Genomic DNA, 72089 nt, shown 5'->3' with positions numbered 1-72089 from the left:
AAGCGAGTGCTATGGAAAGGTCAGCTGGACCAGTACCAGGGGAAGTAGGAAGAACAGGGAAAGAGGGTCCACATGCTAAGTGTGAGGAATGGGTTGTATCAGACTCAGTAGGGGTGTAACCACACCAGGCTAGAACAGGGGAGAGGTGGTTGGTAGGGAAAGTGCAAGTTAGGGAGGTCAGGGGAGAAGGAAGCACTGGGGTTGACTTTGTGAGTAAGGTGTGGTTGCCTATATGACTCAGAAGGAACGAGGCAGCCAATCAAAAATTGCCAACGGGGGACATTAGCAGTGGAGGGGGAGAGGGAAGGTAGAAGAGAATCTTGAGAAGCTTCTGGAACTTAAGGTCATCCAGTTCAAGCCTGAGAGGTGTAGGTAGGCCATTCCAGAGGGAGGCTCCTGTGGTAGAGAGCAATCAACCCCAACTCTCTGCTTGGAAAAGCGTCTGATCTCCAGAGCTGAAGCCAGAAGACTGAAGGGCTTAAGCCGGGAGATATTTAGGGAGAGAGAGCTGGAGGTAGCTGGGTCCCATGTACAGAAAGCCTTGGGGATAATGCAGATGGCCTTGATCTTGATCCTCACAACAACCATGAGCCAGTGGAGGGATCTTAGGGCTGGAGAGATGCAGTGCCTGGTCTTGATTCCTTTTGAAAGATTCCCATCCCAAGGCTAGAATGTCCACATTAGACACCTGGATATATGAAAAAGAGAGAAATGTTAACATACATTTTGAAAACAAGTGTTAGTGACTGCTGTCCAAACCTCTATTCTCTTATGTACATACAAAATGCATTATTAAACATATACTTTTAGTATACAAAAATGCATGTATTAAAACAAAACCCACATAGAAAATATTAGCACAACATTCATACAACCCACAATTCATTTACATTAATAATTACCCAACACATAGGCCTTAGTATAAATCTATAGTAGACCCACACTGTGTGGTTATATCAACAGCTCAACATGTTTCAGTCCCCAAACATAGGTAATGGGACATTTGCCATGGGCTCAACAGCCACACCCTCTAAAATGATAGGTCGAGTGGGAAAAACTGGTCTCCACAGAGTAGCATCCACACCAGCAGCTAAGGAAACAAGGAAAGGACAGATTAAAACTCATCCACAGGGTGGGAATATGTCCGTACAGCTGCACAACACAGAACAAAGATGGATTTATCGTCCCAACACACTTAACCAAGGACTCAACATTTCGGTGGAATGGAATAATTTGATTTTGAGATAAGCTACTAGAAAAGGATGGTGAGAATGAGAACTGGGGCTTTGCTTATGCAAGAATGAGACAACATGAGTTTTCAATAACATCAACCGCCCATATTTGTTCCTTTTTCTGTCGGATGAGGAAGAGGTGGGCATTATTTTATCCCATGTGCTATAGATGGTAGACTGAACCTCCACAAAGTCATTTAGGATGGGTTCAGAGCAGCTATTAATTCCACAGAGGAGTTCCCTAAGAAGATTAGGCTAGTTCGTTAACTAGCAAGGTATAGAACTTTGCCCAGGATTTTTCCATCAACTGTTAACTCTGCTGTTAATTGAATTTTCATGTAAACTTTGATGCAGTACATGGGAGTTTGGTCTGCTATTGAGTGATAGTCTGGCCTTTATGACTGTTCAAGGCACACGTGGACCTAAAGAAGTATAAGACACATGAATAGAATTTAGCTGCATTTACATACACGTGTCATGTATTGCAGTTGGAAGGCTTGTGTGCCTTTAGTTCTGGTACAAAATCCATCAACAAATGGGTGTTCGCATTTGGCGCCTGAAAAAACTGAGGCTAATCACAAATTGGCAGGCTGGCTGATCACAATGTCAGGTAAGCCACTCATACAGCACTGTGCGACTACTAGTCCCACTTTGTTTGGACCATGCCAGCATTTTGCTAGAACCTAGGAGGGAGCGCCTCATGCAGGCACAACCAGGGGCAGTTTCGAGAAATGGCATCAATGCACCATCCAAAAACAATGGGAAGAGGGGCCATTGTAGTGCAGGTAATGGCCTACAAAATTAGTTTGGTCCACATACAACTTTGTAGGTGAACAGACTGTAGATGCCGAATATGGGGTTGAAGATATGCATCTTATGACGCACCTTATTTTTTTAACATACTATGGGGCAGTGCAGGCCTTTAATAAGTATTAGCTGCAGTTGTTCAGCACTTCAGTGACTGAACACAGACATATGCATGCCATTGCATATACAGAGAGAAGAAAGGTTTTTACCAATGAAACAATGTTGAGAGAACAGAAACAATAGGGAGATTCACAGGCCGATTCATGGAATAAATGTGCGCCGAAAATCCCGGCGCAGAGGGGCCAATACGTGCGCTGCGCCGAAAATCAGCGCAAAGCGCAGGGAAACCAGCGCACGTCGATTCATGGAAGTCCGTGCGCAAGAAAAGCAGAGGACGTGCGCCGAAAAAGCGCGCGGCGCAGGCCGGCGCACAGGTCAACCAACGTCGTGCGCCACGGCCACTGCGCCATCACTCCGAGCGCAGCGCACAGCTCTAAAGTAGGCGGAACACAGGGCGGGACACTCGGAATGGGGAATAAAATGGGGCACAACACTCGGAATGGGGAAGAATGTGGGCGGCACGGGGAAAGTTCAGGAGGCAAGTGCGCGGAACGCCCACACGCTCGCATACAACACGTATTCATGGAATAGAATAGGGCAAAAAAGCGCACGCTCAAAGCAGCGCACAGGCACAAACAGGCACAAACACGACCGCCACAAGAAAGCAGGCGGTAGCGTGTCTGCGCCTGCAAGAAATGTGCGCTAAAAGGCGCGCCAACAAATAGCACCTATATACAGACATAACCAATGTACAATACTGTTGCCCTCCTGGACAAATGACGTACAAAGGGGTACCCACAAACACAGACACGCGCAGAGAGAAAAAATAAACGTGTGCGTGCATACCGGGGTGCGCGGTAAGTCCCACACGCGATATGGCAGGGAACGTGGAATCGAGGGGTGCGCGGGAAGTTGCACACGCGAAATGGCCGGGTACGTGGATTTCAGGGGCGCGCGGGAAGTCCCACACGCGATATGGCAGGGAACGTGGAATCGAGGGGTGCGCGGGAAGTTGCACACGCGAAATGGCCGGGTACGTGGAGTTCAGGGGCGCGCGGGAAGTCCCACACGCGATATGGCAGGGAACGTGGAATCGAGGGGTGCGCGGGAAGTTGCACACGCGAAATGGCCGGGTACGTGGATTTCAGGGGCGCGCGGGAAGTCCCACACGCGATATGGCAGGGAACGTGGAATCGAGGGGTGCGCGGGAAGTTGCACACGCGAAATGGCCGGGTACGTGGAGTTCAGGGGCGCGCGGGAAGTCCCACACGCGATATGGCAGGGAACGTGGATTCGAGGGGTGCGCGGGAAGTTGCACACGCGAAATGGCCGGGTACGTGGATTTCAGGGGCGCGCGGTAAGTCCCACACGCGATATGGCAGGGAACGTGGAATCGAGGGGTGCGCGGGAAGTTGCACACGCGAAATGGCCGGGTACGTGGATTTCAGGGGCGCGCGGGAAGTCCCACACGCGATATGGCAGGGAACGTGGAATCGAGGGGTGCGCGGGAAGTTGCACACGCGAAATGGCCGGGTACGTGGATTTCAGGGGCGCGCGGGAAGTCCCACACGCGATATGGCAGGGAACGTGGAATCGAGGGGTGCGCGGGAAGTTGCACACGCGATTTGGCTGTGTGCTCCCAGGCATTACCTGTACACCCTCCACGGCCCCTGCAGGCAGCACACACCACAGGGAACTACCCTGCACACCTGCTCATGTCTCCCACCACCCCCACCCCCAGCACTGTGGGCAACCTGCCAGCAGGCCCCCACCCATGGGCAACCCATGTCTCCCACCACCCCCACCCCCAGCACTGTGGCCAACCTGCCAGCAGGCCCCCACCCATGGTCAACCCATGTCTCCCACCACCCCCAGCACTGTGGCCAACCTGCCAGCAGGCCCCCACCCATGGGCAACCCATGTCTCCCACCACCCCCACCCCCAGCACTGTGGCCAACCTGCCAGCAGGCCCCCACCCATGGGCAACCCATGTCTCCCACCACCCCCACCCCCAGCACTGTGGCCAACCTGCCAGCAGGCCCCCACCCATGGGCAACCCATGTCTCCCACCACCCCCACCCCCAGCACTGTGGGCAACCTGCCAGCAGGCCCCCACCCATGGGCAACCCATGTCTCCCACCACCCCCACCCCCAGCACTGTGGGCAACCTGCCAGCAGGCCCCCACCCATGGGCAACCCATGTCTCCCACCACCCCCAGCACTGTGGGCAACCTGCCAGCAGGCCCCCACCCATGGGCAACCCATGTCTCCCACCACCCCCACCCCCAGCACTGTGGCCAACCTGCCAGCAGGCCCCCACCCATGGGCAACCCATGTCTCCCACCACCCCCACCCCCAGCACTGTGGCCAACCTGCCAGCAGGCCCCCACCCATGGGCAACCCATGTCTCCCACCACCCCCAGCACTGTGGCCAACCTGCCAGCAGGCCCCCACCCATGGGCAACCCATGTCTCCCACCACCCCCACCCCCAGCACTGTGGCCAACCTGCCAGCAGGCCCCCACCCATGGGCAACCCATGTCTCCCACCACCCCCACCCCCAGCACTGTGGCCAACCTGCCAGCAGGCCCCCACCCATGGGCAACCCATGTCTCCCACCACCCCCACCCCCAGCACTGTGGCCAACCTGCCAGCAGGCCCCCACCCATGGGCAACCCATGTCTCCCACCACCCCCACCCCCAGCACTGTGGGCAACCTGCCAGCAGGCCCCCACCCATGGGCAACCCATGTCTCCCACCACCCCCAGCACTGTGGGCAACCTGCCAGCAGGCCCCCACCCATGGGCAACCCATGTCTCCCACCACCCCCACCCCCAGCACTGTGGGCAACCTGCCAGCAGGCCCCCACCCATGGGCAACCCATGTCTCCCACCACCCCCACCCCCAGCACTGTGGCCAACCTGCCAGCAGGCCCCCACCCATGGGCAACCCATGTCTCCCACCACCCCCACCCCCAGCACTGTGGCCAACCTGCCAGCAGGCCCCCACCCATGGGCAACCCATGTCTCCCACCACCCCCACCCCCAGCACTGTGGCCAACCTGCCAGCAGGCCCCCACCCATGTCCCCCTGGCCCCTGGTCCTGACGATACACAATAATGGCAGTAATGACCAGCATACCCAGCACAAACACCCAGGCAAGGATTGCATGCACCCACATAGTGAATGCAATCACATGACACAACCCCAAAGGCAAATAAGCAAAAGAACACATGTCCGCCACACACACATACACAATGGGTGCAAGTCAATGTCAAAACCCATATCATGGCATGTAAGAAATCAAAGAAAAAATGACACAAGTGTAAGATAACATAAAAATGTATTAAAAAAAAAAAAAAAAGTAAACTCTGACAACTATCTGGGAAAGCAAATAAAAGGTCCATGTCCGGGAACAAAAATTAGAAACCAAAAAACAAAGGATAGAAAAAAGAATCGATTTTGTCCAAAGTAAACACAAGTAGAATGAAATGAAACATAAACCATTACGACATGGTGTGACCAATATGAAAGTAAAAATAAATTATCTCAAAAAAAAAAAAACTATATTTACAGGATTGTTCAAGGGTCCATGAGCCCAACACCACTAATTAAACCTAATACTAACTATCTAAAAAAATATGTACAAAGAAGTGGCCATTGTCCAAGCGGTCCAAAAAAAAATTTCAAATAAAGGAAACCTAGCACTAACTAACTAAAAAACTATATACAGAGGCAGCGGGCTAGTCCTGCGGCTCACTTGGTGATGTTGGCCAGGGCATCCTCGAACTCCATGTCTATGTCCTGGAGGCGGGACTCAGTCCTGGCCCCGAGGTCTCGCAGGGACAACCCCATGTGCTCTCCAAATTCCCTGCGAGCCTCCTCGAGGCACGCAGCCCGCCTCAATGCCTGATGCATGGAGATCTCCGCCCTGGCCATGGCGAGCCGCTCCTCTTCCGCCCGCTGCCGCTCCGCATCTATCCGCTGGCCAAACTCCTCCCACACGGAACACACCGCCATGCCAGGGTTGCCCTGCCCTCCGGCCGATGCCTGCCCCTCCGATCTTGATGGCCCTGAGCCATGATGCCTCCCACGTCGAGCCCGCTGCTGCCTGCGACGCCACTGCCTCTGCCAGCACGACGGCATCCAGGCTGATGGTAACCACCGACGCCGTCGTGCACGTGCCCTGCCCGATGATGCCGGCACATCTTCCATCTGCTGGGGTCCACTTGCTGTGTCGTCCACCCCTGCTGGACCTCCGACTCCCAACTGCGGCAGGGATGGGATCCCCACCGAGCTGGCTGCATTGGTTGGGGCAGGTCCACAGGGGGCCATGGTGGCATCTGGGCCGGAAGACGGCAAGGAGAACGACTGGTGGATAGCCTGCACAGAGGAGGAGAGGGCCGTCAGATTGGCCAACACATGCAGGAACCCCCCGAACATGGCCGATCCCAATTGGGCCACGTCGGCACGGTGCACTTCGTGATGACGTGCGTGCTCCTCCCGGGAAGCACGCACGGCATCACGAATCACAGCCGTGCGCATCGCGACCCCAATCAGGACCTGCTCCACGCGGCCAGGGGTTCCCACGGCCGCAGGTGGAGGGGAGTCAGTTGACATGGACATCCCCTCTACCTGCGGACGGGCCTGGGACGGGGCATCCCTGCTGGTGCATGGTGGTGCACTCACAGGGTCAGGGACAGCGACATGCACAGGCCCCTCCACGGTGACCTGTGCTGCCTCCTGCCCCTGGCCCTGGACTGCACCACTTGCACCAGCAGGGATGCTCCCACCAGGGCCCATGTGTGCACCAGTGTCGGCCTCCTCCTCCTCTGTGCAAACCACCAACCTGGATGGCTCCTCACCGTCTCCCGCCGTAGCAGGCCCCTGTGGGGGCTCACCCACCCCTTCCGCTGCAGCCGTGGGGGCATCCCCGCCGCCTTGCTCCACAGCGCCGTCTCCGCCCTCTTCTTCACTAGCCGCTGCGTAGAGGGAGACAAAGAACACAAGCATCAGGCTACTGTACAATGGTCCCCTAGACAGGAAGCAATAGCAGATGAGCACCCCTGTCAAAGTACACTTCCATCATGTCCCTCCACACCACATGGGTCAGTGCAGGCGAAACACACACAGTAACAGGCATGGTGCATGCCATGCACATTTCCATGCATGTCCAAATGACTATTGAAACATTCAATGAAATGTAACTCACATGCATCATGGCTCATGCATATCACATGCACACACTACACCTCAGTCACATCCATCTGGCCACAATCACACCAAACACAGGCAAAACAAGGGTAAGGTGGGTGCGTCACTGAATCTGTGCATTGTCACACACATGAGTCATGCATCCATGGCATGCACAAGTCACAGACATGCAGGTCAGGCACACAGACATGGCTACCATATATGTACCTGGCATCAGCACCCATCCTCACCCCCATCCATGTCCAGGTACAGAGACTGCCATGCTCTCATGTCCCAAATCTGCATAGTGCTCCCCATGCCGCATTTCTACACATGCAACAACCATGTGGGTCACACATCACTGGTCGCACAGGCAGTACCATGATGTCCCAGCACACATACATGCATATATGGCACATGGCACACATACAGGCAAGTATCATAGAACCAGCACACCGCAACATGCCCTGTCTCACACAGTGATGCCTGGACACTTACCGCTCAACTCCAGACGGGTCTCCCTCTCAAGGATCTGGGCGTGGAGCGCTGGGCGTACGCGTTCCAGGACCCTCTTCTGGATGGTACTCATGTGGCCCCGGCCCCCCTCCACGAGGCGCCGGGCCTTCACAAGGGTCCTGGACCTCAAGTCCTCCCAGCGCTTCTTGATCTTCAAGACGTTGCGGGTTGCCACCCCCTCCGCGTTGATGGCAACCACACAGTCGTCCCAGATCCTCTCCCGTCCTTCCTTGCTGGCGCGGGACGATCCAAAGAGGGCATCATACTGCCCCAGGACATGCTCCACCAGGACACCAACTTCGGTGGCAGTGAAGCTGGTGCCCCTCTGCCCCTCTGGCCTGGGGTTGCCACTGGTGCCAGATGTAGAAGTGCCCGACATGGCAACCCCAGAGGCAGGTGTGGGTGGGCAACTGGGTCCTGGGGCTGGGCTGTGGAGCGATGTAATCCCAGTTGGGAGTCTTCAGTTCCAGCAGGGGTGGACACAGCAACTGGACCCCTGCAGATGGCTGATGTGCAGGCACCAAATGGCAGGGCACGGTGGCAGCAGGCAGGCAGGCAGGCAGGCAGCAGCAGATAGCACGTGGGAGGCTGCTCAGGGCACTTGGGGGGCAGTAACTCGGCCTTCGGGGCAGGAGCGTGGTGTTCCGTGTGTTTTCGGGTGGCCAGCTTGATACGGAGTGATTTGGCACGTGAAATTCCTGCACGTCAGCGTGAAATCCGAGGAAAGGCCCTTAGCGCGTAAGTGCGTCAGCACGCATACGCGATTCTATTGGACCAGAGTCCCTCATCGCGTGAGCGCGTCTGACGTGATCCGCACGGGCGTTCCCCACTCAGCACGTGAAGACGGAGCACACGTGGAAATCCTGCACGTCTGAGTGTAATCGCGTGTAATTGGCCAAAAGTGCGCGTTCACGCCATTGGCCTATGTACGTGTATTTCATCGCGTGTAATTGGCCAAAAGTGCGCGTACACGCCATTGGCCTATGTACGTGTATTTCAGGGCCGCGCGGCCCCTTACACAGGCAAGTACGTCAGCGCACCTGTATGCCTGCAGCGTGGGAATATATACACGCGATTGGAGTGGAAACTCGATTCCAGGGGTGCGAGGCTCACACGCTGCCTACTACACGCGCAAGGCATTGATTTGCGCACTTTTCAATAAACAAGCCAGATGCCAGGATGAACATACCGTTCCTAGCAGCAGTGGCAGTGGGCTACCAAAGGAGGATGAGGAGGAGAGTCAGGGCCAGAATATTCACACCCAGAACCAGCCTATTCGGGATGCCTGATGACCAGGTGTATGGGAGGTACAGGTTTCCAGCACACATCATACTGGACCTGGTCAGTGAGTGGGAGGATGACCTCACATCACCCACCCTGTGCTCCCAAGCACTCAGCCCCCTGCAGAAGGTCCTGAATGTACTGCACTTCTTGGCCACTGGATCCTTTCAGCGGACAAGTGCCATAGTGGGTGGTGTGTCACAGGCCACGCAGTCACGCTGCCTACACCAGGTCTTGAACATCATCACTGCACGGCCCTCAGTCCGCAGGCACATATATCTCCCCAGGACTCATGCAGAAAGGCAGACGTGCATCCAGGAATTCTATGGTGTGGCTCAAATCCCCAAAGTGCTTGGTGCTATTGACTGCACACATGTGGCTCTACGTCCTCCCAGGGCAACAGAGCACATCTATAGAAACCGCAAGCACTGGCATTCCATCAACGTCCAAGTTGTATGCAATGGCAAGGGAATCATCACATCAGTATATGCCAACTATCCAGGGTCCACCCACGACAGCTTCATCTACAGAATGTCTACCCTATGCCGGGACCTAGAGGCTGGCCAGCATGGAGATACATGGCTGCTTGGTGAGCATGAATGCCACTCCACATGCATGCATGTCAGATACTGGGTCATGACACAACACCACTAATGATACCCATCACCACCTCCGCAGGGGACAGTGCCTACCCTATCAGCCCCCACATGATGACCCCAATACGGAACCCCACCACGCCACCCCAGGTAAGGTACAACACAGCCCACATTGCTACACGGGGCATAGTGGAGCGCACATTCGGAGTGCTGAAGTCACGCTTTCGCTCCCTTGACCGTTCTGGCGGGCAGCTGTTATATGCTCCCCGAATAGTGTGCAGGATCATAGTGGCAGCATGTGTCCTGCACAACGTTGCAACACGCCGGGGCCTGCCCGTGGACATGGTGGTGCCCCCACATCCACAACCACATGCACGCCCGCTGCGCATGGGAGGGGAAAGGGCACGGGGGGAGGCAGCCCGTACGCAACTGGTGGCCAACTTCTTCACCTAGGAATCACAGTGCTGGCTAGTGCACACTGCTCTGGCACATACCATCTGACAATCAATGATGACTCTACCTGACAATGTCTGAAAATTACTTGACAATGAACTGTCAGATACACATCAGCCTGAGATTGTTAACATGGAAGTGTCAATATGTGTGCACCCCTAGCTACACATACACCAGCTATGCATCACAATGCAAAGACACAACTCCATCAATCTACAATGCATTGCCACAGGCGATTCACTACATGACAACATTGCCATGTCACCCACTCCCTTCACAGTCCCGCCACTGAGGACACCATGTCATGGTATGTGACAGCAAACAAACTGGCCATCACAACATGACACCAGTGTCACAAATAGCAGTGCCCAAAATGGAACATAGCCGCACTTGAGCAGCTAACCGCCCTGGGGCCACTACTACACACCTGTGTAAGAGTAATTTCTATCAAATTACACACCAACCCACCCTGAAGCCCACCCAAACAAGACACATTGCATGTAATCAATGGTAGTCTCATTACCTGAATCTGCTGGTATGTCCTCACCGTCCAGGTGTACAGTGATGGCGCCATGCAAAAGTGTCAGTGCACATCTACCGACATGTAGTGTGACTCCAGAGAGTATGCCCTTGTGAAGATCTGTGTGAAATACCTGCAAAACATGAGCAACATATGTAAGTAGAGGCACATATCATACCATCATGCATAGTTAGGTGCAACAACAATGAACACTATGAATGTCTACACAGTATTGACTATGGACTGGCCAACAGGTCATGGGAGTCCAATGTCACCGTGTAATTTGCTGTCACTTGGGCACACCCTTTGCAAGCCCATGGAAAGGGAAGCAGGAGGGGTGTGGATGTCTGCTACCCAAGCATCGAAACCAAACTCAGGACAAGCCTGCATGTGCCCAGCCACAATACAGTGTATGCCCAGGTACCCACACAAGGCAACACTCTTGCAAAATAAAAATGAAAAAGAGAAAAAATGGCCATGAAAGGGCCGGCGGGGGGGGGGGGGGGGGGGGCCACCTATGAGGTCCGAGGACAGGATGCACGCCACAATCCACCTGTGTGGATCATGGGAAAGGAAAACACCCCATAGGCTCGTGGCCCACACGGCTACTCTGTTGTGGGAGATGAGTCGCTATGGCTCTGCCCAGACCCTGCAGCTGACTCTGGAGGTGGGGGAGCTGCCTCAGAAGATGGTGTGACAATGGGAGGCAGCCCACGCAAAGCACGAGTTTGCTCCTCCATGGCTGCAAGCAGGCGGGTCTGGTAGTTCTGGTTCTGGGTTATAATCATGCGGAGGTCCCCATGCAGTAACTCCCGGGATGACCTGACCTCCGCACGAGTTGCCTGCATCTCGGCCGAGAGCGTCCGTGTCAGACGCTCCAGCTGCTCCTCTGTCCTTCTATGGGATGAAGCCTCAAGCTCTAACAGGGTCGACCTGAGGTGACGGAGTTCTTCCCTCAGGGCTTCCCTGTGGCGCTGGGACTCCATGGAAAGTGATTCCCCCAGAGTCGCCAGTGCCGCCCGCCTGTCCATGTTGGACGCCAACATATCCTCCCTGTGTGCCTGGCAGATGGACTCTGTAGCCTGCTCCAGTCGCTCCATCAGCCTTTCTGGGGGGACAATGGAAGTGGCCACCCTATCCATGGCCTGTGCAATCATCTCGGATGATGCTGCCTGTTGGGTGGCCATACCGTAGATGGATTGCTCCCATACGGTATTGCCAGGTGGCATACGGCCACCACGTTGACGGGCACCACACCTGCCTGGGGCAAGGCGGACTGCGCCTTGCTGTGCCGGCAAGGCCTCAGGCTGCAGGACTGCATTCCCTCTCTGATCTGCAGCCCCAGGAACAGGATCAGAGATTGGGTGGTGTGGCCCTGCATCCGTAACCACCGGAGGCTGATCTGCCGACACTGACATCCCCATTGAGGCCAATGGCCTGGCTGCAGGTGGGTCGGACAGAGGAGATTCTCTCCCAAGAACACTCACCTGCGACTGCACATAGGTGTCATCCTCCGAGTCTACACCTGAATACTGCTCGGGGGAGGAACCCCCAGAGACACCCCTCGACAGCACGGCCTGCAGCACTTGTGGGTTTTCACCCACAAACACACCACGTCCCTCACTTGTGGTAGGTCGGCCCGGGTTGCCCTCCTGGGACGGCTCCACCACCACATCCCCAGCATCAACAAGTGCTTCGTCCCCTGCAAAGACATGAAAGAGAAAAATGGAAACAGGCATTAGCACCATGGCATGCAACAAGGGCTGATGAACAACATAGGCAGTAGTCCTACGACACATGTCCTACATGACTGGGAGTCCTCCTATGCATTCACCATCACTGGGTCTGTAGGGGAGGCTCAGGGCATACTATGTACTGATTGGAGAGCAACGCCTGCTCACCTTGATGCCTAGCACTGCCATCACACATTGGGCGGTGATTGCCATGTCAAAGGCACATGCCATCACACACATGGCATGTGACATAGCCACCAAGTGAGGAGGGAGAGGAGGGCTACTTTTTAGGATTTCAACCACTCTGGTCCTGACATTGCATCGTCACATCAATTAGTATACATGTTGTACATGGATCTGCTAGTCCAAATTGGCAACGATGCACAGTGCCTTGTCTAGATCAACATAATGCAGTAAACATTGTGATTCCACCTCCCCAACACCTGTAACGGAATAATTTTGCATTCGTGAAGCACCGGTCAAGTGATGTTTGTAGGTGCAGCGGAGCACTGAGGGGTGGTGGGGCAGAAGGGGATGCCAGTCAACAATACTACTGGTGCTGGTGTCATTCATGTCACGCAAGTGCAGGGGTGGGTGGCACAATGAAGTGCAAGGGGGAGTGGCGGCTGGAAGTGCTGTACAAGGTAAGTAGGACTTGACGTCAAGGGCAGATGGTGTTAGGCGCAGACAAGTGCTGGGGGGGGTGCCCTATAGGGGTACAGAGACAATCATGCTGTGCTGTGGGCTCGGAGGGGACAGGGGAGGTACACACTGCCTCTGGCTCGGCAAGGTCCTTTCAGATTTCTATGTGTCCTGCAGAGTTGTCACATGCCGCAGATATGTGCCCTTGGATTGGGGATCTCATCTTGGTGAGAAGGGTGAGGCGCTATTGCCTTTGGAGCATGTGGCAGGCCAGTTTGCCAGAGGATGGCCATGATGCAGGACATTCCCTCTCTGCCACCCGGCACCTGTGGTTTGGGTTCCCAAGATCCGAGTCATGCCAGGACTCTGCATTGGCATGGGGCTTCAGACAGGTGGTCATGACCGTGGCTAAGACATCCAGTGTACCTGACATGGAGTGGAGCATGGAGTGGGCCCTGTCAGGATGGGAGTGAGCCTAAGGGGGAGCTGGATGGGGGGGACATTTTGGCAGCATGAGCCTCGACTGACACACACTTCATGGGTCGGAATACAAAGAAGGTGTGTGACAGTGGTGAGGGTGGCTTTGCCTGTGGGGTGTTGAGGGTGAGCTGGGAGGAGAGGAGAATGTGATCACTCCAGGAGAGAGGAGTGCAGAGATGGACGGAGAGGGGAAAGTCAGATGAGATCAGAGCATCAAGAGTGTGCCCTGCAGAATGAGTAGGGACAGACGGGAGTCTAGAGGGTGAGAGGGAGTTGCTGAGGTCACAGAAAGGTCAGGTGGGGGCGTCAACAGGCATGCAGGTGGATGCGTACCGCACCAAGGATGAGGAATTCTGTGTCTGGGGACATGAGTGAGGAGGAGAGGTGAGGACACTCAGAAAGGAAGTAGTACATTTGACCAGTTTTCCCAGACACAGTACGCACTGTTTGGAATGTCAAGGTGTGGTGGACAGTAACCTCACACAAGCCATTCCAGAGTGGAGTAGGTCTAAGTAGGTGTGACAGTGGCAGGAATACCCTCAGGGAAGCCAAGGGCACACCCCCCCTGCACAGTGGTGGCGGGCCAAGGAGAGGGTCAAGGATGCAGACAGAGCTGGCCGTCTGACATGTTTCCATGAGACCAAGGATGTCAAGGTGCATAACCTCATGTAAGTGACAGTTATCGGAGGAATGCCTGATGCAGCCGCAGTGAAAGGAGTGTAATTGTGGAGGAGGTTGACAGCCTTGTAGGACTTACGGGGAGTGCTAGAGATCAGAGGTGCCGCATGTGTAGGAGTTGGAGTGGGAGGCGGAGAAGGTTCATGGGAGGGTGCAGGGAGGCAGTGCAGGATTGATGAGGAGAGAGGAGGGGGGACAGCAGGAGAGGTAAGGAAGTTGATGAGATGTGGGTAGCATTTCTCAAGGAGATTGAGGTTGGCCTAAGGGCCTTGGACTGAGACGCTCCCATTACCATGCACATCATTAGTGGTATCTGAGGATTGGAAGGAGGCCAGGAGTACACCCCAACGGGTCCCACCTATGATGGTGGAAGAGGAGCAAGGAGAGAGGACAGGGACCATGTGAAGGGTCTATGGGACAGGCAAAGGCATGTATGAGCAGATGTCAGTGAGAGTTAGCTTAGAGTAGGCTCAGATGCACTGGTCAGCAATAGGGTGGGTCGCATTGGAGGGCAGGCTGCCCTCATTTGACTTTTGGCAAGCAGGTGTCGTGCGTAGGGCACGATGGTCTGAACTGTAGAAGTCATGGAAGATAGACCATGAAGAGCAGCATGGAGTGTGAGGGAATGGGGCTCGAAACCAGACGGTACCAAAGGACCCAGGAAGGCGGTGGATCTCAAGGCTACATCCACATTATGACTGCATGTTGGTAGGCATTTATATACAGAGGACGCATTAGCATGTGGTATCATTGCATGTCAGGCATGTGAAGATGAAACTTGAATGGCTGGGGGAAAGGAGAGGAATGGTATGTAAGACATCAGATGAATAGACAGGGGAGTATGAGCAACAATGTAGTGACAAAATTACTAATCAAGGGCAACTTCCATGGTGTTGGCCCATATGTGCACTGTTGCCAGTAGGGATAGTGCTGTGGCCAGATGGTGTTGCACTGAACATACTGGATGAGGCACATGGGTGCCACTATCAACTCTGCCACACACCCCCTTGACAGGCACCCAACATGAATGCTTCACACACACAACATGCACAGGGATGATACACACATGCATGTGCACTCACCGGATGATGCCTCGTAATCAGGGAGGTCTCCCACACCTTGGAGTTGTCCCTCGGTGACGTAGGATCCAGCTACGGACTCGTGTGGTGTGAGTTCTATTTCCTGTGCTGGGGACCCACCTCCAGTCACCAAGGTTGCGGCATGACTTGAGGCCAGCTTATCCTTTGCCCTGCGCTTAAGGTCATTCCAGCGCTTCTGGCAATCACTAGCTGTGCGCCTCACTACTCCAAGGGCACTTATTCTGTCAGCAATGGTCTGCCAGTGTGCCTGGCGTCTGGCATGTGTGGTCTTGGACCCTGCAACGATGACCATTTCCCTATCATGATCTGACACATACTGAACAAGTGCATTAAGTTCGGCGTCTGTGAAGCTTGGCTTCCTTGATGGGCCGGACTGTGCAGCCGTGTCTGGGGCATCAGCCTGTGCCGGACGTGCACTCTTCCTCTTGCGCTTGGAAGGGGGTGGGGATCCAGAGTGTCCTACGCCGCTGTGGACACTAGGGGCAGGAGCCGTGGTGGACTCTGTACTGGGTGTGTGTGATTGCCCACTCAGCATGGGAGTAGGTGCAGGCATTGGGGGTAGTGGGATGGGGTCAGGCCTGATCTGAGGTGCATGAACTAGGACCGACACAGTCTTGGCAGGGTGTATGAGAGGTGGGGTGGATTGAGCCACACCCTGGCTACGGGGGCCAGCAGATGACCTATCTGGCATAGATGCGCGTGCCCTGATGACACCAATGTGCACCGGTGCACGTACAGTGGACCTGCTGACCTGGATGTCAGCGATGGAATCACCCTCGGACAGGTCTGGTGCCACAATGGCCTGGTCCGACATGGGCTGATCAGGGTTGGTATCAGCCACATGACTCTCAACGGGGGGGGGGGGGGGGGGGGGCATGGGTGTCCCTGACTGTTCCTCCAGACTGGGGGGAACAGGGGCGCCCTGCAAGTCACAACCACGTCCCCTGTTGGATCCTCCACGGCCACCACGTGTGGCTCTGCCACCTTTGCCACCCTTACGGCTTGCACGCCTCCCAACCATGGCACTGATGGTATTGTGCGTATGGGAGTGGGTGTGCACAATTGTCCTGGGCAATTGGGTGTCAAAGGGGTTGGGTACCAGATGGTATTCGTACCCTAGTGCAGTGGCAAGGCTATATGACACCCCTGGGGAAAGATGACGGGTCACGCAACGCACAGGCACCCCAGAAAAGTTAAGGAACGTGCACAATACCCCTCCTAGACCACGTGTGCTGATGGAAAACCCTGCACTACGCTGTGGCATCCAGTAACACAATGAACGTATGCGTGTCACACGCGGCCTAGATTGACCTCTGAAGGGGTAGGCTACACACGGGGCAAGCACAGATGTTAGATACGTGCGTGACTCACCGTCTGCCAGGTAAAAGAGCGTGAAAAAATAGCACTTTTGGTTGGCAACACCCCCGCCAAAAGAAGAGGTGTACGCTGTCTGAGGAGACAGGACAACTGTAGAAGGGGACACTGTTTGAGGGAACAGGCCCAGGAAAACCAGTACAAGAGGAAAAAGAGAAAAGAGCTGTCAGAGGTAACAGGGAGTACGAACTGGAAACGCCGTGAAGTAAATCGCGTGTGAAACGACAAGAAGTACCGAATTCACCCACTCGCTCTCCACGAAAAGCACGTACAAGGAAATAGTGTTCAACACTACCTTTTATACAGGCCCACACGTACATCGTCACTTACGGCGTGTACGTGCTTGGCCCATTTTCACCAATCACACGCTTTGGCACTCCTGCGTGTAGGTATCTTTTCACCAATCACACGCTTTGTCACTCCTGCATGTGGATCCTTGTTCACCAATCACGCGCTTCGACACTCCAGCGTGTAGCTCACTTTTCACCAATCACACGCTTTGTCAATCCTGCATGTGGATCCTTTTTCACCAATCACGCGCTTCGACACTCCTGCGTGTCCCTCACTTTTCACCAATCACACGCTTTGACACTGCACGTCCAGGTAACTATTGACGCACATATGCTGGTGACGGGTTTTCGCGCGATGAGTGGGGGGTTTTCAGGTGCACATTCACTCCCTATCAGGCTGTCCACGCGTTCTAACACGAAAGACCACGCTCCTAGCCAGGAGGCCAAATTTAAGTCCCCAAGAACCCTGAGCACGCTCCCACCTGCCATCGGCTGCTGCCTGACTGCCTGCTGGCCACGTGCCCCACAGTGCTGGTGGGTGGGGGTGGTGGGGGCCTGGTGGAGGGTGCCCCTGGTGGATGGGGGTTGGGGGTGGTGGGAGACATGGATGGGGGCCTGATGGCAGGTGCCCCTGCACTGCTGGGGGGTGGGGGTGGTGGGAGACATGGGTGGGGGCCTGGTGGAGGGTGCCCCTGGTGGATGGGGGTGCAGGGGGACATGATCAGGTGTGCAGGGTAGTCCACTGTTTTGTGGGCTGCCTGCAGGGGCCGGGGAGGGTGTACAGGGTACACCTGTGGGGGCCCACCCAACCTATTCGCATGTGATGATTCCCACGCACCCCTGTGATACACGTACCCTGGCCAATCGCGTGTTGAACTTCCCGCTACCCCTGTAATACACGCACCCTGCCTGTTCGCGTGTGATGATTCCCGCGGACCCCTGTAATACACGTTCCCTGGCCTATCGCGTGTTCTACTTCACGCGTCCTCCTGTAATACACGTTCCCTGGCCCATCGCGTGTTGAACTTCCCGCTACCCCTGTAATACACGCACCCTGGCTGTTCGCGTGTGATAATTCCCGCGTACCCCTGTGATGCACGTTCCCTGGCCTATCGCGTGTTCTACTTCACGCGTCCCCCTGTACCTGGCCCATCGCGTGTTGAACTTCCCGCTACCCCTGTAATACACGCACCCTGGCTGTTCGCGTGTGATGATTCCCGCGTACCCCTGTGATTCACGTTCCCTGCCTAGTCGCGTGTAGTACTTCCCGCGTACTCCTGATTTGGAGATTGCCCGCTTTGCTTTCCTTGTTTGCCTGCCCTGTGAAGTGGTCCGGGGTTAGCGCAGCCCTTAGCGATGATTTAGCGCTTTTGATGGCTTTTCCGTGCGCGAGGGCGTTCTTGGGGGCGTTACTGGCGCTGCTGCAGGCTCGCTGCGATTCTCTGCGCCACGGCTGTTTTGGGAGCTTGAAATCCATGAATACGCTGTGCGCGGAAATCTGTTTTAGCGCACGTGCCTGGCGCAGACTATCGCAGGCGCACGCTGTGCGCCAGCCGCGTGCGCTACTTGTGCGCTGGATTCTATGAATTAGCCTGTCAGTGTTCCCAACATAGATCCAGAAAGCAACAAACAGTACTAAGTACACATTGGGCTACTGTAGACTTAGAGAGCAGAGTAAGTGCATCTTAATGATTAGTTATTTTTGTTCTCTGTTTTCTCCTAGATTATCTCAGCCTGTTAACAACAAAGGAAATAGGGGACAGCGATGGCCTAGGCACACCTACTGCTTGTAAGTTATTCCAGCATAGATGTGGCCAGTCAGTAGAGGCATGTAACTGTATATCGACTAACATATTAAAGTGACAGGACACTGATTTTTGCCTGTTCTGTGCTCTGTATTTCTATGCCATGAGATAGGTCAATTTTCAAGTGATGCAGATGCATGAACATGAGAAAGTAATTTTCGGAATCCTGGTCCCACAGGTCAATCTTTGAGGTAGGTCCAGGTTCCTTACATACACATGTTACATACAACACAATAAGATTTACTCAGGATAAGAATTTACAAGTGGGGACGAAATATGAACTGTAAAAGTATTGTTTATTTTTTTGTAGATAGCCACGAGTACAGAATGGTGTAAAGAATGGGGCAAAGTGAGGTACCCACAAGTGTCCTGAAGAAGGCTGGAGCATCAGAGAGCCACAGCCAAAGGCTTGCTTTGTCCGGCTGAAATATCTGTCGACCGACTATTGCGTTTTTAAGCAATATATACACTGTAAAAAAAATGGGGTGTATGAAAATATGTCAATGGTTCTGTTAATGTGAAGTCCTAAATCAATCAAAGGGCGTGAATTTATTGTCTGTAGGGATTTTGTCGTGTGAATGTAGTAATAAATGGGCACGCCTGGTCAACTTGATATGTATGTAGTCGTGGACACAAATTAATAGGTATTTATTGAAACAAAGACGTTTCTTTTTTCAAGGTTACATATTGCCAAATGTTACAATGAATTTTGAGCAAAAATAAACGATAATTGATTTTGTACAACACATGGTTATTATTAAATGTAATCGGTTCTGTTCACCACTTAAAGTCTTGGGCCCTCATTACGACCCTGGCGTTGGACCATGGTGCTAATAGCACCATGGTCAATGCCGGTAACTTACCGACTCCGCCATGGCGGAATGGGGAATTACCGCCCCATTCCGAGGTTGGCGGGGCGGTAATTCCCCATGCCGGCATGGCCCTTCCCCATTCCCAATTTTGCCCCATAGGGCTCAATGGGAATGGGGAAGGCGCTAAGTACGGCAAAAAGCAGGCGTTAAAATCTCCAACCCGCAAAGGGAACTCGTAATCAGGCGTTAAGGGGTTAACGGCGCCGCCACCTTTTACGGCGCCGTTAACCCCTTAATGCCAGGGTTGTAATGAGGGCCTTGGTCTATTGTTTGTTAAATGTACTCCTGATTCCTGAAATACCCTACACAAAGCTCTGGAGACGGTCTGATATCTGTGCTTAGTGCAAGGGAAACAACTATCCCTGAGCAACAAATAGCTCTACAAGTGGACAGAAATATTGTTGTGGGCCTACCTCCTGAGCATCTAGGAACCAATTCACATTGCCCATGTATGTATGTTTAACATCAGAATGCCACAGCATTTCGGTGCTGGACTGCCCATGTGGGGGGGACAAAGACTGATATGTAAATGGTTATTTCCCTTCGTTGAAAGGTACAGTGAGCTTAAGTCTGGCTTCAGACTCTCGAGTGGGTAACTTCCCAAAGAACAAGTCATTTAGCCATGTTTGTTCTGGCAGAGGGACGCCTATGACTATTTTTTGATTGTTTAGGTTTACTCACTCTAAGTTTCCTAGAGTCATCCAGATGTGGACACTTTGCTCACTATACGCAGAGAAGCACAGCTTCACCTCACTGATGAGCCCCAACAAGGCTTTAACATATGTCTGGGGTTGCTGTTGGTACTCTTGATTAGAAGAAAATTGCCATAGCATTTTGGTGCTGGACTGTCTATACGTAGGCAGGATAAAGACGGATATGCAAATGAATATTTCCCTTCTGTGAAAGGTACAGTGACCTAAATTGTGGCTGCAAACTGTCCACTGGGTACCTTCATTTAGCCATGTTTGTTCCCACAGAGGGGTGCCTATGACTATTTTTAACATTAGAATATATCAATGTAACCCCTACACATTTGTGCCTGCAATATAGTGTCTTCTTAAACTCATACATTGAAACAAACACGGGTCCATATCATAGAAACATTGCACCTGTGCACATGGAAAATGTGACTTTATTAGTAGCAGGACCCTAGTGAAAAACAAATGTGGCAGTATTAAAACACCTTTGCACCATGACAAATGCAATGTTGTATGGTAACATTACTCTATTGAAAATAGCATACAGGTTCAATGCATGTTTGTACCAAGGCACATTTTGCTCTCATGCTCTCATGCTAACATAGAATGGCACTAGGGCATACCTAACCTCTGGTGCAAAAAATACATTTAAAGTGTGTGTTTTTTGCAATAGGGCAATTTTTGCATGTACAATGAACAAATGCACTTGTCATGGTGTAAAAATGTAGTTGAAAATAGTCCTCGCTTCCTACTTGCCTTCTATTCTCTACTAGAGTTTTAAACCAACCTAGAAATAATTAGCAATGCATGTCCATTTTAACCTGAATGGCAAGTGCTAAAAAACTCTGTCAAATGTGTCAAATGTGCATGGCCTCTAAGCACAGTTGCCTAAAAACAACATACAAGTAGTCAAAAGTAATGAAATAAATATATGGGCAAATAATTTTAAATGTCCTGTAAGGAACCTCTCTCCCATACTCATGTGCTTTGATGGATCCACTTATCCTTATCAAAGAGACAAGAGGAGGAATTCGATGAAAGGCTAACTGACATAAATACACCTTTGTGTCTAAGAACAGTAGAAAGGAAAATATGTTTTGCAAAAAAGGGTAATAACCATTGCCTATTTTAACCCCGAAAATATTGACACATTTATAATTTGGAAAAAATTGGAAAGTGACAAATATTGGGCCCATTGGAAGAATCACAGTGATGCAACATGCCCAAAGGTGGGGCGTCAGACATTCCAATTGTAGTCAGAGGTTGATTTCACGTGTGGACATTTTATTATGTACAATACCCATTCATTGCCCATAAGTGACACGTGTTTTGGCCTCTACCAATGACTGAAAATTAGCAAAAACATAATGTTCCGCATCCATCAAAAATTCATATGTAGGACATAGACCATGGTCATTATGTGACACAATGGTAACAATGGTAGAGCAATATTTGTGTGATCACAAACAATTTTGATAAGCGCACAGAAATTAATGGTTTGTACAGGGAGAATTGTAGGGTAAGAGAGAGGTTTTGGAAAACATGATTAATTGAACACTTTTTAAAAATGATCATACAGAATAGTAAAAAAAAAAAAACATCAGTGATAACCTAATTTGATGTTCTAAATGAAAGTGCCTCTTGTAGTCATCAAAAGTGTACATTTAACTGCTACCTGTTTGTAGGTGCTTAGTTGCATTGAATCCTTCGATGCCATTTATGCATGCACATATGATATTGTGTACATAATTTGTCTCAGTGGGGCAGTGCCTATTTGTGCCAAAGTTGTCTCACCAGGCTAAGGAACCCTAAAGCATGCATGAGACAATAGTATTACAATTGTGTCTAGCCTGAAGGTTCAACATGCAGGCTCATCTTGTTGTTTAGGTACTAGTCAACAGACTCAAATGAGGGCCATTCTGTAGATATAAGGGATAGCTCTACTGTTCCTGAATGATTTGGTAAATGTAAGTATATGCATTTACTATGGTCCTTGTGTTAGTCAGGTAAATCATAAATGGCCATTGATTACCCCTCTAAAATGATGGTCATATTATCTGCTGCCTATTTAACATTCTTGTTTTAACACCAAATTGCCTTAGTACGGTTGGTGTTACTGCATTGAAAACTACTGACTCACTAGCAGCAGCCTAGTGATTGGATGGATTCTGCTATGGTTACAACGTCTTAATAATTCCAAACAGGATGTTACCTCGCATCTCACAGAACCCATGCATACCATTTATACTATCCTTAAATGGTTATTGCTTAAAATATAATGTCCCGCTGTAAAACTACGGTATTTATAAATCCAACCAGCTGTTTTTATGCCCCTCAAAGAATACATATGTACCATCTTTACTATACTCGAACAGTTATTACTAAAAATATATGATGTCCCACTACAAAACGACTTACCTTCTTAATACGGAAGGAAAGCCAACTATTCGAAAATGCTCTGCGTGCAAGTGAGTGATGCGGGTCCATTGTAAGTTAGCTATTTATTTAGTAAACAACGTGTGATGTCACACATTGTGCGTGTGACATCACATGTTTGGTGGCCATCTTGGAAGGCATGAAATACGATTGTATTATTAAGTAGTGCACCATACTCCGTAATTTCGAGTTTCCAACATTGTGCGACTCAATAATAATATGTTTACATTCCACCCATAATTGTTTGCAAGTGTATTATTACATATTGCTGGGTACAAGAACATATTACCCAGGCTCAAAGTCTACAGCATACATTTAGCACTAGTGGTTTAACTTCAGAATACTCATGATAATGATTAGTGTTAATGGGTTACTAGAAATACGGGGCATTTGAAGAATGGTAACACTACTCATTTGTGTCTCATTGTGCTACAAATAGGAATGTTGATATGCATTGGTGCAATAGTGAACATGTATCAAAAGCAAGTTCATAATATAATTAACCATTCAAAAATTAAAAAAGCTTTTCTATTTCTTACAGAAAGAAGGCCATCTCATGGTCGCTATTCAAATCATGTTCCATGGCCCACATTTTGCATATCATTTTGGCTCCGTTTTCAGATCTTCAGTTCTTTATCTCCTCTCTTTATGCCGAGGGAGACGTTTTTCAAAGAAATAAAATGCATGTTCCTTTTGTCCTCCAATTGGTGAAACGTCTGCCAATGAGTTGCTTATGGGAGTTTGGGGTCTTGGCTCCCAATGTATGCTAAATTCTCCTGAATCCTGGTTCTTAATTCCCGGATTGTGCTTCTAATGTTATCACTCAGAGACACATTGGATGACATACATTATGTACTTGGATCTGCAATTGATGTATTCTGTTACCTTCTCTGCAGTCTGTGAGTAGTTGTGTATTCGTGTGGGCATACTTACAAATTGTGCCTTGGTCCACATTTAAAAAAAAATCTATTCAAGGGTTTCTGCCAACTAATCGTTCCATCTCAATCAACACTAGATAAGAAAGAAGGGCTTAGCTATTTTTTGAGGGTTGTAGTCCTCGTACGATATGATATGATATGATTGGTTATTTATTACGTTCTTACCCAGAGGTTTCTAAGCGCGGACCCAGTGATCGAACCTGTGTTGCTCCATGTCGTCTTGCTTCCAAGGCAAGCACATTGCCCCTGAGCTATCCTCCCGAGACCAGATAATAAAGATAATTTTTGGTGTATAATCCACTAATTTGGTAAGATCTTTTTCCAAATGTAAGAGATGACAATGTTTCTTTAGAATGTTCCTGATTCTGTTATTGTCTTGCAAAAATTGTGTAATAAATCTGGTTATCTGTGTGTTCTCATCGGTTCTTCTCAGTTTCTGCTCTAGTGTGCTGCTTCTTTCCATATTCTGTACTTCTTTGCACGCTTTCTCAATGCATGATTTCGGGTAACCTCTTTCCTGGAATCTTCTAGTTAAAAGGTGACATTCCTTTTAAAAAATGCTGGCCCCTGACAGTTTGGACTAGCTCTAATGAATTCACCTGTTGGTATATTGCTAATCACTGATCGATGGTGACAGCTTGTAGCATACAGGATAGCTTTGATGTATGGATGCCAGGCAATTACACTTTGGGAGAAATCTTGATCCATGCATACCCTGGTTTCTTCAAAGTTACCCATAAATAGATGGGTTTATTGATAGTATATGTCATCAAAGATAAATGTGGTGTGTAACATGTGATCTGTAACATTTCTTTCAACTTTTCTACCTGTTGGTATTATGACGCTGAGTTGTCTCTGAGTGTATATGCTAAGGTCTTGATTGAAAGCTCATGCTGCATTGATGTGTACAACTCTTTCATATCTAACATTTCTAATAGATAATCTGATTCCCAAACAATGGCCTTAGTTATTTTCAGGACATGTGTTGTGTCTTTTAAATATGATGGTATTTCCAGCACTGTGTTTCTTTAGATATGGAATGGGTATACCTTAAAGCTCCCAGAAGGAGTGACAGGCGATGAGTACTATAATAATAACCTAAACAAAAACTAAACTAAGCAATCAGACAACGCAGTTTGGCATAAAATAACCATATTCTCTATTCATTGGAAGAATTACTCTATCATAGTGAAGACATTTGGAATGTTTTTGCTCCTTCTTATGAAAGCGGTTCAGAGTTGAGATTCAGTTTTGGCTCCAAAATAAAGAATCTAGCATACACAAAATTAGAATTTGAAAGCATAGGCAAAGTGCCATCTTTAGGCCTATTGGCGGATCTACCCTGCTATGGCACTTGCATGAAAATGGTTGCATGTTTCCTCTTAAGCAGGCAGTCCAGCCTTGTGGTTCAGCTATTTATTCCAGATCTGCCCCTCATGACTTCTCATCAAAAACTTCCCATCTTTCAGCCACTTTGTTCTTCTGTGAATTGTAGCCCTGCCTTGCAGCTGGTTATATACTCGGGGGACATGTTATAGAACTCACTCATATTTCCTTGCCAGACAATCTTGACATTTGGCATCTTTGTCTTAATCTCCTCTTTAAATTAGCAGATCTCAAAGGGCTCTTCTTTCTCATATTCTTATATTGCTTTGGCAGAAATTATCCCTCACAAATGTCAACAATGTCTACAATAGCCCACAAAAATAGCTAACATTGCTTTTGCAGAAACTGTCCTTCATAAATGCCAACAATGGCTGCAACACCCTACAAAAGTAGTGCCTTGTAACACCACGTTTTAATCTTGTCATCTGAAAAACTGGATTTAATTAAGAACCTTGTTTCTCATAGACTTACAGTGTTTATGCACAAATTACGCTCCACATCTTGGAAAAGGGTCACATAAACCTCCCACACCATTTTTTACAGTCATTCATGTCTGCTTCAGATGATTGAAATGTAATTATGCATATTTTATTGTCATGCTTATGAATGTAGAATATGGGCAATTTTCAAATATGAGAGTAACATGGACTTGTACACAGGTTGTTCTGGTATTTTCACAGCAAACTAACACACTTGTTTTCAAGGGCATATTCTTCCAAGTATATTAACACATGGGAGCTCATTTTAGATGAATGACTACAATCCACAGAAGGAATCTGCTTATGTTTGCACTTACATGCAAAGAAGCACCCTCCGGTGCAATTTTTGTCATTTGCACTGCAAAGTGCAAAAGGGAGGTGTAAATAGCAGGCACAGTTGACTTTGCAGCCAAAACTGATTAAAAGCTGCATTCCATTTATACAGGTCAGGTAGCAATTACAATTGATTCCTATGGAATCTGCGCTCTTTTGGTTGGTGTAAATGCATACGAATCCATTGGTTTTATGCCAGCATGACAATTAAATGCAGGAGTCAAACTATGTTTTAGGCAGAAGGCAAATGTAACATAACGATTCTGTGCCCCCTTCGTCCCCCTTCAAAATCTGGAAAAATGCCCCATGGCATAATTGAAGATGTTACGAGAGGCAAACCATATCTATGTATGTCTTTGTAGTTGGAAAACGAGTCCCATGTGTTTGGAAAATAGAACATTGCTCTGCTTTCATTAAGTGTGTAATGTGTATAATAAAATACATTCTAAGTTATTCAACATGAAGATCACGGAGTGTGTTTATATTATCATAAACAATGGACCATTGTGTTTTCACATTACAATATGTAATGGGCAGAACAGATTGTAATGAAGCATTCTAGTTCATCATGTGTGCTCAGTAAGAATGTACATTTTAAACTTGATAGTGGATTGACAATTCTGATCAGTGCAACTTTTGCAGCTGACATGTATTTCCTCAGCGTCAAATTCAAATAGTAAAGATTTTACATATGATTGTGTGTTGTTTGTTGAAACGAAAGTTTGTGTCACCCCCAAGTGTAATGCATTAACATTCACATATACATATATACAGGGTAATTCATGGAAATTCGCACAAAAGTGTCGCACGCGGCTGGCGCACAGCGTGCCCGTGCGAATGTCTGCGCCAGCCGCGTGCGATAAAATCAATTTCCGCGCACAGCGGATTCATGGATTCTCGCCTCCAAAAGCAGACGTGGCGCAGAATGGCGCAGCGACCCTGCAGCAGCGCCAGTTACGCCCCCAAGAACGCCCTCGCCCAAGGAAAAGCCATCAAGATCGCAAAACCATCGCAAAGGGCTGCGCCAACCCTGGACCAGTTTCCCAGACCGGCAAACAGCAAACGCAAAGCGGGGAACGTGTATTACGGGTTTCGGGAACAGGTGTGCGCGAGAAGTTTCACACGCGATCAGGCCTGGGGGAGCGTGTGCGTGTATTTCAGGGGTGCGTGAGAAGTTCTACACGCGATTGGGCTGGGTGCGTGTATTTCAGGTGTGTGTGGGAAGTTTTACACGCGATTGGGATGGGTACGTGTATTCCAGGGGTGCGCGGGAAGTTTCACACGCGATTGGGCTGGGTGCGTGTATTTCAGGTGTGCACGAGAAGTTCTACACGCGATCGTGCTGGGCGCGTGTATTTCGGGGGTGCGCATGAAGTTCCACACGCGATCTGGCCTGGGGGAGCGTGTGCGTGTATTTCAGAGGTGCGTGAGAAGTTCTACACGCGATCGTGCTGGGTGCGTGTATTTCGGGGGTGCGCGTGAAGTTCCACACGCGATCTGGGCCTGGGGGAGTGTGTGCGTGTATTTCAGAGGTGCGCGAGAAGTTTCACACGCGATTGGGCTGGGCGCGTGTATTCTAGGGGTGCGCGGAAAGTTTTACACGCAAATGGGCTGGGTACGTGTATTCCAGGGGTGCACGGAAAGTTTTACACGCGAATTGGGCTGGGTGAGGGTATTTCATGGGTGCGCGGGAAGTTTTACATGCAAATTGGGCTGGGTGCGGGTATTTCAGGGGTGCGCGGGAAGTTTTACACGCAATTGGGCTAGGTACGTGTATTCCAGGGGTGCGCGGAAAGTTTTACATGCAAATTGGGCTGGGTGCGGGTATTTCAGGGTGCGCGGGAAGTTTTCCACGCGATTGGGCTGGGTGCGTGTATTTCAGGGGTGCGCGGGAAGTTTTACACGCGATTGGGCTGGGTGCGTGTATTCCAGGGGTGTGCGGGAAGTTTTACACGCTCGCCTACAACACGTATTCATGGAATCGAACGTGGCCAATCCGGAAACACGTACGCCAGCAGGAAGTAGGCATACGTTGACCCGCACAGAATAAAAGTGCACGCAAACAACAAACAAGCTCAGACACCAGGATGAATATACCGTTCCTAGCAGCAGTGGCCGTGGGATACTGCAGGAGGAGGAGGAGGATAGTCAGGGCCAGAATTTTTACACCCAGAACCAGCCTTTTTGGGATGCCTGATGACCATGTGTATGGGAGGTACAGGTTTCCACCTCACATAATACTCGACCTGGTCAGTGAGTGGGAGGATGATCTCACATCAACCACCCTGTGCTCCCAAGCACTCAGCCCCCTGGAGAAGGTCCTCAATGTACTGCACTTCTTGGCCACTGGATCATTTCAGCGGACAAGTGCCATAGTGGGGGGGGGGTGTCACAGGCCACGCAGTCACGCTGCCTACACCAGGTCTTGGCCATCATCACTGCACGCCCATCAGTCCGCAGACACATATACCTGCCCAGAACACCTGCAGAAAGGCAGGCTGTCACCCAGGATTTCTACGGGGTGGCACAATTCCCCAAAGTGCTAGGTGCCATTGATTGCACCCATGTGGCTCTACGTCCCCTCAGGGCAACTGAGCACATCTATCGAAACTGCAAGCACTGGCATTCCATCAACGTCCAGGTAGTATGTGATGCCAAGGGAATCATCACCTCAGTATACGCCAACTATCCAGGCTCCACCCACGACAGTTTCATCAACAGAATGTCTACCCTAAACCGGGACATAGAAGCTGGGCGGCATGGCGATACATGGCTGCTCGTGAGTATAAATGCCACTGCGCATGCATGCATGCATGTCAGATACTGAGTAATGTCACAACCCCACTAATGATACCCATCACCACCTCCCCAGGGGACAGTGCCTACCCTCTCAGCACCCACATGATGACGCCAATTCGGAACCCCACCACGCCACCCCAGGTAAGATACAATACAGCCCACATTGCAACCCGGGGCATCGTGGAGCGCACATTTGGAGTGCTCAAGTCACGCTTTCGCTCCCTTGACCGTTCTGGCAGGCAGCTGTTATACGCTGCCCCAGTAGTGTGCAGGATCATAGTGGGAGCATGTGTCCTGCACAACGTTGCAACACGCCGGGGCCTGGCCGTGGACATGGTGGTGCCCCCGCATCCCCAACCACATGCATGCCCGCTGCGCATGGGAGGGGAAAGGGCACGGGGGAGGCAGCCTGTACGCAGCTCGTGGCTAATTACTTCACATAAAATCACACCCCTGTGGAGTGTACACAGCCCTGGCACATACCAGCTGACAATCAATGATGATTGTAACTGACAATTATGATGTGTCAATGGACAGTCAACTGTCACAAACATACCAGCCTGAGATTGTACATCTGGAAGTGTTCCATTGTGTGCTTCCCTACCTACACAAACACCACCAATGCTGTGTCATCAAAAGACACACTCCTATGCTGCTAAAATCATCACCCCCTTGCAAGGTACAACATGACAACAGTGCCATGTCACCCAACCCCTCCCCAGCACCGCCACCCAACACACCATGGCATGACATGCTATGTGAGAGCAAACAAAGTCATCCCCCAAACATGACACAAGTGTTCCAAAGTACAGTATCCCTAATGGAAACTGGCCACACACAATATGCCCACATTAATGTAGGAATAACAACACACATGACCAAATACTTACCACAATACAATCCACATAGCATAAACATTACAGTACTAATGTAAAGGATACATAGTCTTACGACATGAGAATGCCAACACATCCACCACCTCCAACTGTACAGTGTTGTTGCCAGGTACATCTGGAACTCCACTGCTCACAACATGAACTCCATCTCCAAAGTGGACGGCCTTGTGAAGACATGAGGAATGGACCTGCACATTAGGAGGGAGACATGGATGCACAAGCACACATCAATACACCATGCAGTGTACAATACAACAACAATATTCACTAGGGATGTATACACAGCATTGACTACAGACTGCCCACACATGTCGTGGGAGTCCAACGTCACTGCGTAACTCACTGTCACTTGGGCACACCCTTTGCAAGCCCATGGAAACGGGAAGCAGGAGGGGTGTGTGTCTCACAAACCCAAGCATCTAACCCAAACTCAGGACAAGCCTGCATGTGCCCAGCCGGAATACAGTGGATGCCCACAGGAGCCACACAAGGCAACACACTGCAAAAGAAAAATCAATAATCAATAATAAAAAATAAAAAATGGCCATGTGTGGGCCACGGAGTGTGGGGGAGGCCACCCAGGAGGTCCGAGGACAGGGTGCCCACCAACAGCCACCTGTGTGAATGTTGGCAAAAAAAAACACCTCCATGGGCTCATGGCCTGCACGGCTACTAAATTGTGGGAGATTCACTGCTGGATTCGCTCTCCTCAACCTCTGCTGCTGCTGCCACAGGAGGTGGTGGTGCTATGGGAGGCAGCCCAAGCAAAGCCCTAGTTTGGTCCTCCATGGCAGCAAGCATGCGGGTGTGGAAGGCCTCGTTCTGGAGGGATATGGTGCGGAGATCCCCCTGCAACACCCGACGTGTTGCCCGGACCTCCGCCCGAGTTGCCTGGGCCTCCGCCCGAGTTGCCTGCATCTCTGCTGAGAGCGTACGGGTGACGCACTCCAGCAGCTGTTCCATCCTGGTGACAGTGGAAGCCTCAAGGTCCACAAGAGTCTGCCTGATGTGCCAGACCTCTCCCCTCAGGGCTTCCCTCTGTCTCTGGGCATCTGGAGAAATTGATTCCCTCAGATTGTCGAGGGCCACCTGTCTGTCCCTGTTGGACGCCAACATGTCCTCCCTGACTGATTGGCAAATGGAGTCTGTTGCCTGCTGTAGTAGCTCCATCTGCCTTTCTGGGGGTACAATGGAAGTGGCCACCCTCTCCATGGCTTGAGCAATCATTTCTACCAGTACTTGATTTACACATGTCCCACATGACTATAACCCTCCCATACATGCACTGTCCATGAGTTGGAAGTGGAGGAAAATGTCCTGCACCTCCCCACCCCGTCTACTCAGGGCAGCAGATGACACGGCTGCCCTTGTACCACGTGGCCTGGTGACACTGGCTTGTGTCGCCACCCGTGGCCTAGACTTGGCGACCTGAAAGTCAGCCTGGGAGTCACCCTGTGCTAGGTCAGGTGCCACAACGGGCCGGTCCAACAAGGGCTGAGCAGGGATGGTGTCAGCCACGTTTCTCTCAACCATGGGGGGGGGGATGTGTGTCCCTGACTGGTCCTCCACACGTGGGGGGCTAGGGGTAGTCTGCAAATCCTGGCCACGTCCCCTACCGCGCCCACCACACCCACCTCTTGAGGCTCAGCCACCTTTGCCACCCTTACCGCTTTCTCGCCTCCCAGCCATGGCACTGGTGGAGTTGTGCGTATGGGAGTTGCAGTAGACAATTGTCCTGGGCAATTGGGGGTCAAAGGGGTAGGGTACTAGATGGAATTCGTACCCAAGGGCTCTAGCAAGGCTGTATGGAACCCCTGGGGAAAGATGACGGGTCACGCAACGCACAGGCACCCCTAAAACAGAAAATGACGTGCACGCAACCCCTCGTAGACCACGTGCGTATGAAAAGGAACCCGCACTACGCTGTGGCATCCAGAAGCACAAAAATGAACAAATGAGTGTCACACGCAGCCTACAATGGCCTCTGAAGGGGTACGCTACACACGGGTCTAGCACAGTTGGTAAATACGTGCGCGACTCACCGTCTGCCTGGGAAACGAGCGTGAAAAATACACGCGTGTGCGTGTTGGCAACACCCCCGCCAAAAGAAGATTTGTACACTGTCTGAGGAGACAGGCCAAAAGGAGAAGTAAACGCTGTTTGAGGAAACAGGTCGAGGAGAAAATCAGAAAAATACTGACAGAGGTAACAGGGAGTACGAACTAGAAACGCTGAAGTAAATCGCGTGTGAACCGACAAGAAGTACAGATTTCACCCACTCGCTCTCCACGAAAAGCACGTACAAGGAAATTACGTCCTACACGTACCTTTCAAAACGGCACCACTCGGACGTGCAGTTTTTGGTCTTGTAACATTCCCCCGGGTACAGGGAAATGCCTGCGCGTGTCACGACACAGACGTGCCTGCGCTGTAAGGGCCTTTGGTCCAATGGAATCAGGTACACAGGCCAATCGCGTGTGGAATTTCTCACGCACCCCTGAAATACACGCACCCAGCCCGATCGCGTGTAAAACTTCTCGCGCACCTCTGAAATACACGCGCCCAGGCCAATCGCGTGTGGAACTTCTCTCGCACCCCTGAAATACACGAACCCAGGCCATTCGCGTGAAAGACTTCTCGCGAACCCCTGAAATGCACGCACACGCTCCCCCAGGCCCAATCGCGTGTGAAACTTCTCGGGCACCCCTGAAATACACGCACCCAGGCCATTTGCGTGTAAAACTTCTCGCGCACCCCTGAAATACACGCACACGCTCCCCCAGGCCAGATCGCATGTGGAACTTCACGCGCACCCCTGAAATACACGCGCACAGGCCAATCGCGTGTAAAACTTCTCGCGCACCTCTGAAATACACGCGCCCAGGCCAATCGCGTGTGGAACTTCTCGCGCACCTCTGAAATCCACGCACCCAGGACAATCGCGTGTAGAACTTCTCGCGCACCCCCGAAATACACGCACATGCTATTATTCACACAGCGGGTGTCCGTGTTTGTTGCGTACCCCTTTGCACGTCGTTTGTCCAAGTGGGCCCAGCATGGGACATTCATCAGAGCTGTATATAGGTGCTTTATGTTAGCGCACAATTTGGCGCACATTTTTTTCCTGCGCAGGGACGCTACCGCCTGCTTTCGTGTGGCGGACATGTATGGGCCTGTGCGCGTCTTTGGACGTGCACTGTTTTTCCCTATTCGATTCCATGAATACGTGTTATAGGCGATCGTGTGGGCGTTCCGCGCACTTGCCTCCTGTACTTCCCCCGTGACGCCCACATTTTCACGAGTTGTTCCCCATTCTGCGTGTGACGCCCCGTGTTACGCCTACTTTTGTTATGTGCGCCGCGCTGTGTGCGAATTCGCTGTGGCCTTATCGCACGGCGTTCGATGACCTGTGCGCCAGCGTGCGCCAGCGTGCGCCGGGCACTTTTTCAGCGCACATCCTACATTTTGCTCGTGCCCGGACTTCCATGAATAGATGTGCGCTGTTTTCTATGCGATAATCGCACTTGCACTGCGATTTTCGCTATTTCACTGCGAATCGCACGTTTTCGCACGCGTGCACCGTTTTTTCAGCGCACATTCATTCCATGAATCGGCCTGATAGTGTATCTCTATGTGTACAGCTAAAATGTGTGACAACCTCAACTTAACAGATCGATATATGTTTCTGTGTCTTTGTGAAGCAACTAAAATGTTTGTCAAACTCAACAGTACAGAATTCAAATATTGTTGAAGTCTAATTTGCTTGCCTTGTTTTGAAAAAAAAAAAACATTCAACACTGCCCTATGCATACATTATGCAACTCTCCCCACTCATGAAAAGGTATACACACTAAGAAAAGGTGTGATAGTCTTGAACTTGTGAAAATTGAAAGTAGAGAGAGAAAAGATGAAAAAAAGTCAACTGCCTTGTAGCAATTTCACTTGGAGCTGTTCGATCAGCTGTAAAGGAGAGCATGTTTGTTTTCAACATGTTTGCAAAGAAAGATGAATGAAGTACCTGGGCTGAAGTTGGTTGTAGAACCAATGTTTTTGCAACAACATCAGTCTCTTGTCTAAATGATGCAGATGATTATCCAGGCTCAAATGTCTAGGACAATCAAAAGAGCCAAGAGACCTCCTTCTCAGTGACAGAGTGGGCCCAGATACAAAGTCACATACAGTTCCAGGCAAAATCTGCTTTGTTGAAAGGAGGCTAGAATTAGAACCAATTTGGCAGGAAACAACTGATGAGGATGGCTGGCATGGTTCATCTCCCAGTATTGCCTCGTGTGCGCATGATGAAGACTAGTACCATGACCATGTAAACATCTCCTTCTCCAGTCTGCCCACGGATTTATGCACCTGTGTGTTCTTCTCAACCACCCAGTACCATGGCCTGCAATTAGTAACAAATAGTCCCAAAGCTGTGATCTACAGGAGGCAGACAGGAGGAACAGGCAAAGATGTGAAGGTGAAAATGATAAGTAACCTTAGTGCTACAGAGTTTCTATATAATCAGATAACCAATTCCAGGGATATAGTCAAGTGAGTTTCAGATGAGGAATGCAGAGTCTGTTCTCACTTAGCTGGCACTTGTGTATTCGGCAGGAAACAGATGTCCAGAGTTTATGTAGATGAAGCACACCTTTTAGCTTTTTGAAGTGGTTACATATTCAGTTGCTTTAAGCATCTGAAGTGAAAGATGAGGGGAGCCAATATTATTCCAGTTGCAATCATATATAAAAAGGTGGAATGTCAGCATCCTGTCTTGAGAGGATTTTTGAGGACGCCTGGCCATGAACTAAACAAAGAGTGTTGTCTGGCGGACGCTGCCTGTAATACAGTCAGAATACCGGGAATGTGAGACATAGATGCCGCTCATCACGCTGTTGGATGACAAAAATATTGAGATGCTTGGTTCTCAGATGCCTCTTTTAGCAACACCAGTTGACTAATGGACTTTGTTTTATGTGTGCACAAATCGGCAACTCCCTGCACCTTCCCTGCAGCAAGTGAGTGCCCCACCACGCAGCAGATGGAAGAGATTTTTTACTTCCTTGCCAAATATGCTGCTTTTTAAAAAAATTGAAACTGATCTTGAATCTAGGAGAAGTATAGACTAGGACTAAATGTCCTGCTGGCATGTTTGTTTATTATCTCCCCTGCAGATAGCATACTGGCGGGGCGATAGGGTTGCACGACAGTGAATCTGTATAGGACCCTGGGATGGGACGCCAGGGTTTTCATGTCCCGAAGAACGTGGTGACTTGGGCAGTACCGCTGAAACCGTTTGACTTTTCGTGACATGGTAGAATCAGGCACCATGCTCTGTGCTTTATTATTGCACAAAATGGTTTGTAACTGAAATGAAGGTACTCCACGCCATCCAGCTAAGTAAATAACTGAGTTTATTTCTTCTACAACATAGAGCAGAAAAAAAAAACAGCACAACCAGCCTCCTTCACCTTGATCTCCAACTATTCTTTCAACTTGAATCGTAACATTTTGTTCTGCATTGTGCTGGCTGTGTTCCACAAGCAATGTTCCATATCAAGCAGGAGGAAGCTCAATACAACAGTACCCGTTATACTTTATAACCTGACTATTAACATGTTTATTGTGATATCACGTTAGTGAACAATTGGGTTATATTCATTACACGAGTGGCCATTTATTAACAAATGCCATCACAGACACAGATACATACACACTAAAGCTTAGCATGCACCTCTGTGTACATGTGTTTTTAATGTCATGGTAGGAACTGGACTAAGGTAGAAGTGTTGCTGTGCTACCTTAACAGGTGCTAGAGAATATTGGGGCTAGATTCCCACTCTCTTCCATCACCTAGATAGGCAGTTTACCACTGCATTCTAGGATCAAAAGGCACCATCAAGAGAGAGTTATTTCCTTTATTACGGTGAGATAGTAACTCATTTGTTTTAGCAGCTGGAGATTTGAAGAAATGCTCTCTTTTTGTGTTACATCCTGATAGATCCTGACTTCTTGCTTGTGTTTACAAAGTCAGTTCACTCATCTGAAGGTGAAATATCAGTGAGTTCCAATCTCAAATACCTCTTTGTTAAGTATACAGCAGTCAGTGTTTTGTAAAAGATTTGCAGTGGTCTGCTGGTCATCGTGTTGACTTTTCCAATAAAAACCACAATGACATCGCTCACGATATAGCTGCCTTAGTGTAGCATATAGGAGTTGTCATCTAGAGAAAAAAAATCTCTTTCTATGCTATTGCCTTCAAGACGGTTTATAGTGAGTATTTCGAATGGCATTTTTTCGAATGCATTCGACATACTGACTGGATACCCTTCAAGACACTGTATTGCTGAGGCTGCATCTTACAGGATTGTAATGCTTTGCCTTTTTCCATGGAGTGCTTTCTGCTAGGCTTCCCTAGTCGTGTAACGATTTTTGTGATTTCAGTCCAATTGCCAACAAACTCCATGAGTCAGTGGCCCTCATTACAAGTCAGGCGGTGGACCATGGTGCTGTTAGCACCATGGTCCATGCCGGATTCCGCCATGGTGAATGGTGGAATTACCGCCCCATTCCAAGGTTGGCGGGGCGGTAATTCCCCATTCACCATGGGCCCTTCCCCATTCCCATTTTTGCCCCATAGGGCATAATGGGGATGGGGAAGGCGCTAATTACGGCACCGTAAATTACGGTGCCATAATTAGCACCAAGGTCGCTTAGCGCCTTGGGCCCTCATTACAAGTCAGGTGTTCAGGGTTTAACGGCGCCGTCGGCGCCGTTAACCCTGAACGCCTGATTAAGAGGTCCCGGGTTTTAACGCCTGCTTTTTGCAGGCGTTAAAACCCATGCCGCAAAGTGACCTTGGTGCTAAGTACGGTGCCGCAAATTGCGGCACCGTACTTAGCGCCTTTCCCCATTCCCATTATGCCCTATGGGGCAAAAATGGGAATGGGGAAGGGCAAATGGTGAATGGGGAATTACCGCCCCACTCACCTTTGAATGGGGCGGTAATTCCGCCATCCACCATGCCGGAGTCCGGCATGGACCATGGTACTAATAGCACCATGGTCCAGCGCCGGACTTGTAATGAGGGCCTTGGACTTTAACGCCTGCAAAAAGCAGGCGTTAAAGTGTGAATCAGGCGTTAAGGGTTTAACGGCGCAGACGCTCTTTACGGCACCGTTAACCCCTTAACGCCTGACTTATAATGAGGGCCAGTATCATGTTTGACACAGCTCAACTTTGGATGCTTAACCATTGGCTGGCATAGATTTCCAAAGAGATTGCAAAGGTTTCTGGGGTGTTGTGTGAATCCCAAGTACTATAGGGATGACAATGGGATTGAAGGTGCCTTTTTATTGCACCCATTGGATTTAATCTCCCAAAATTCTAGAATATGTGAAGCAAGTGCTTTTATAACTAAGCATGTCTTCCTTTACTTTCTTTTCACTCCAAAATGTGTCTTCTTTGTCTTTTCAGTCAGGATAAAAGAATATTTTGTTCTTGCTATAGATTGTCTGAAAATGGGTAAAAATGGGTACAATTTAGAAAAATACATGAAATGTGCAAAGATGCATGAAAGGTCTGAGGTGTCATTGTCGCCACTTGACAAGATTTGCTCCCTCATGTTGTGTTTAAAGGGACTGGTTCTTCCCAGGAATCTTCAGCGCTGTTACCATAACCTGTTTTACCATATACTACAGAGTTTTAGGCCAATAGAAGTGATCATCTTTCTGTGGTTCAGTGATTGTCAGAATTGTATACATGACGTTGATGTGGCCCCAGTGTTATGTGGGGACACTGTGATTTATCGGAAGGCAAATCTCCAAATGGATGTACACATTGTCCCCAGTGGGTTTTGTGTATTCACTGTGCTGGGATATGCTTGTAAAACAGAAATGTGTCACAATATCAAACAAAAAATGCATGTTCAGCCATGTCCCCCATTTGTTCCATGCTATCTTTGGGATTTGTCAGAGCTCCTTGGGGAAGAGTCTTAAGTCTAGACCTTCAAGTGAAACCATCTTGACTCATCTATCACTGATAGTGTGTGAACCTGAAGTTGCATGCTAGGTCCACTCGATGTTCTGTACTGTTTTATCTACACCTGACCCAAAGGAAGAGGGTAAGTGCTCATATTTCCATGGATTCCCTCCTGCCCATCCTCTTAGGAAATGTATTTGGGTAGGCTGATGTCAAATGTACTAGACTCATATTACACTAGCTTATATCAGAACACATTTTTGAAGAAGTTAAACACACTCCAGTGATCAGAAATGTGTACAAAAAAAAACAACAACATGGTGCTCATCTAATGAAAAATGAAAAACAGGGCTTTAGTCCTAAAAATCATCTTCCTACTTCTGTTTCAGAACTTGCATTAGATGGTATGGAAAAATATTATGCCTTTGTCATGATAATTTCTTGCCTGCTGTCCATGTTGGCAAAGAGTAGGTTTTCTTATAATCAAAGTAATCCTTCTCCTAAATGGTGTACATGCTATGTCCAGGATGGGGAGTATTTAGAATGCTGTCTGAGTAGAAAACTACAAAGACGTCCATGATGTCACAGAATATATCATTGATATAGTGTTGAAATGTGGCCGACGCATTACACAAACCGTATGGCATCGTGGTTTATTCATAAAACCCGTATCTGGTTCTTAGGGTGGTTTTCCACTCATCACCAGCTCCAACCCATACTAAATGGTATGCACCTCTGATGTCCAACTTAGTATACATTATAGCACCCCGTACCTGATCCAACAGGACTGCTATGTGAGGTAATGGGGACCTGTTATTTATGGTTGTAGCAATGATCTCGCAACAATTAATACAGGTCCGCAATATGTTCCTGCTTCTCAGGTACAAGAAAAAGAGGGGACGCCGCTGGAGATGTTTGAGGGCCTTGGTCTTCAGCCCTTGTCAATGGATAAATACAACCACACAGAATACAAGCCACAGGCTGCAGCACTATCATACAATCATGAGGAAGAATCCCTGTGTTGGTTTTATCAAAGACGTTGGTGAAGTCATGGTAGAATTCCCGAAGAACCACTTGTACGGTGCTGATGTCATGTACAGAAGAAGAAAGAGCATGCCCTGGTGAAGATTTTGATGTTTGGAAAATATGATGTTTACAATATCTGCCATGTGTGAGATCTGTAACACTCTAACTTCTATTGGCGATGAAGGGACTTTTAGAGTATGAATCTGTACTAATGAGAATGATAGCAGGTCTTACTTGTGCCCTTTAATTGGTATGAACCCCAGGTTTATAAGTAACTTTACAATGGGATCCTCATAACAATGAAGTTTATGAAGTTTTTTCATAGATGTAAGAAGATGATTCTTTGGTAACGCATGCCAGATTTACTGTATGGAACTAGGTATGTGTACTTTCATTGAAACTACAGTGAGGATACTGTGGTTTAGAATAGGCAACAACCATTGAGAGTTCAGCTATGCTTAAGAGGTTATATTGACACACTGTGATGAGCTAAACATTAGGAGTATATCTGTAGTGCCTCGAGCACACTTAGAAACGTGTATGTGCGTATATTGTGGGATTCCGTTGAAATAAATTACCTTAACATTGTACCGTAACTAGGGGAATACTTTGAGAATTGATGATACGCACGCGTTGTGTATGACACAAAAGGAAACAGAATGTGAATCCTTGTGTGTGTTTGTGCCAATAATAATAGGTGCATTCAGAATGGAGCAAGCGGGAAACAGGTAATGTGGCAGTCTCAGTATATTGGATTTAAAAATGTAGACACAGCGTTGTGTATACAATAGCAACCCCTGTTGTGAGAGTGACCCATAATATTCACATTACTTCCGTTTTACATAGCTCTGTGTGGCATGGTGTTTGCCATTTTACATTGAGATGAAGTCTGCCGCAACCTCTGAATCACAACATTGGTACAAGAACAGCAAGCAGCTCGTTGTCATGGGGAACACTAATCCCGCCCTCCTGTTGCCATGGGAGGGTGGGACATGAGACACAACCCGTGCAGCTGCCTGCAGCTGACGGGCTGTGCCTGGTGGGTCATCATGACAACACATAAAGCTGACAAACCTCATGCAGCCTCGCTTAGGGGTTTGGAAAGCTGGTATAGAAATGGAGCAAGAAGGAGGTAAGAGGGATGTCATACAGAAACTGGGGCTGGTGTCCAGTAGATTTAATATGAAAATAGTCTAAACAGACATATACGTTTCTGGCATCTCTCTCTGAAATTACACAGGTATAGCCCCCGCACGGACACAAAGGTACGAGATAGACTTCATTAACATCTGTATCATTTGTATACCTAATATGAACACATAGGGTTAACTCATTAGTATGCATTTTCTTTCTTCCTTTTTCTATGAATCGGTTATTTCCCTGTATTTGCATTGGATCATTGCAAACAACTTGGAGATGTTCTTTGAATTTGAAAAATGAATGGATATATTGCCGTGCATATACATGATGATTTTGAAAATGTGTGTTTGGTAAAATTTGAACATAAAGACATGACGATGCTGCACGTCACCGAAATGCATTGGCAAAAGAGTGTTCTTCGTAGACCATTGGGCATTTTTACCTCAACAACCGTGTGAATAAACACGCTTTTGAAAAACCTAACCATACGAATTACAGCGTTTTCACTTACCAATTGGAAGAATTAACATTCCTTTGGATGATGCTAATAACTTAAGGAAAATGATAATTACACATTGCAAAGTGTGAAGTATATTGTTTGAAGAAGTGGAATTAATGAATATAGCCCCAGTTAGAGTGATGTGTGAACACCAGTGTTAATTAGGTGGTTTCCACCTGATTTTTTCGATTGCAGTGTTGATTTAAGTCCCTTGTGTCATAGGACTCTTTTTGAATTGGTAGCCCCTAGTATTCGCAAAAATAGAGCAACTACTAAGAAGAAATGAATATGCTGAAAGTTTTAATGAAAACAAAGTAGTGCCCACCTCTACCCCTCCTTTCGTGTATACTTTGTAGACATTTTTCTTCACAAAAAACAAAGGGTCACCATTTTATAGCAATACTATGTCGGGATACCCACGGATGTAGGGATGACCATGGTAACCCAAGCAAGATTTTGAAATGTTGTGTGGCTATGACGTTGAAGCTTAAAAGTTCGGTATGGTGTGCCAACAAGTCTTAGATGGAGTTCTGGTAACTTGTGTATTAGGACCAAAAGAAAGGGAAGAACTGTCTATAGCCGGTACGGTTTCAGGGCTTTCTTTGGGTACTATTTCAATGTTGCTTTTATGGGCAAACTCTGTATCCATATAAATCTCGGATGCCCCCGATAGAATGGATACCCAAATACGAATGTTGGTATCATCATCCGCCCATAAACACACAGGAAGAATGACATGTGTAGACATGAAAGTGGGGAGCTGAGGGGCAGTCAAAATTGGTGGGCTTGTTCTACATGCCCTGTCTCTGGGTGAGTTCTGTCATTTCCCATCCTGTGTGGAGGTTTCACAGGACAATGCTTACAGAAATGGCTGGCTTTTCCACAATAGAGGCAGAGCAACCCTTTCTGGTACTGCTCTTTTTCTACTTGCCTCAAAGGACCACAAATACTGCATGGTTTCACGAGTATCCCATGCACTCAATGTATTGTCAGCAGGGGAATGTGTAGCACCCTTGGGTCAGGCGAAAAGGTATTTTTGTTATCCTTTACATGTGTTCAAGAAAGAGTTCCCATACTGCACATTGAGAGATGTTAACATAAAACCATCAGCCTATGGAAGTGTAAACATAAAGGTGCTAGGGGGTGTTTCATGCAGAGTTCCAATTCAAAAAGACAACTGCATCAACGAAGGTAGGTGTACATCACTGAGAAGGGGAGAAATCCATTATTGAGCTGGCTACAACAAAGAGTTTCAAGCATCAATTTAAACCCCAACCGAGAAGACTGTGTTCCATTTTGCGATACAGAGACACTGCATCCACAGCTATTTAGCAATAAAATTGCGTGTTTGAATGGTTTAGTACATACAATAAGACTGACCCGAGTATCAAAACCTGTGCTGCATAAAGTAAGATCTATCCACGTATCTCTGCGTGAACAAGTGAAAACATGACTTAAGGAAGCTGGAACAAGAAGGGTTAATAGAGAGAATAGAATCATCAGAATGGGTATCACCCCTGGTGGTAGTGGCAAAACCCAATGGCAAATTAAACTTCTGTGTTGACTTAATATCTCTGAATAAGTGCGTGATACCCGATCTTCATCCTGTTTCCAACATAGCTCAGACACTCTCAATATTAGGTGAGGCATGTATATTTTTATTCTTTGCCTCACATCTGCGTACCACATAGCTTTACTGGTGTGACACCCTTTGAATTAAATAGGGGGAGGCGAGCTAATTCTAGGTTATGCTCTAACTGGATGAAAAGAGCAAGGTGGGCATTGGACAGTGTCTTGCAAATGAAGGAGCGTGTTGTGCACAGGCAATTGACAAACAAAAAAACTATGACAGAAGAAAGGGAGTCTGAGAGAGTTGTGTGGAAGATGGCGATGTGGTACGAGTGAAGTTAGCTACGCCTATGAGAGATGGACCTTGAAGTGGTCTAAACCATACCAAGTGATAAAGAACTTTCACAATGCAGTACTGATCGAGAATGGGAGGACATGGAATCTGAGTAGAGCGGTGAAGGTGGAGGGACAACGTTGTCCCAAGGAGACGAGTGAAGAGACAATGGGATGGATGGGCAATGTGAGAAGGATGTCAATGAGAAAAAGAAAGTGGTCCCAGAAAATGTGAAGATCATATAGTAGGCTGATGTCGGTGAGAACCCACGTTGTGTGTCTCTGTGTGTGTATGTGTGAAGGGGGAGTTGTGTAGTGGGCTTGCTGTGTATGTGATGCAGTATGTAGAATGTACATGTGAGGGCTGCTCTGGAATGCGAGAGAGAGAGAGAGAGAGGCACGGAAGAGGAAGATGGTTGGAGGGACTTAGAGAGCATGGCTGCCAGAATGCTAATGGGCTTTATGTATACTGTGTAGAATTCAATAGGAGCACACAAAGTAGAAAACCTATATTAGTTTCTTTTTATGAACGTAAGGTATTCAGGGTGCTGGGGAGGAATACAAGCCCTGACACAGAGCCCGTGCACAACATGAACAAGAAAAAAGTGTCTATAACTAAAGACACTCCCGTCCCCTGCACACCATAAAAGCTGATACAAAATCAGTCAAGACAGTATTTACATTTTTACAATAGTGTAATTAAGTTGTACACCAAGGAAAGTAAACAAAACTCATTAAATCCAGAAACTTCTGGTTAACATTTGAATATAGATAAACAGAAAATATTCATAACGGCCATCATAAAACAAAGGAATATATATATATATATATACACAATGTTCTTGTGATGAAATGAAGATTCAAAGCTCTACGCGTTTCGGGGAACACCCCCTTCATCAGCAGCGAAATGATCTGTAATCATACATATATAAAGAATCCATCAGTTGAATTTTTAAACATTATTTTCCAAAAAACAGAGAGAACACTAGACATAAATTCGCAAAGTTAATGTTTAAGAAAACATATCGAAACTATCAATGACTAATCGCATCGGTCTGATACATACTGGTTAAAATTGGCTGCATAGCTTAATAGATCCTTTTTTCCCTACACTAACGCCAATAGATCAAGATCAGATGCCTGGCCACTCTGTCTTGTGTCAAAGACTCGAGCCATAATACTTGTCAGTGCATCAAAATCCTACAATAAAATGCTGCCACTTTCCAAGAGCTGATTAGCATTCCCCATAGATAAAATAGTACAAAAGCCACTTTGGAGAGGGGATCTGGAAAATGTAGTTTGCATTGTTTGATTAAGGTTCTATAGCCTTTGGGCTCCAACAAATACTGTTTATGGGGAGCTAATGAAAAGTGTAATGGAACTGCATCAGAGAGCAGTGCTAATATCAGCATGGGAGCTCCTTGTGGGGCAGCAGCAGTCTGGGCTCCTATAGGACCTGCTAGTTCCACAGCATCTAAGTCTTGGTTGGGCAGTAAAGGATGTGCTACAGCTTGCAGATCATCAAGTCGATTATGTAACGTATATTACGTCTGTGCGAAGGGCATTTACAGCTTGAACTAGGGTCATGATAGGATCCCTAGTAAACACCATGGTTACCTGTGTAGAAGAGAAGGGCTCTTCAATCTGTTAGGCATACCTCTCCTGGTCACTGGTGGGTTGAACCTTCAAATGGAATATGCAAGTTAACCCTTACCGCCTTGACACCTATTCCCCAAGAATCTTAATGTAATGAGATTTTCCAGAGTGATAGACTAAAGGTTGGAAGAAGTACAACACTGAAGTCTCACCCCCCCCCCCCCACCCCAGCTGTAAAAGGAAGGATAATATGAGTATCTATATGAAACCAATGGTACACTAAAATGCTTCTAAGGTGCACACTTACCTATGGTTGAAAGATGATCCACTGGAAAGCTAGTGGGTAACTGACTCCATAAATCATGGAAACCGCACAAACAGAACCCATTTCGAACGAGGTGTGACAAAAGGAGAAATAAATAATGCAAGTACCTAGTCCAACGCCACAAGGACGTACTGCTGGGAACACATGGTATAGGGAAACCATTCCAAGTACACAACGCAGTCGTGTGTGCAATTGCCGGGATACAATCCCAAGCAAGACTTAATACTTCAGAAAATCAGAAAAGCAGACGGATTTCATAACATATGGACAGAGGAAGAGACGTTGTCCAAAGAAACGTCCAAAAAGCAGGCAGCGGTCAAGGCAGGAGATCCGAAAAGGTAACAAGGGCTGGAAAAGGTAACCAACCAGAGAGGAAACAGGAAAGGAATGATAGCGCAAAGGAAGGGGAAAGGCCCAAGGAGGGACAAGTGGGACAGAAGATACAGGAGCGGAGACCATTTAGAATGCTTGCAAGGTAATTAGAACGTGGGTGTGAAAGTGTACTCAGTAAAGAGCGCTGTGGCCCATATTCCATGGCCTCTTATGCTGTGAGGTGGTGTTGTTTTGGTCCGAGGTGCTTCACAGCACACAGGCGGTCCAACGCATCAGCTGACTGACGTGGTGTCATGTGTCAGAATGTGTGCAGACCTCACTGGGAAAGGGAGTCCAGCCAGCTCCCCAGCTCCCAGGGAAGAGTGTTGCATTGCTGGAGGTCAGAAAACATGACAGCTTGCTTCCAAGCAGGCTTTTATGTTCAAATCAAAGTGTACATCAGAGTATGCCAAAGCTGCCAACACAGATCTTGTGGTCTGCTCTCTATAGAGCAAGTCTGTTGATTCATTGCCAGCACCGTGCACATAATATGTTCTGTGTGCTTTAGTATCCGCAACCCAAACAAGAGGATTCACTTCTTTGATGTTCCAAACCTTTGGCCAAAGCTACTTAGATAACATTGGTTTCACTTTAGAATCTATAGAATAATTGTTCACCCATCAATGTAGGTCTAAATTGTATTATCTGACCATGTATTGAGAATCATATGCAATATGCATGGGCATATGTGGTACAACTAGTTGGAGCTCCAGCAGAATACCCTCCATCTCTGCTGTTTAAAGTGATGTGTTTCCTACATTTTTTTTGGGTAATTCAAAGATAGTATTATGGTCGAATTGGCCTTTTGCAGAAGCACATGCGGTTGGGAACCTGGGTCTAGTTTTAATAGCTTGAATCCTGGGAATGATGAGCCATAAGTGTAATATATCTTTGCAAACATCCACATTGGTATATTTGGTACTGCTACATCTGTTTGTAAGATCCACTCAAGATCGAAGATTTGATTCAACTCTGATTTATAATGGCATTAGACTGTTAAGGATTTCAATCAGGCACACACCCGGGCCTCGCCTAGCATGTAGTGCGTAAAGGAAATACTTATTTTATTTGTGTCTATAAGTTCAATATTCTGAATGATATACCTTCATATTACACCCTTCTCAAAATACCCCCCAGGTCACACTGGACCAGGAATCAGGCTAGTTTGTAAAGGAAAATACGTATTTATTTATTTAATATTCAAATCACACATGAGTTTTAATATATATATATATATATATATATATATATATATATATATGGGGAAGCAATCACCAAGTGATTCAACAATTCACTTCAAAATAAGTAAAGCAAATTAATTCACTTACGGGAATGCAGAATCGAAAACACAGGAACAGGAACAAGAACAGTTTTGGTTTGTGAACAGATAGCGTTTAGGTTAATATTTCTCCCTGCAAAGTTCTTAAAGTACAAATGAGCAATCCTACACAGATGTCAGTAATCAGCAGGTATTCAGGAATGAAAGATAGTGTCTAGAGTTTAAATGCAATCTTCCCTTCTCAAACAAGAGAGAAAACCGTTTTCAGAAATGAACACTTTTAAACTGACAAGTGAAAATGGCCTTGTGAAACAATGCAAAAGAGTGCAAAAATGCGTAAATTGATAAAAATTCTGATGAAAGCAACACTAAACAGGTCCTAACACACATGAGCTACAAGATAAACAACAGTACACACTTTAGATCAGGATTGGATTTGAGGAGCACTTTGAATGGGAAAAAGACATGTGTAAACTTTTGAAAACTGCAAATTCGTGGCAAGATTTCACTATGCGATTTGTGATAAAAACAGGTCAAACATACTGTTCTACAATGCGGATATTTGTTGTGGGTGCAGCTAAGGGTCTTGGGTATCATTGAGAGATGAAATTGTGTTTCTAATTATAAAATTGAAGACGTTATAGAGGTTTTAGTTATAGGCGTTTCTGCAAAATAGGCGCGAAAATGAAAACAGAAATTTGGTTTTAAAAATGGCAGATCGGTTTTATTACACTATATTAATGATTATGAAAAAGAGAATGCCATCCAGGAATCTCCACAGTTATGTGGCCAGCGTAACCCTTCATGTGGTGGATACACTATTTCTTTCTGGGATTTACTTTAATTACTCAGAATCACCAATGATTTATGGTTTTGTAGCACAGAGGAGAGAAAAATCAGCGCAAGCATGTTTCTGACAATACTAGGGTTCTGAAGTTAAAGATGGGTTGGGTTGAGATTGGGATAAGACAATGCAAATATGCTATGGGTCACTGTTCTTCCTATTAATACTTACAGTCCCTTGTGATTACAATTGGAACGTCAGGGTTCTGGTCATTGGATCGGGTCAGGTCTACCGTCAGCAGGGCACCTCTGGCGGGATTGGATCAGCGGGCGGTTCTGGTAAATTTTGGATAGGCCTTTCTGGTCACTGGACACAGCAGATTATTGGGATGCGAGTTTCAACAGGCAAGCCTTAATGGTAGCAAGCCACACTGAATCAGAATTAAATCCCCTTAAGTTTTGGGTGGAATTTGGGCTTAGCTAAAAAATAGTTCAGCAATACTAAAGTCTGGATTCTGCAAGAAATCTGGAGTCAGCTGCAAGGTGAAGAGTTCTGGACAAGATGGAGAAGTCAGGAACAAAGTGCGGCGCAGAAATCTGGATGTGTTCAGGAAGCAGTGTGTCTATGTGTGGTGAAGCTACTATATTTATCCTACCAAGTGACATCACAAAATGTATGGTTGGGGCAGAATTTCAAAAATACACCCCATGGCTGTGAGTGGCCACAGGCACTTGCCTTGTTCTGTTTGGCAGTCAGAAAAGAGCTGTTAGCTTTATAATGGGATTTAGGAACTCCAACATTGATTTTGACCAAAACTTAACTTTTGCACCAATGTATTTGATGGGTTATGTTCAATCCTCATCTCTGTGAGAGCTGTATTTGTCATTCTATAGAATTTTATCAATTTTACTCAAAACAGTTTATACTAATAATGTCTAATTCGGTACATATCTTGGCATTATCACTGGAACAAGAATATACAGTCTTAGACTTGTAGCATCAAGAGTTTTGCTACAATCAGCGATTTCCTGTAACTTCCGTTCCTTAGGTGGCATAGGGTTCATCAATGTCCTTTAAAACAAAAGCCTAAAATAAGGTTAAGATCTACCAATGTTTAGATGTATCCTCCTTCAAGTTACACAGTTAAAGAGTTTCAAACTTAACCACAACTAAAGATTTAAACACCAAAAGTTCCTTTGAACAGAGTTTTTTTTCTCACCTTTCAACAAACAGCTGTCAGGTTCCTTTGATCAGGGTGTGGTGTAGAGGGAAGTATCCTGCCCCTCCCCAGCAGAGGTTAATGCTCAGCCTGTCCTTTGTTCTTGGCTCAGCAAAAATATGAATGTCTAATGAATTCTATTGTGCTCCATATACGAAAACCACCTGCATCCATCAGCCTTCCTGTAGCAGGGGAGTGTCAAACTGAAGTGTCAAACTTTCCCAAGCTGGTCACTGTCTAATTAGAATTAAGCAGTTACTTAACTTCAATACTGGGTTGCTTTCAAATTCACAATAAAGTCTTGTCTTTAACACATATAAAAATAAGCAAAGTTTACAAGAGATTTGGACATTTAAAAGAATTACGCCTTACACAAACATGCTTTAAATAGGCAAATTTTGCAATTTCTTCAGGAAAAAGAAACACATTTAAACTGGGTTTGAAATCTAATTTTCTTATGCAGCTGTCAGACAGTGAGGCCTCGATTCGACTGACTGCTCTGGATGATCTGTGGTTCCAGCACACTTTTTATTTCAATAGTTCACCTGGAAAATGACTGAAATTAGTGCCAAAACAGCCCTTTGAAGGTTGCAATGGATTGGGAAAACTGTATTTTAAAGGCATTTTCGGATTTTAGCCCACTTCTGTGGCCTTGCTTCATGTGACAGGTAACAGCACCCAATGGCATTCTCCTGCAGGGAGTTCTGTTTTGACAATAACTTTGCCTGTGTGTGGCCCGGTGTGCAACCTTTTGTGATTTATGAACATGCACAGTTTTGCAGACTTGGCACGCACATGGGTTAGCACATCCATTTTTGACTGTTTTCTTTCCTCCATTGGCAAAGCGGTGTAGTGTGGCGCTTTGGCATGGGTAAAAATATCCCATAAGACATCAGGCATTGCCTGAGTATCCACCTATTGAATTCATCTAGTGTGTTGTGTTGTAGTATTCTAGTCACATTGGTGTGGTGTTGCTACCAGATGAATTATTAGAATATTATGGTCTTTCTGTACTATAACAAGTGCTGTTGTTAAAATCCTCTCTTTGTTTAGACAACATTTGTTCTGGTACTGTGTAAACATGTCAACAACATGCTTTTTTCATGGTTTTACCAAATTATAAACTCTGCATGCTAATGCTTTCTGAAAAAAAAGCTACCTCCATATTTTTATCAGTGTTGCTGTCTTTGATGCATTTGATTGCAAATATGCCACAGAAAGTGTGTGTGTGTGTCCTGCCATCCAGTAATATGGACAGAGATGTGCATGTTTACCAATTCATGGAGTGGATTGAACATGATACATGACTGATGTTCCAAAAACCCCGGTGGTTCTTCAAGCATTGGCAGGGTGTGAGGATTCTGAAAACAAGTACACCTTTCTAGAAATTGTCAGGTGAATCCCTTCGCCTCATCTCGCAATGAGAATGCAATAAATGTAACCTCTCTTGGTGCTATATTTCATTTTCCTTAAATGGAACATGTACGCTTTTATAGACAATTAATTTGTTTATTAAATACCCCCTTTGTTGGTGTTTCCAAATCATCATATGTTAAACAGATGTCGCTCACATACTGCGAACAATATGTAATGCCTTTTCATATGCCCTGTATTCTACTTCAGAATGTTCATGGACTGGAGGGGGGCAGAATTATTATATAAAACACTATCAGGTTCCTTGGATAACGTGCTGAAACTGTTAATCTCAGCCCACATTCCATGGAACAGGAGGTCTACTTCCCCCATCCACACCACCATCTTCTCCCATCTTCCCTTATAGATTTGTTTTCATTACCCCACCCCACCTACCTCTTTTTATCAGCAGCAGCTGCCCCTCCGCCACTGGACCACACTGCTGCTGCTGCTTCGTGGCCACCATGGAAATGGAAAAAGGGCTCAATTTGGAGCCCCGCCTTCACATTTATGGGGGCCATCTTTATACAGTATTTTCCTCCATCAATTAATGGATGTCCATGGCATCCCGTGCATTGACTGAAAATACAATTGTCTTATCAGCCCAGGTTTCCAGATTGGAAACCCGGGGTTCTAATAGCATCAAGCACCTATTCCAAAGGCTGCAACGGGGGTTAATGGTGCTGTGCCCAAGTTAAAGGCCCAATTATAGTGAGGGCATTTAATGAGGGCCCCCGGGACATTAACACCCATTCCAGCCCTTGGAACAAGTGCTTAATGCTATTAGAATCCCGGGTGCTTAACGCTATAAGGTTTCGCTTGGAATTGGAATGCAGAGAAAGTGATTCTCTCTTGGTTTAAGAGTCATATAAGAAAAAAAAACATGTTCTCTAAAGCTAATACAGTTTTGTATTTGCACCTCCAGATGTTGCTCACCAATCCAAAACTGTAGATTTTGAACTGCCTCAGTGTGTGTGTGTGTGTGTGTGTCTTTGTGTATGTGTGAATATTATGTGCCATATAGTTTACCCACTGAGAGTATGGGTGTGTTGTATGCACGTGCCTGTTGTATTATGACTCCTTAGTCCAACAATTGGTCAACTATCCCTTTAATGTAAGGCATATCTTGTATTGTAATGTTTTTTTTCTTTTTAAAACTAGGCTTTGTGTACACCAGTATTTTCCGTGGTTTTTGAATAGTTGAACTGCTTCTTGAATGTCCCAAGTGCCTACATGTGCATTTATTAAGTGTTCCTCAACTTCTTCTCGGAAAGCTATGTTAAGTATGGGCGAGTTTTCAGCTGCCAAAGGACCATCCTGTATTAAATGCATTATAGGGCAAAACAAAAGTCCTTCAATTTCTCTTGGCGAATTGTAAATATTTGCATTTCATTATTTTCTAAAAATTGTTCTGTGGGTGTAGTTATTTCTACTTGTCATACTAATTAAATGTTGTTTTGCCCGAAATATGAAAATGTCTGAACCAGAATGTATTCAGTCAGTGGCTTGTATAGTTACTGGAACGATCAAGTGGGTGTGGAGCTTTTGCATTTTTTGATAATAAAGCTGCTGTCTGCCTTTCCATGCCCTTCTTTTATTTTCCTTCTTCCTTACAGGTGTAGGATGCTGAGCCCTGTGTCTTGCATTCATTTCTAAGGGTGTGAGATAGTACAACCTTTATCTCTGTACCTTTCTGGTTCTCTAAATTGTGTTCTAATACGGAGGTTTTAGGTAATTATAACAAAGACTGTAGCATAATCTTTCCGTCATTTCTGTTGAAGGGGCCCCTAGGGGACCCTCGCATGTGGAAACAAGGCACAATCACCACACACAAACTGATACGCCAGACACGAGGTTGTATTCCCAAACTCTAGGGTTTATTGCAAAGCAAATAGGCTCCGTTGGCCAACTGGGTCCCACGCCCCACGACGTGTGTCTACCAGACCTCGGGGGATGCAAGAGAGACGAGAATCGTAAAACAGTTACATATATACAAAGCAAGCATCTTACAATCAGTAGTGACACATCCAATACTGCCCCTAATACATTTCCTTTGAATTGGGCACAATGATTGACAATGGTGACGAGTATGACATCTTCAAACATTCATTTAGCAACAAATTGAAATTTCGCGAACCTACAGACATAAGTCTTTGTTTAAAGAACACAATGCTTCTGTTTCTACACGCAAGCTGTGCGTAGGGGAGAGACACATTCCAGGCCTTGCTATCTCCTGGTTTCTATTTGTGTGCTGGCGGTCAACTTGCTCCCCAGAGTTCTACACGGCTCAGGAAAAGGGGGCCGCAAAGAAGAGCATAATTCAAATCATTTAATGTTCGCGTCTACCATTTCTACTGTGTTTCCAAGACTAGCTGGCACCTGCTGTACTGATTAGAATGCCTTGCTGCTTACTTCCCAAGGATATGTGAGGGAGGAGACTGGGCATTTCTGTCTGGGTTACTGTGTTATGTTTCAACGTGTCTCTCGCAGCCTTGCGTTATGCACCAGTGGAGCAGAATACTATTTCAGTGAAGCAGTTTTGACATGAAGCAAAAGGCAAACGTTAGGGAAAACAAAATGGCGATTTAAGTCACCTTAAAATGGCCGCACTTCAGTCAAGCTTATGGCTACATTTTTCTAATACTAAACACATGAGGCGGTTGGCCTTTGGCCAACAAAGTACATTGCCTTCCGATAGAGGGGTGTCTGTTTTTCTGGACTGACACCGTCTGCATTTATCCATAGTTATTTGTTGACCATTTGTCTGTATTTATCCACTTTTAGTATTTGTCATATGAAAAGAATACTTGTCAAATGTATATTTCTGCATTTATTCAAATGAACAAAATGCATTTCATAAAACAAATACACAGCCATACAGGTCACACATGGAACTGGGTTACTCAACATCAATGTCCTGCCCTAAAATATATGTTGTCAGCAATATGAAGAACTTAACTTCTATTTTTCATACAATGTTTATACTCTCCATGCTGCCTTTCTACAATGAGATTGGCATGAAATGCTTGATTGACATCATTGGGAACCACAGAGAAAGTCCTGCTTTTCATATTTATTTTGCATTTTTATACATAAATGCAGAAAAAAAAACAGACTGATTTCTTTTTGTATTGTTATGTAAACATTAGTAAAAATGGAAAACAGGGAGCCCTATTATAATTCTACCTTTATCTTTGCCCTTGTATCCCTTGTTCCAATTGGATCCTAGTATATTGGCCCTCATTCCGAGTTTGGAGGCAGCCATGGAGCTATTAGTGCCATGGCTGCCTCCAAAATCGGTCAGACTCCGGTCTGGTGAAGGGAGTAATTACAGGTCCAGTCCGAGGTCGGCGGGACCGGTAATTCCCCATTCACCAGAGCCATTCCCCGTTCGCATTTGAGCCCCTTAGGGCTCAGTGGGAAGGGGGAAGCTGGCAATAACGGCACCGCAAATTGTGGTACCGTTATTGACCCCGGTATCCCTTTGCAGGTCCCGTCCTTAACGCCTGCTAAAATCAGGCGTTAAGGGAAGGACCCGCAAAGGGACCTCGGAGTAGGGCGCAAAGGGATTACCGGCACAGGTGTCATTACCGGTGCCGGTATCCCTTTGCGCCCACCTTGTAATGAGGGCCATTGTATTTCAGAGGAAATTGCTCTGTCACAATTGGTGCTGTGAGCCCTAAAATCCTTCTATGCTATACAGGGTTGTCTTAAATTGTACGACCCTCCCACCTTCCCTGGTGAAGCTAGTTCTGGCTCTGTGACATTTACCTTGGAATGTTTCCCCTTGTTTTGCTTTTTCTCTTTTGGATGTCTTCTTGATCATTCTCCTGGGTGTCCACCCAGGTTGTCATTTCTATGATGCGTAGATGAGGCTGCTACTATGCCTCCAGACTGAAGCTTCCCTTCATGTTCATCAGAAAGTAAAGCCAGTCTCCCTGCAACATTTAGTCTAGAAGGCTCTCCATTGAGGAATGACACTGTTTTCCCTTCCCAGCTAGGGTTAATTCTGAACTCATTGCTGCTGTTGCCTTTTGTCTGATCATTATTTGCCCTAGAATATTGGTTAGAACTGTGATTGATGCAGTGCTAGTAACTCCACGTATAATCATCTGAGAACTGAAAGCCAGCCATCACAGTTTTTCATTGCTGGACCGCGCACTGCTGGCATGCTATTGGCTAGTTTGCTATGATCCTGCTATTGCTTGACTTGGGTAGGTGCTGCCTCGTTTTGACTCAGTTTAGCGAAGTACCAGTCAGGTATCTTCTGTTGCTTTGGTGGGCAGGTATCCATCGGTACTTTGAGGACACAGAATGTAAGCCCTCTTCTCTGAAAATCGGGACCTTGTTTCACATAAACTTATATTGCTTTGCAAAAATTAATCTGCACATCTCGGGCAAAGGCCAAAGAGTCCTCCCAATATATTATTGACAGCCTATTATCGCCTTATTTATACATTTGAGATATATTTTTTCTTCATGCTGTCAAATTTATAATGTGGCCGATTCACAAATATGAGCATTGCATGCATTTATACAATGGGGTTTCCAGCCTATTCTAAACCAGCTAATTCCATTTTACAAGGAGGCATTATCCCAAGGAATATAAACACACATTTCACATTGTACTAAAGCTACAGTAGACTACTAATTATTTTCAAAATAAACATATGGTGTTTAGAAAATAGAGCGTTGCACTATTTGATTGCATTGCATCTAAAATAATGTATTAATTTGTATTTATTTATTGTGTATTTATAATGTGCCTATACACAATGCACAACAAGACAAGAGGGTTTGTGAAAGGGAGGACAAAACAAAAACTATCCTACCAATCCTTGTGAAATTTGGGTTGTTCAAGTGCAGTAAAAAAGAAGTGCTGGGGAGATGGGAGGGGGAAGTGCCGGTCAGGGCGGAAGGGCCAGTGAGAAAAAGCACGTACCACGGGAAGCCATGTGGACAGAACCAGTGGAAATAAGAGGGCGCTGGGGAAGGAAGATTCATGAGCTAAGTGCGAGCTAAGGGCCTGGAAGGGCTACAGGGGTGCAGGCCCAGCTAGCCTAGTACTGGGGGAGGGGCCCAGACGGGCAAGAGCAGGTTGAGGGGGGCTGTCAAGGGAGACCAAGTGAAGGGATAGACTGACTCTGAAGGAAGCAGGCAGCCAGTCAAGAGGCAGACGGGGACATTAGCAGCGGAGGGGGAGAGGGAAGGAAGTAGAGAAAAGGAAGGTCTTGAGAAGCTTCCGGAATTTAAGGAGATCGGCTTAAGTCTTAGTGGGGCAGGGAGGCCATTCCAGAGGCAGTCAAACGCGGAGGAGTGAGATTTACCCCCCACCTCCACTCTCCGGTTGGAAAAGCGCCTAATCTGCAGAGTGTTAGAGCTAGACGACTGAAGGGCTCTAGCAGGGAGGTATTTAGGGAGAGAGAGTTGAGTGTCGAGGGGTCCCAGGCCTCAGAAAGCCTTGTGGATGATGCAGAGGGTCTTGAATTTGGTCCTCAAAGCAACCAGCAGCTCACAGCACCAGGGAGCCAATGGAGATACTGTTATTTATTGTGCAGATCATGGAATGTTGTTATGTTACCACAAACCATAAAGCAGAACAAATTGTAAATTAAACATTCTAAGTAATCCTGTCTGCTCAGTGTAGAGTGTGACACATCCTGAGTGATTTGGCGATCTCCTTCAACTGCAAAATGCTTTTGAGTTGTACTGCCCCAGCACTAATAATTCATACTTCCCAGCCACCAACAAATAGGATGCTCCCAAATACTCCAAAACCTATTCTATCCTATTTTTTTTAGTTTTTTTATTTGGTTGGTTGATAAAATCAACCTTTCAAATTTTACAAAAAATGTTTCAATTCGTTTCAACAAAAACATACAATAAAAAACACAACTTCTATTAACACAATTAATAACATTAAAGGAAAGATTAAAACAGCTTTTACCACATATGAAAATGTAAAATTGACTTAAATTGTACATCAGATTTACATAATTTATATACATAGTTTAGCAACATATAATCAAAAGAAAGAAATAAATGTGATCTAATCATATTTACAGCTGCTACCAAATTTGCGCATTCTAATAGGGTACTTGAGGAAAAATCGCATCCAAATGTGAACAATTGCAATTTTTGTAGCTAATCTAGGCGAGGAAAATATTTGAGGCCAGACGTCGGACACAGATAACAGATTTAAATTATCAAACAGATTTCAGAAAATAACTTTTCATAGAGAATCTAGATGAGGACAATAGACCAAACAATGCTCCATAGTTTCTCTTTGATTCGGTGACCTACAAAAGCGACAGATATTATCTTCTTCTGCAATTAGGTTTCTTCTAGCTAAAACATCTAGGGTTGGCCATAGATTTAATCGAAAACGAAGAAGCTTATTGCGAAAAGTGGACACCGGAGATTTAAGCAGATAATCTGCCGTGCGTCTGTAGGACTTGTGACTGAATGTTCTACGATCAAAATCCTTGTATCTCAAACAGTTGGTTTGATTGCTGCACCAATCATGCTGAAGTATTTTAATTTTAGCACGAGTTTGGTTGGATAATAATAGATCAAGATCTATTGAGGCATCCGCCATGGCGTCTAAGGTGTAATTAAACCAACTTTTAGTAAAGGTGGTCTGTCGAGACAAGAGGTGTAAAGCCACTTTAACAAGAATATTCGATTGGGAAATAGATGGCAGAGATTTTCACAAAAAAGCACACCATTTCCAAATGAGATATGAGTTCATAGATACGAACCCTAGATCGAACCGGATTAGAGGAAGAGGAGTACAGCCCGGAAGGTGTAATACTTGTTTCCAAAAAAGTGCTTCTAATCTATCCCACCATGATGCATTTTTCATGGGCATGGATTCTGCACCATAAGTCAAAATCGGGATGACTTTTTGTTGATAAAAGGTTACGACAGGTTTTATCGTAAATTTCCCAAATTTTCCCAACAGAATTTTAGCCTGCGAGATTAAAGAACATAGTTTACCGCGCAGATATGAGTCATGGTGGGGATTTGGAATGGATGCCGAAAAATATTCACCTAGGTATTTATGTTGTACAACTTTATCCAACACTACATTGTGTAATTTCCAATCAAATGATTTGACCTTCACATTAGGGTGCCATTTGGAGATGAGTGTTTGAGTTTGGTTGGTTCTGCTTTACATAGGTTTCTAGGCCAATTAATAGCTTTTGTAGGCCTACTGGAGTCTGTGAAATGAGCACAAGATCGTCAGCATACAATAAGTATGCAATTTTGTGGGCGCCCAAAGAAGGAGGGTCACTCTGAATGTGACTTAAGGCTATTCCTAGATCATAAATGAATAGATTAAATATTGTCGATGCTAGAATACAACCCTGTTTTAAACCTCTAAATGTGTAGAATTTTGTGGTCATAGCGCCGGCCATAGACAATCTTACTTGCATTGAAGTATTAGTGTGTAACAAAACAATTAAGGCTACTAAAGACGAAGGGCATTGATGTTTCAGCAATTTGTTGTACAAAAGAAATCGATCTATCGAGTCAAAAGCGACTCTAAAATCTACAAAAGCCAAATACAAATTCTGTTTTCTAGCAGCATAGTCAGCCTGGAGCATGTGTAAAGATATGATATTAGGGATAGTGCCTATACCAGCAACTAAACCTGCTTGGTAGGGGTCGTTAAGTTGGGCTTGCGCTGTCCACCTATTCAACTCTCTAAGAATTATGCGACAAAAGATTTTTGCTGGCGCATCCAATAGCGCAATTGGCCTATAACTCGACGGATCTTTCCTGTCACCTTTTTTAGAAATAGGGACAATGATCGAATGAGTCCATGTAGGTGGTAGGGTTTGAGTTTTGATGACAATGGAAAAAATACTAAACAAAATGTTTGACCAAATTACGGGTTGTGCTTTAAACATCCTATTGGATAATCTATCCGGACCACATGCCCAAGACTTGCTAGCTTTATTGATGAATAGTTGCATATCCTCCAAGTCCAAGTGTAAATTAAAATTGCGTGGTGGATTAACAGATTCTAAAGCTGTTTCTCCATCAGGGATTTTATAGAGGTTAGTAAAATGTGCTATCCATGTAAGTTCCGAGACGTCATTGACTTGGGAGATAACTTGACTACCTATTGTGGCTCCGTTAAGCAGTGACCAAATTCTAGCTACATTTTTACTGTATATGGAATTAAGCATGAGTTGGCCATCAGCCTGATAGAGCTTTGCACGGTTAGATTTAAGCCAGTTTTTGTATTTAGTTTTAATGTTTGTCAAAACATTTAATCTCGTCTCAATAGGAAGATTCATTGCCTCACGTTTTTGTTTCCTATACAACTTTTTTCAAATATTTAGTTCAGCATTGAACACATGCAATTTGTGGGTATCATTGCCGTATTTTTGACCAGAGGTAAACGCGGTGGTTTGAAAAGCTTGCAACATGTCAGAGTATACTATGTTGTTAAGTTTGTCACTTGGGCATATTCTATAATATTTGTGATTCATATAGAATAGAAAATACTCAACGAATTTTCTGACCATGAGTCTATTCCCTGCATTGTACAAAGTCAACGGCCCTTGAGGATATTTATCTTGTGTTTTGGATAAACCACCATGGTAAGACCATTTAGCTGTCAATTGTTTGTGATCACTCAGAGTAGAACTTATGATCTTGAATTCAACAAAGTCAGGAAAGAAATTGGCATTGGTATACACATAATCGATGATAGACGAGGTATTTCCTAACTGCCAAGTTGCTCCGGCGGGAATGTCAGATGAAAAAGCACTGTTGAGTCTGTATAAATTATGATGGTTCACAAATTGTAGCCATTTGCTCACTCTATTTGAGCTATTTTTATGACTGATGTAAATGCAGTCTAAGTTCAAATCACCGACAATCAAAAACTTTTCCACATCAGAGTCCATGATTATTAAATTGAGTACTTCACTTAGATCTTTTAAGAAGCGTTCATCTGTGATTCCCACCGGATTCCAATACACGTTTATAATAGCATATATGCTAGTGCTTATTTGTAAACGAACCATTTGAATAAATGGATTTGGAGAGGCCCAAGGCGTAAGAGCAAAGTTTGGATCTTCTTGTATTGCTATAAGTAAACCAGCTGAAAGTCTTGCCCGTAGATTTGTTTTAGCAGGAATGATTTGAACCTCATGGTTATCCCAAATGCGGCAAGACATGAACCAAATTTCTTGAAGCATTACAAGATGGAATTTATTAATAGCACTACTGTTATTGTTCAATAAATGGGAATGGCCTCTCGAATTCCAACTGAGCAGAGACAAATCTAAAGAGGATTCTAATGAAGATAGTTGGTGTTTGCTATATTGCTGATCAGTAATTTGAAGGCCTCTCCCAGTCTTAGACAGGTTTTTGTACATCTTTAGATGAGTCGACTCAGAATTTGGGGGATGCGTCGCCAGCTCACTCTTTAAGTCAATATCTGCTGTTAAATTAAAGCCCAGATCAAACAGTTGTCTTTTGGCTGACCAAATAATGTTCTGTATAGCTCTGGAATTCATCCAGATTCTAGCTACATGAGCAGTAGATCGATTACAGAATTCCACTAACTCTATATCCTCCAAACTGATGTCTTCCAGTTCTGGGATGTCTGAAAAAATGGTCATTAATGATTGACGCTTCAGTGCATACTGTGCACTTGGAGCTGGGTGACATGACAAAATCAAGGCATAATTAGCCATCCGTTTTTGATTTATAAATTTGGGTAGTGTGAATTTAGCCTTTGGGGAGGAAGAAGAGGGAGTGATAGACACTTGTTTAGGAACTTCTTGTAAGGCAACTTGTAGGAGCTCAAGAATTTCAGGAGTAAGTTTTGCCAACAATGAACATTTCTTTTCACCTGATAGATCGTGATTCAACTGACAGAAAAGAGATTTCTTACTTTGCAGCTCTATTACTGGGAGGAGCTGTTGTGTTATTGGTAAACACGAGATGGGATTCTGTGCAACTTGAGTGTGAAGCACTCGGGTTGGATTTAAATTGGAGGCAGGAACCTCCGGCACTCTGTTTCCTTTTTTCTCAACTGGATGCTGTTGGTCCATATAAGCGTCTACTGCTCGTCTGATTTCTTGTCGATGAGATTCAGCAATCAGCCGAGCTGAGGCGTAATTTATAAGTTTGTCAACACTTTTTGTCACACTAGGCGCATCTGGTGGAGTTGTAATGATCGAATTGAAGTCCTCTGCTTCTTCAATCAGGGCGTTAAGTGGAGCATAGGGCTGTATGGTTTATAGTCAAAATGTCGAAAAAAAAAACTCGAATAGCAAAAAATGTCGAAAAAAAATGCCGAAAAAAAATGTCGAAATTACATACATATAATAGAAAAAGTCATTAATTCGAATATAAAATGTCGAAAAAAAATCGAAAAACCAATGTTAAAATGACAATGTAAAATGTCACAAATAGTAACATTTTTTATGGGAGGGGTCCCCCCAAACTCCCCCTCCTCCCATCCCCCCCACCCCTCAAGGATATACCTTTTATTATTTAAAAAAAAATGTTTAATTAAATATTTATTGCACTACCTTTTAATCAAATGTTTATAGTAGATAAAAAAATGTCATATTTTTAAAAAAAAGTTTCTATAGCTATAACTAACTATATACCAATTCTACTCTTTAATACCATATTGATATATTATAACACTTTCCTTATATTAATATTAATTCGAAAAAAATCGATATTTTTGTTTTTCGACATTATTATTTTCGAATAAATATTTTCGACATTTTGACTTTTGAAAATATTGCATTCGAAAATATGACTGGACACCGGCTGTATCACTTTGGTGCCAGTCTTGGGATTAGCAATTGAACGACGCTTGGCCAATTGGATATAATTTTTTGTCACAGCAGCTGATGCTTTTTGGGTACTCGCTGAGGGAAGATTAAGATGTTTTAAAAAAAAAATCTTGCAGATGAGTGTGTCTTTTTTGGTATTTGAAGATTTTTCTGCTTCCTACTTGCATTTTCAACAGCACCTAAGTTATTGTTCTTTTGAGATTTTTTAGTAAAGATTGTGAAAGGGGTTTTAGTTGTCAAGGTTGTTAGATCACTTGTGATTTTATCATTACGCATTTGAGTTACAACTTCATTAGGTAACAAGGGTACTGGTTTAATGATGCCTGAAAGCTGCGGGACAGCAGAGCATAATGCAGAGGACACAAGTGATGAAGAAACTACAATAGGTGTGTTTGTGATTGATTGTGATTTAGGCACCAGAATTGACACAGTGGATTTAGGTACAGGTGCTATCAATGGCGGATCCACAATTCTTTGCTGTAGGAGTACATTTGCGTCATTATGCCATGCTAGTATTTTATCAAATTGCTGGATTTGGGCCTGAAATTTATCATTTAAAGATTCAAATAATTTCAGTAAAGTTTGCAGCGCTGTATTCATGGAAGTAAGATTTGTATTGATCAAGTTGGTATTGACGCCCCCGTGCCTTCCAATGCATGGCGCTGCTGGAGAGGAAGAGGACGACGTGGGGTTGGTGCAAGATATGATACTTCAATGGCTGAACAGTCTAAGTCAATATCTGAAAACAAGATTGTTGTGTAAGAGTAATTTTGTGGTACGGCATCAGGGAGTAAATGCTGAGAAAAGCCCGACTTACTCATACTCAGATCTATTATGGCCACATCAGAGCACGGGCTACATTCTAAATTACTTGTTACTTCAACAGGAGCTGTAGCTGGCATATTATTCAAACATATACTGTCAGACACAGAGATATTAACATTGGGATTACGCTGGGTAGGTTTCACATAAACATTGCTAACTACTTTTCCTGTTTGCAAAATCGGGACAGCATGATCAAATAACACATTACCCTTTGAGGCCTGAGGGCATTGGGCAGAGGCAGGCGGGGCTTTATCAAGATGGCGAGCTTTACCCATTGGTAAAGAAAGAGGCGTTTTGCCAGCCGGAGAATTGGGAAAAAAATGGCGGATGTCTGCAGCAGCAGGCCGCCCAAATCTGGATTTCCCTCCCTGCGCCCCAAAATCAACCACCGGCGTCGAACAATATTCAGTGTTTTATTTTAAGCGTTGAGCAGTCTCAACGGTGCCCATAGATAATTTAGACCCACCTGGTATTAACGTGGTAGGCATGCCTGTTTTTAATGAAGGGAGCCTGGCTTGCATCGTAAAGTGTACTGACAATTTTTCAGGGTTTACAAACAAGGCAAGCAAGGCAGGAGGGCGTAGAGTGGGGTGGCTCACTGCTCGGTAGAGAGCAAGACAGCGAGACAGCACCACTCAGCTGAACCACTCCTCTGAACGCGCACGCTGAACGCGCACGCGTGATGATGATAAGGAGTCAGCTGGAAGAGGGAGGAAAAACCAGCAGCAAAAGGGACGGGCTGCAAGAAAAACAAAGGTACAGCAGTCAATGCTTGGCGGCACGCCAATGAGTATACTGCACTAGAGCAAGTCAATACGGCACGCCTACCCAAAGTCAGCAGGGGGGCATGCCAAAGTCCAGGAATCGACACGTTAGAGTTGCTTTGAGCAGCTCACGGGGAAACAGGCTGCTGAATAAAGCATCAGGGAGCAGTGCACCACAGCAAGACCACAGCGAGACAGCACCACTCAGCTGAACCACCCCTCTGAACGCACGCGCTGAACGTGCACGCGTGATGATGATAAGGAGTCCGCTGGAAGAGGGAGTAGGAACCGGCAGCAAAAGGGGCAGACTGCAAGAAAAACAAAGGTACAGCAGTCAATGCTTTGCGGCACGCCAATGAGTATATTGCACTAGAGCAAGTCAATGCGGCGCGCCTACCCAAAGTCAGCAGGTTGGCGTGCCAAAGTCCAGGAATCGACACGTTAGAGTTGCTTTGAGCGGCTCACGGGGAAACAGGCTGCTGAATAAAGCGTCAGGGAGCAGAGCACCACAACGAGACAGCACCACTCAGCTGAACCACTCCTCTGAACACGCGCCTATTCTACTCTATCCTTATTATGCTAAAAATGCGTCCCCATACAAGGATGACCTGCTCCAATCTCTTCATATGCCAACCATTGTCTGTCACAAGTTTCTGCTTGCTAGGCTTAATATAGACACAAGTTCAAGCCCAGTAAAACGTCATATCTCAAACTTCAGGGAATACCCTTAATGTTCGACTTGTACAAACCCAGGGAAATTGTATGGGTTTGAATTCTGAAAGAGCTGTGTTTCTTATGCTTACACATAACAGTGCAGATTTAAGTGAGAAAGGATTTTTATTTTATGTTGAATGGGTAATACATTTTATAGACCTATATATTTAAACCTGTCATAGGCTGATCTTTGGAAATAATGAATTTGATTGCAAGAATGGAAATTGGGGCAGTGATTCTATTCTCTGCTTTAAAAATGTTTCTAACAGGCAATACACAGTTCAGTCATAGAAGGCCAAGAACGGTTGAGATAACAATATGTCGATTGTTGGCATCTATTATGAAGCACAGCAGGATCAACATCAGAGAGACTCACATACATGTATAACAAAACATTTATTGCAGGATATTAACTTTGGATTACTTAAGTATTTAACAGTTTGGCAAGTATGCAACATCTTGTGTCAATTGCTTTGGGTAGTAGGACATTGGGACACCCCTATGTGATGTGCTTGGATTTTCCACAAGCACAGCATTTAACAGATGATTGGTCTTATGTTCAGATGATCAGGCTCTAGGACCATATTAATGGAATTAAGTTTGGAAGGCACCTCCGTGGGCACAGAATGATATTGACTATGGATATTGATAATAAAGTGGCACCTGCGGTCTCTTAACTGTTATCTTGGGCCCTATTGCCATCTATTGATATTTTGGTTGATGGGTGCTATTTGAAACCTACCTCCTGGGTTGGCTGTTGGAGATGGTGAATTCGCTGCTGGAGCTTTTAGGGTATCAACGTTCACAAATGCCAACATAATAGGCTGCTCCTTAACATTCTTCTGTGTGACCTTCTCTAGACATTGGTCTAAAATGTATCAAATCTGGGCCGTCATTTGTTGGGGAGTGTTCTGGGGAAGCAAGCCTTACTACCACAGCTTGTTGCTGGTGGGATGCCTTTTAATAGCCAAGTTTTTCTTCAATGCCATCCTATATGTTTTTTTTAGGGTGGGTGTCCATCAGTGTTGAGGACCTGGAAAGCGGCCGGTACATCAACACACAGACAAGGTACGGCTGACCCAACCGTCTTTGTCGTGCTTTCCCTATGTCTTCATAGTTTATGAGGAAGGCCTCAGATTCATCTCCTAAAGTGTGGATCTGCAAAAGGTCTACCGGGGGACGGGCATTTGGGCCGGTGGGGCAGGGCATTCTTCAGATGACCTTGGGCAGCCGACTAAAATGTACTCATTTAAAAATGATTGCATGTAGTTATGGTCCACCTTAAGGATGTCTCCTCAGCTACATGAAAGATTGTTTCCTTTTCAGCCCAATTTGGTACTTGAGATTTCCACAACCAGCATATAAATTGGGGTTACCCTTGAGAAGCAGTCCTACTAGTGCCTATGTCAAAGGTCCAAATATGCACATGAGTTTTCATCAGTGGGGCTCGTTTGCTTAGAATGGATTCAGTAGGCTTCATTAATGTTAGCTTCTACTTCATCGGAGGCTCCAATGCACCACAGCCTCACCCCCGTCCCCGTCCTCCTTTTCTCTTTCCCACAGAATGTCCACGGGCTGCAGAATGCCACTTTCTTAGAAAGTGCTACTAGCAGCAGAACTCTCAATATAGTTAAAGACAGTGATAGCGTTTTGAACTGATGAACACAGGGAGCACAAGGGACTTGGGAGGCAATGAAGTGGGGGAATAGCTCCTACTGGTGAAAGTATTGCACTCAAGTACATTCTTTTCTTTTACAAAATAAAATTGAGGAGCATCAATCCAATAGGCAAGTCTTTATGTAAAATACAGTGGTTTGAGCCTAACAGTCTGAGCCATTTGGTCACACGTCTGTACAACATGGCGCCACAAAATAAGGTCTCTGGGTAACGTTTCTTGGTTAGAAACAGTCTCTAGGTTTAATACATTCTCTGCTTATTGTACTTCTCAATACAGGGTTTGCTTCTCCAGCAGTTATACTTTCCTTTCAATCACTCACATACCTGTGGGATATTTTATTTCCACAGTTCTTTCTTGGGCTTCTTTCTGTAGGCTCAGATCATCTGATTGTTGCACTCACAGCATGGGGAGATCCCTCCCCTTTGTCATGGGGCCATACATGTGCCTCTGTGCTAGGCTTGGATAAGAGCAGAATCTGGAACTAGAGGCCACCAGGATGAGCCCCAGATCCTTACCTAGGAAGTTGGCCAGCTGCGCTTTGCACCCGTTTCAATCAGTATTCAATATTGAGGGAGGCAACCAGATTCTTCAGCAAGCTTTCCCTGGCTCATCGATTGGCAACACTGACTTTGTCAGCATTGGCTGATATGAGTACTGTGCAACATAATATTACTATAAATAACTGAATATCCACACAGAGCTGTTGTACACATATCAGTTGTTAGCTACACAATTGCAGGAAAATGGAAAGATTAATTTAGAGACAGAACAAAATGAATATGAAAACTGCTGGGTTAAATTTCTCCACAGAGCCAGTTATGTATGATATGTAGTGACCCAAATAAATAATTGCAGGAGTTACGGGGGAGTTGCGTACACTACAAGATACTATTGACAATTCTACCTGTGATGAGCACTAAATGTCCAACTGCAGACATTTCCAGTTGCCAAGTGTCACAAATTTAGGTGTGTCGCAGACGACCCTAAAAGTCTGCCGAGCCTGCAAGAACATTCACAGGCCGATTCATGGAATAAATGTGCGCCGAAAATCCCGGCGCAGAGGGGCCAATACGTGCGCTGCGCCGAAAATCAGCGCAAAGCGCAGGGAAACCAGCGCACGTCGATTCATGGAAGTCCGTGCGCAAGAAAAGCAGAGGACGTGCGCCGAAAAAGCGCGCGGCGCAGGCCGGCGCACAGGTAAACCAACGTCGTGCGCCACGGCCACTGCGCCATCACTCCGAGCGCAGCGCACAGCTCTAAAGTAGGCGGAACACAGGGCGGGACACTCGGAATGGGGAATAAAATGGGGCACAACACTCGGAATGGGGAAGAATGTGGGCGGCACGGGGAAAGTTCAGGAGGCAAGTGCGCGGAACGCCCACACGCTCGCATACAACACGTATTCATGGAATAGAATAGGGCAAAAAAGCGCACGCTCAAAGCAGCGCACAGGCACAAACAGGCACAAACACGACCGCCACAAGAAAGCAGGCGGTAGCGTGTCTGCGCCTGCAAGAAATGTGCGCTAAAAGGCGCGCCAACAAATAGCACCTATATACAGACATGACCAATGTACAATACTGTTGCCCTCCTGGACAAATGACGTACAAAGGGGTACCCACAAACACAGACACGCGCAGAGAGAAAAAATAAACGTGTGCGTGCATACCGGGGTGCGCGGTAAGTTCCACACGCGATATGGGCTGGGCGGGTACGTGGATTGCAGGGGTGCGCGGGAAGTTCCACACGCGATATGGCAGGGAACGTGGATTCGAGGGGTGCGCGGGAAGTTGCACACGCGAAATGGCCGGGTACGTGGATTGCAGGAGTGCGCGGGAAGTTGCACACGCGATATGGCCGGGTACGTGGTTTTCAGGGGCGCGCGGGAAGTTCCACACGCGAAATGGCCGGGTACGTGGATTCGAGGGGTGCGCGGGAAGTTGCACACGCGAAATGGCCGGGTACGTGGTTATCAGGGGCGCGCGGGAAGTTCCACACGCGATATGGCCGGGTACGTGGTTTTCAGGGGCGCGCGGGAAGTTCCACACGCGACATGGCCGGGTACGTGGTTTTCAGGGGCGCGCGGGAAGTTCCACACGCGAAATGGCCGGGTACGTGGATTCGAGGGGTGCGCGGGAAGTTGCACACGCGAAATGGCCGGGTACGTGGTTATCAGGGGCGCGCGGGAAGTTCCACACGCGATATGGCCGGGTACGTGGTTTTCAGGGGCGCGCGGGAAGTTCCACACGCGAAATGGCCGGGTACGTGGATTTCTGGGGCGCGCGGGAAGTTCCACACGCGATATGGCAGGGAACGTGGATTCGAGGTGTGCGCGGGAAGTTGCACACGCGAAATGGCCGGGTACGTGGCTTTCAGGGGCGCGCGGGAAGTCCCACACGCGATATGGCAGGGAACGTGGATTCGAGGGGTGCGCGGGAAGTTGCACACGCGAAATGGCCGGGTACGTGGATTGCAGGAGTGCGCGGGAAGTTGCACACGCGATATGGCCGGGTACGTGGTTTTCAGGGGCGCGCGGGAAGTTCCACACGCGAAATGGCCGGGTACGTGGATTCGAGGGGTGCGCGGGAAGTTGCACACGCGAAATGGCCGGGTACGTGGTTATCAGGGGCGCGCGGGAAGTTCCACACGCGACATGGCCGGGTACGTGGATTTCTGGGGCGCGCGGGAAGTTCCACACGCGATATGGCAGGGAACGTGGATTCGAGGGGTGCGCGGGAAGTTCCACACGCGATATGGCCGGGTACGTGGTTTTCAGGAGTGCGCGGGAAGTCCCACACGCGATATGGCAGGGAACGTGGATTCGAGGGGTGCGCGGGAAGTTGCACACGCGAAATGGCCGGGTACGTGGATTCGAGGGGTGCGCGGGAAGTTGCACACGCGAAATGGCCGGGTACGTGGTTATCAGGGGCGCGCGGGAAGTTCCACACGCGACATGGCCGGGTACGTGGATTTCTGGGGCGCGCGGGAAGTTCCACACGCGATATGGCAGGGAACGTGGATTCGAGGGGTGCGCGGGAAGTTCCACACGCGATATGGCCGGGTACGTGGTTTTCAGGAGTGCGCGGGAAGTCCCACACGCGATATGGCAGGGAACGTGGATTCGAGGGGTGCGCGGGAAGTTGCACACGCGAAATGGCCGGGTACGTGGATTCGAGGGGTGCGCGGGAAGTTGCACACGCGAAATGGCCGGGTACGTGGTTATCAGGGGCGCGCGGGAAGTTCCACACGCGACATGGCCGGGTACGTGGATTTCTGGGGCGCGCGGGAAGTTCCACACGCGATATGGCAGGGAACGTGGATTCGAGGGGTGCGCGGGAAGTTCCACACGCGATATGGCCGGGTACGTGGTTTTCAGGAGTGCGCGGGAAGTCCCACACGCGATATGGCAGGGAACGTGGATTCGAGGGGTGCGCGGGAAGTTGCACACGCGATTTGGCTGTGAGCTCCCAGGCATTACCTGTACACCCTCCACGGCCCCTGCAGGCAGCACACACCACAGGGAACTACCCTGCACACCTGCTCATGTCTCCCACCACCCCCACCCCCAGCACTGTGGGCAACCTGCCAGCAGGCCCCCACCCATGGCCAACCCATGTCTCCCACCACCCCCACCCCCAGCACTGTGGGCAACCTGCCAGCAGGCCCCCACCCATGGCCAACCCATGTCTCCCACCACCCCCACCCCCAGCACTGTGGGCAACCTGCCAGCAGGCCCCCACCCATGGCCAACCCATGTCTCCCACCACCCCCACCCCCAGCACTGTGGGCAACCTGCCAGCAGGCCCCCACCCATGGCCAACCCATGTCTCCCACCACCCCCACCCCCAGCACTGTGGGGAACCTGCCAGCAGGCCCCCACCCATGGCCAACCCATGTCTCCCACCACCCCCACCCCCAGCACTGTGGGGAACCTGCCAGCAGGCCCCCACCCATGGCCAACCCATGTCTCCCACCACCCCCACCCCCAGCACTGTGGGCAACCAGCCAGCAGGCCCCCACCCATGGCCAACCCATGTCTCCCACCACCCCCACCCCCAGCACTGTGGGGAACCTGCCAGCAGGCCCCCACCCATGGCCAACCCATGTCTCCCACCACCCCCACCCCCAGCACTGTGGGCAACCAGCCAGCAGGCCCCCACCCATGGCCAACCCATGTCTCCCACCACCCCCACCCCCAGCACTGTGGGCAACCTGCCAGCAGGCCCCCACCCATGGCCAACCCATGTCTCCCACCACCCCCAACCCCCCATCCACCTGGGGCACCCTCCACCAGGCCCCCACCCATGTCCCCCTGGCCCCTGGTCCTGACGATACACAATAATGGCAGTAATGACCAGCATACCCAGCACAAACACCCAGGCAAGGATTGCATGCACCCACATAGTGAATGCAATCACATGACACAACCCCAAAGGCAAGTAAGCAAAAGAACACATGTCCGCCACACACACATACACAATGGGTGCAAGTCAATGTCAAAACCCATATCATGGCATGTAAGAAACCAAAGAAAAAATGACACAAGTGTAAGATAATATCAAAATGTATTAAAAATAAAAATAAAGTAAACTCTGACAACTATCTGGTAAAGCAAATAAAAGGTCCATGTCCGGGAACAAAAATGAGAAACCAAAAAACAAAGGATAGAAAAATGAATAGATTTTGTCCAAAGTAAACACATGTAGAATGAAATGAAAGATAAACCATTACGACATGGTGTGACCAATATGAAAGTTAAAAAATTTATCTCACAAAAAATAACTATATTTACAGGATTGTTCAAGGGTCCATGAGCCCAACACCACAAATTAAACCTAATACTAACTATTAAAAAAAATATGTACAAAGAAGTGGCCATTGTCCAAGCGGTCCAAAAAAAAAAAATTAAATAAAGGAAACCTAGCACTAACTAACTAAAAAACTATATACAAAGGCAGCGGGCTAGTCCTGCGGCTCACTTGGTGATGCTGGCCAGGGCATCCTCGAACTCCACGTCAATGTCCTGGAGGCGGGACTCAGTCCTGGCCCCGAGGTCTCGCAGGGACAACCCCATGTGCTCTCCAAATTCCCTGCGAGCCTCCTCGAGGCACTCAGCCCGCCTCAATGCCTGATGCATGGAGATCTCCGCCCTGGCCATTGCGAGCCGCTCCTCTTCCGCCCGCTGCCGCTCCGCACCTATCCGCTGGCCAAACTCCTCCCACACGGAACACACCGCCATGCCAGGGTTGCCCTGCCCTCCGGCCGATGCCTGCCCCTCCGATCTTGATGGCCCTGAGCCATGATGCCTCCCACGTCGAGCCCGCTGCTGCCTGCGACGCCACTGCCTCTGCCAGCACGACGGCATCCAGGCTGATGGTAACCACCGACGCCGTCGTGCACGTGCCCTGCCCGATGATGCCGGCACATCTTCCATCTGCTGGGGTCCACTTGCTGTGTCGTCCACCCCTGCTGGACCTCCGACTCCCAACTGTGGCAGGGATGGGATCCCCACCGAGCTGGCTGCATTGGTCGGGGCAGGTCCACAGGGGGCCATGGTGGCATCTGGGCCGGAAGACGGCAAGGAGAACGACTGGTGGATAGCCTGCACAGAGGAGGAGAGGGCCGTCAGATTGGCCAACACATGCAGGAACCCCCCGAACATGGCCGATCCCAATTGGGCCACGTCGGCACGGTGCACTTCGTGATGACGTGCGTGCTCCTCCCGGGAAGCACGCACGGCATCACGAATCACAGCCGTGCGCATCGCGACCCCAATCAGGACCTGCTCCACGCGGCCAGGGGTTCCCACGGCCGCAGGTGGAGGGGAGTCAGTTGACATGGACATCCCCTCTACCTGCGGACGGGCCTGGGACGGGGCATCCCTGCTGGTGCATGGTGGTGCACTCACAGGGTCAGGGACAGCGACATGCACAGGCCCCTCCACGGTGACCTGTGCTGCCTCCTGCCCCTGGCCCTGGACTGCACCACTTGCACCAGCAGGGATGCTCCCACCAGGGCCCATGTGTGCACCAGTGTCGGCCTCCTCCTCCTCTGTGCAAACCACCAACCTGGATGGCTCCTCACCGTCTCCCGCCGTAGCAGGCCCCTGTGGGGGCTCACCCACCCCTTCCGCTGCAGCCGTGGGGGCATCCCCGCCGCCTTGCTCCACAGCGCCGTCTCCGCCCTCTTCTTCACTAGCCGCTGCGTAGAGGGAGACAAAGAACACAAGCATCAGGCTACTGTACAATGGTCCCCTAGACAGGAAGCAATAGCAGATGAGCACCCCTGTCAAAGTACACTTCCATCATGTCCCTCCACAACACATGGGTCAGTCCAGGCAAAACACACACAGTAACAGGCATGGTGCATGCCATGCACATTTCCATGCATGTCCAATTGACTCTTGAAACATTCAATGAAATGTAACTCACATGCATCATGGCTCATGCATATCACATGCACACACTACACCTCAGTCACATCCATCTGGCCACAATCACACCAAACACAGGCAAAACAAGGGTAAGGTGGGTGCGTCACTGAATCTGTGCATTGTCACACACATGAGTCATGCATCCATGGCATGCACAAGTCACAGACATGCAGGTCAGGCACACAGACATGGCTACCATATATGTACCTGGCATCAGCACCCATCCTCACCCCCATCCATGTCCAGGTACAGAGACTGGCATGCTCTCATGTCCCAAATCTGCATAGTGCTCCCCATGCCGCATTTCTACACATGCAACAACCATGTGGGTCACACATCACTGGTCGCACATGCATTACCATGATGTCCCAGCACACATACATGCATACATGGCACATGGCACACATACAGGCAAGTATCATAGAACCAGCACACCGCAACATGCCCTGTCTCACACAGTGATGCTTGGACACTTACCGCTCAACTCCAGACGGGTCTCCCTCTCAAGGATCTGGGCGTGGAGCGCTGGGCGTACGCGTTCCAGGACCCTCTTCTGGATGGAACTCATGTGGCCCCGGCCCCCCTCCACGAGGCGCCGGGCCTTCACAAGGGTCCTGGACCTCAAGTCCTCCCAGCGCTTCTTGATCTTCAAGACGTTGCGGGTTGCCACCCCCTCCGCGTTGATGGCAACCACACAGTCGGCCCAGATCCTCTCCCGTCCTTCCTTGCTGGCGCGGGACGATCCAAAGAGGGCATCATACTGCCCCAGGACATGCTCCACCAGGACACCAACTTCGGTGGCAGTGAAGCTGGTGCCCCTCTGCCCCTCTGGCCTGGGGTTGCCACTGGTGCCAGATGTAGAAGTGCCCGACATGGCAACCCCAGAGGCAGGTGTGGGTGGGCAACTGGGTCCTGGGGCTGGGCTGTGGAGCGATGTAATCCCAGTTGGGAGTCTTCAGTTCCAGCAGGGGTGGACACAGCAACTGGACCCCTGCAGATGGCTGATGTGCAGGCACCAAATGGCAGGGCACGGTGGCAGCAGGCAGGCAGGCAGGCAGGCAGCAGCAGATAGCACGTGGGAGGCTGCTCAGGGCACTTGGGGGGCAGTAACTCGGCCTTCGGGGCAGGAGCGTGGTGTTCCGTGTGTTTTCGGGTGGCCAGCTTGATACGGAGTGATTTGGCACGTGAAATTCCTGCACGTCAGCGTGAAATCCGAGGAAAGGCCCTTAGCGCGTAAGTGCGTCAGCACGCATACGCGATTCTATTGGACCAGAGTCCCTCATCGCGTAAGCGCGTCTGACGTGATCCGCACGGGCGTTCCCCACTCAGCACGTGAAGACGAGCACACGTGGAAATCCTGCACGTCAGAGTGTCATCGCGTGTAATTGGCCAAAAGTGCGCGTACACGCCATTGGCCTATGTACGTGTATTTCATCGCGTGTAATTGGCCAAAAGTGCGCGTACACGCCATTGGCCTATGTACGTGTATTTCATCGCGTGTAATTGGCCAAAAGTGCGCGTACACGCCATTGGCCTATGTACGTGTATTTCATCGCGTGTAATTGGCCAAAAGTGCGCGTACACGCCATTGGCCTATATACGTGTATTTCAGGGGCGCGCGGCCACTTACACAGCCAAGTACGTCAGCGCACCTGTATGCCTGCAGCGTGGGAATTTCCACACGCGATTGGAGTGGGAACCCGATTCCAGGGG

Source organism: Ambystoma mexicanum, chromosome 4p (assembly GCF_040938575.1).
Source record: "Ambystoma mexicanum isolate Mex_15411 chromosome 4p, UKY_AmexF1_1, whole genome shotgun sequence".
NCBI lineage: Eukaryota > Metazoa > Chordata > Amphibia > Caudata > Ambystomatidae > Ambystoma > Ambystoma mexicanum.
The sequence above is the reverse complement of the archived record's forward strand: the minus strand, read 5'-3'. Positions refer to the sequence as shown.